The sequence below is a fragment of the Rhopalosiphum maidis genome, chromosome 1, assembly GCF_003676215.2.
Source record: "Rhopalosiphum maidis isolate BTI-1 chromosome 1, ASM367621v3, whole genome shotgun sequence".
NCBI lineage: Eukaryota > Metazoa > Arthropoda > Insecta > Hemiptera > Aphididae > Rhopalosiphum > Rhopalosiphum maidis.
Window position 1 is genome coordinate 74,506,366 of NC_040877.1, and position 72,089 is coordinate 74,578,454.

Here is a 72,089-nt window from a genome sequence, read left to right on the forward strand (position 1 = left end):
AAATTACAATATAATTCCCATTAATATATTTTATTATAAATTATTAAATTTAAAATACATTTTAGCAATAATGTTTTCGTTTTTATATCTACAAGTTTTAAGAATATTATAAACTTATAATAAAAATATATTCTACTGCAAAATATTATAATATCCATAATAATTAAATAATATTCATTCACATTGTAAAATATATAATTAAAAGAAATTTTAAATAGTTGAAGTGGTTCAAAAAGCTCGACAATATAATTTGAGATTCCTCAAAATAATTGTATACAGAAACTTTAAAATATCAAAACTTAAATCACGATTATTTTCAATTTTAAACTATTAACATAATATAGCTCATAAATTATAAATTATACAAAATTATTCAGAAGTTATTATTGATATAAAAACTATAATAGTTTATCTGTATAAAATTGTAAACAAATTATTTTATTTTTATTAGCTTAGAATATTACTTACCACGTTTTTGACAAAATTGTTTTGGACTTAGTAGATCATCTTATAAACAGATTTTTTATTATGTTTAAAAACAATAATATAATATACTCTGTATCAATTGACATAAAAAGAAAAGAGGCTAAAAGTTAAAAGAATATCGACTATTTTTTGATGAAAGAAACTTCCCAGTTGTGAATTTATCAATTATATAAATAAATTAAAAATTAAGTATAAAAACATAATATTAAATCGGGTTATCATTTTCTTTTAACATTATACACAAACAATTTAATGCAATTAATTGTTTCAATTTTACGAAGTAATTATGTAAATATCATATAATCATAAAAGCATTGGCATTAAAGAAGTATCTACTTACCAAATAATATTATCTTCAGGTTATCTTTTACGAATTCTTTTATATTTTCTACAAAATATAATATTTTATAATATTATTGTCATATTATTACATAAATAACATTAGTAATATTCACACGTATTATTTATATTATTCCTATTAATATAAATTCTGTTTAACTACACAAAATCATTCATAATTGATAAATTATTTATTAAACACATACGTCAAGCTATAAAATTTAATGTGGTTTTTTTTTCAATTTTTCTACTATAAAATTATTGTTGTAATGACTATAAGTATTGGCTTGATGTGAATGCAGTATAATTCTTAAGATAGCCGCATGTTATTCTGTCATAGTCTTTTCATAAAATTATTGAAATATGCCATAGGAACTACAGATAATGAAAAATAGCACAGACATGTTTAATTTTTTTGTACTTTTATTGATTTCAATTGATTGGTTAATAACTAATTTTCATTAATTAGGACATCGGCATTTGTATAACACGTTAAACAATGACTTAGGATAGAAACAAATTTCTTTTAGGTTCCCCATTACACCAACTTGAATCATATTAAATTATATTGGTATTATAGGCCAAATTTAAAATGTTAAAAGGTGTGATTTTTATCACATCATAAACCACACTACTCTATAATTCACCATAATAATTGTAAACTCACCACTTAAATTATTATCTGCGGGAAATTTTTCTTTCAGATAGCTTAAAACGTCAGACTCAAGTTCTAAAATAGTCAATTTTTCATGATAATAATCTAAACACGTATATTATATCGTAATATTTATGAAATAACAATTGATTGCATAGCATAATATTTTTAAGGTACACAATACAATAAGATATTTCATTGGCTCTCTAACAAATCACTCCTGAAATAATGGACTCAGTCATTTTTAACATTATAAATATTTAACTAAATATATTTACCATATACATTTTTGTAGAAAATTTATTAGATCGATTTATATTAAAATACAACCTAATCAAATACGAAAACCGGTAAAGATAAGAATTAGTTTTCGAAAGAAAACAATTTATGGAGAATTCTGTATAATGTGACCTATTAAGTATATTAAAAAAAAAAAAATAATAATCCAGAAATATATTTATATGGAGTTATAATGAGATACTTTATCTGGAGAAAATAATTAAATTTCACCCGTCCACCAATAGCGACAATATGGTATTCACATGAAATCAAATGAAATTTGATTTATAAATGTACCAAAAGTAACATGCTATAAATTATTGTAACTTGAAGTATTTTAATTATCAGTTTCATCAAAAAAAAATGCAATCAAATGTATCATTTAGTAAAATAAAACTTTATTAAAGATATTGTATTTACTTTTAATAGATAATTTTCACTCTAAATTACTTACCAAATGACCTTATAATACACAGGTTCAAAAATCCATTACTATCTATATAAATAAAATATATCATACGTTTATTAACACTTTCTAATTCACTTTCTTGCGTCTAAGACTAAAATGTTTTTTCTATTCGGTTGATTTCTTATGACCGTTAAAAAAAAGTTTTAACTATTTTATACAGATTGTACATAAAAAAAAAAGTTATAACAATAAACGACAAATACGTTGAACTAACAAAATTTAAAATACTATTAATTAATATAATTAATAGCTACAACTAACATTTTGTTTTCAAAAACTTATACATACCCGAAAAATCAACACTCTTTAATTCAGCTGTTAGACATTTATGACATAAAAATATTATATGAACAATGTTAAATTTTTTTATTGAAATGATTTACAAAAATATGACAATAGTTAAATAAATCATAATCTAAAATTAATTAATGTTAGTTCCAACTATCATAATGCTAAATCCATAATTTCATTGATAACAAATACTATTTATAAACAAATTATAAATTATAATTATGATGAAATCAAACACAAAAATAACATTTTTAAATTATTACAAAAAAATTTTCCTGTTTCCACAACTTTTAAAAATGAAAATACTTAGAAATGTATATTCTGAGAGGAGCGACTGGTGTATTATTGACTTTATAATTTTTTTTTTTTTTTATAATGATATGTTTTTTTTTTTTTGGGGGGACACTTATCCATTTTTGAGATTACAAAACTGCTTCGATTTCGAGTTTTGGTAGTTGTTTCGTTAACAACGCTAGAAAAATATGTCATTAAGACATGTTCAAATTAACATTTTCTATACATATAATTTACAAAATATCTATTCGAAGTATTTATGAACAACAAGGTTAGGTTAGGTTTTTAGATTTTTTGTTCTTTAAATAATGTTAAATACATTTTTCTTCCTATTAAATTAATTTTATCTATTTTTATAGAATGGTGGTTTAAATTTAAAAGTTAATAATAATAATAATATGATATTGCATAAATTACATTTATTATTATTTTAATTTATAATAATAAAATGAATACGATGCTTTCGGAAAAAATGTATTTAGCCTACCGTGGTTCTAATATTAGAATACATTTCATATTGGTAAAATCAGTTATATAATAACAAATCATGAATTCTGCTTAACGATCTGATAGACCATTTCTACTCAGAATCATTTTTCTCAAACAATAATATTATATATCGTTGAATTCTAATTTTACACATCCATTACAGTAACCCACTCAACACCAGCTATACAATAAATCGGTATCTTGTAACGGCATTAACCACCTTTTTATTTTATTTTTGATGGACAGAAAAAAAAACGAATGAACATACATATCATTGTAAAATCAATATAAAGATATCGCTCCGATCAAAATTTTACAGATTGTAAAAAAAAAGTGTGGTATGAATGGATAGAGTAGAGTGTTTTGAATTATCACTGCTATATAATGATCATGTTACGCAATTAAACTAAAAAATGTATTTTATGCTAATATAAATCCTTACCACAGCACTCTAGATCATAAACATAATTAAATAAAATAAATATAATTATTAATTACATTAAATTCCGCTCAATGGAAACCTTGATGATATGGGTTGTTTAGGGCTAGTAAAAGTAACCTAAATATAAACATGATAACATTTAAATGAGATGAACATCATTAGATAGATATTACAATATGGTGTATGAAGTATGAAAATTAAAAAATTATTCCAATTATTTGATAAATTAATTTTGCCTTGTTTGGTTCTGATAAGATTCTGAAGAGAACGACTTCGGGTGTTGATTGTTGAGCAACCTCAACAGTGATGTTTGGCATCGAAGTCGGCCGCCCCTAGTAGGAATGTATGTTTTAATAAATATTGTAGGAGTTCATTTTCCGGGAATTTTCGGCCTGGGGGAAGGTATGCCGAAGCAATGGAAACTGGTACTGAGTCGATAAGCAAAGAAGTGTTGGTTATTTGTATGTCGAGTGATGTAGAGGGTAGAGATGGAGTGTGTGCTATTTTATTAGAGATAATTAGTGCTGCGGCACCATGGGCGGTACCGTCGGGATGGTCTGCTCTTAGTATGTCGTAACCGAATATTTTGAACGCTGAGTTGTTTGTGAGATATGTTTAGTGATCATGGCTATGTCGACTTGGTTTTCGATTAATGATATTTGTAGTTCATTTATATTACTCAGTATACCGTTTGCATTCTATAAGAGTATGGTGATAGGTTAGGTCAGTTGGTTAGCGGCGATCCTTGATGAATTTCTCTATGACGGTCGTGAGGAGTGAAATCATGGGGTTGATTATTGACTTTAATTCATTAATGAAGGAAGAAAGTTGATTGGTTAGATTATTTTCAGCGGGAATCTCTTTTTTGGACCAGTAGTTTGTATGATTTCCCAATGGTTTGCTGATGTTGGGGGTGTTGTGAAGTGGTGAGAAATTTCGTGATTTATGGTTATCTTGAGTGGTATTATTTTCAACCGAAATTTGAGGAAAAATATTTTTATTTCTTTGTGAGGGGGTAAGATGTAATTTTCTATGCTTTAATAGGTCCTTGTGTGTTTGGCAGCCTCTATAATTTGCCGGGTGGGAGCCACCGTATAGCACGCATTTTGCTGGTTCGGAACGGTCTTTTTGACACTGAGTTGATTCGTAATTGTTTCCTCACCGGACACATCTTGGGTTGTAAAAACAGTAACTGCGGGTGTGGCCGTAGGATTGACATCGCTGACATTGGGGATTTTTTTTTTAATGTGCGAAGTCTCCACTTTAACTTTAGAGTAGCAGGGAAGTGTTAATTCGAAAATGTCTTGATTAGACTCCGATTGTTCTAGGTCAACGAAAAATAGGGGCAGTGGTGTTTTGGTAAATTTATGAAATACATTTTTTATGTTTTTAACTTGGAACCCAAGTTCAGAAAGCCCCTTGGACATAAAGTTTATGTCAGTAGTGGGGTGAATATTTTGAATGACGATTCTGTAGGTTTGTTTTCTTTAGATTGATATGAGTGAAAGGAGACGGTTTCCTTTTTGAGGTATTTGATAACTGATCTGTATGAATCGGAGCTAAATGTTTGTATTTTAACATCATTTGTAGTACTTTTTCAAACAAAACTGGAGGCGTCAGTTAATTCCTTAAGTTTGAGACATAAATTATTGTAATTAAGGTGCGCTTAATAAAGATAGGAGGTGAAAGATTTTTTTTGATATTATTAGTATCATTATTGATTTCAGTGGGCTGTTCGATATCCATATGTTGACTTTCGTTTTCATTTTCGGAAGTGGAAGCAAGCGGTGCGTATCGGTTTTTGGATGTAAAAATATTGTTTGATTTTTTAGGTAAAGGAAAATTTGCTTGAGGTGATCTGTTGCGGTTACTATATGCCAATTAGAAACATTATTGTTGCATGCCGTCGGTGACTTATCACTGGGCTGGGTAGGTGTCTTGACTTTTGAGATAATTGACGGGGACAGTTTCAAAGTTATTAGAATTGGACAAGATAAGCGAATAAGTGACCTTGGCAGGCAACAACCGCGCGCGAGGCGGCCGTTATCTAGTACGGTGTCGGGGTATTTATATAAAGGCCGTTGTTCGTTGTAGGAAATAATATACACATACTACTGTTACGTCGTCTTTACGCTATCGAAGCGATAAATGCGAAACGATACGGAAAACATGCGTGTTGCTCGGACGGGAGTCAAACACGAACTTAATCAGTTAACTTACCATCATAATCTTCTAAAAAAAAAATGTATCTTATTAATTATTTTTCATTAACCGTATTAGTTATTAAAAACAACTAATATTTATTATACTATTTATTACAATAAAATATATTAGTGTTATGTTTTTTACTTGATTTTAATTTAATTACAAAATTATATAACTTGTAATTAAAAACGCAGTTAATGTTATTAAAACTGTATAAATTATCATAGTTATTACTTAATGATTATCTGAACTAAGAAGAACGAGCATTAATTTTGCTATGCAATGAATAATATTATACTTATAATACTGATATGATTATTCTCTAAATTGATACAATATAATACGATGGTGTTGAGCAATTAACCAGTGTCGTAGCTGGGGGGGGGGTTTGGTGTGAACACCCCTCCCACCGTTCGACCGTATTTTTATCAAAAATATAATGTTTATAATATAGGTATACAATAATTTATTCATGGTGAAATGTATTCTGTTATGCCGTATTCACGTTATCGACTGCACTGGTGATAATAATCGTTATCATTCTATTATTTAAACACAGTTGTAGATTTATTTTATTTTATTACTAACCCCCTCCCCCCTAAAGCAATACTGACTACGCCACTGCAATTAACAACTACGGAAACATTTAATACATGAATGTTATAAAAATAATATTGTACTAAAATATTAATGTAAGTTTTAACTTTTGTAAGACGTATTAAAAAATAAGATACACTGTACACATATGGCCAAGTATAAACAACGATACCGGCGACACTTACTAACAACAACAACACATTTTTTAATTATTTTAGATTTCGAGCCCGAACAATGAATATTTTGGTTTTTCAATGAAGTATGCGAGTGTGAATTATGTGTGTATCGTATTACATTTTAATAGGTATACCGAAAATGTTTTCGATTTACTACTTCAACAATTATTATTACTAATTGATGATATATGTTTAAAAATTCTGATTAGATATAACGTGCATTCATTTTAAAATTATTTGTTATTTTCTAACGTAAATTTATGGAACAGTAAAAAAGACCAACTTTGAGTATGGCTTATAATATAAAGTTGAGTTCATTTGTTAATTTATCCCATAAATTTTTTGTATTTTTTGAATCCGCAAATCCGAAATAAGGACTTATTTTTGTATCATTTGATACACATTTAAAATCAGTAAACTTACCCTTACGATCTTCTAAAAAAAATGTATCTCATTATTTATTATTCATTTAACGTATGAGTTATTAAAATCAATTAATGTTTATTATACTATATATTACAATGAAAAATATTTTTTTTTCAATTTACACAAAAACAAATATTTTGTCTTTAACATAGTGATATAATAGTTAATGAAATTCAGTATTCACATTTTATATTTAATACATTTCTTTCACATAATGTATTCACATATGAGATACATCCATACTACGATTGTTAAAAGATTGATTACAATTTTTCACTTTTACAATAAATTATATAAGTGTTATGATTTTTACTTGATTTTAATTCAGTTACAAAACTGTTGATTGTTATTACCTTCTTCTTTATTTGCAGTACAACCATAGCCTATAATTAAAAACAAAGTTAATGTTGTTAATACTTTATAACTAATCATAGTTATAACTTAACGATTATCTGAACTAAATAGAACGAGCATTAATTTTGCTGTGCAATGAATAATTTAATACTTATATGGTTATTCTCTGAATTGATACAATATAAGAAGTTGGTGTTGAGCAATTAACAACTACGTAAACATTTAATATATGTATGTTATACAAATAATATTATATTAAAATATTAATTTAAGTTTTAAATTTTTAAGATGTATTAAAAAATAAGGTACACTCTACACATATGGAAAATTACAATCAACTATACCAGCAATAGTTACTAACAACAACACAACATTTTTTTAATTATTTTAGATTCCGAACCAGAACGATGAATATATTGGATTTTCACTGATGTATACAAGTGTGAATTATGTATATGTGCCTATATAGTATATGTAATGGCAAAGAACAAACCAAAAATAAAATGAATTAAAAACCAACAAAAAAATAAATGTACTTATACTTATTTTTGTATCATTTTTATCTCTGGGCTATAGACTATATTGCCTATTTCCCTATGAGGGTTTACACTGTCAACAGTATAAAATGTATGTGTGTATCAATGTGCAGACGTACAGTATAAGTATATTGTATACGCTTTAATACTTATCAATATAATATTTTCGGTTGTTGCTTTTTTTCAAAGCGGAATAGATATTTTTGGGGTCTTTGGGGACAGTGGGACACAAAGCTCGAAAGCAAGACGAATTGAGATCAAGCAGGGGCGGTTTGTTACAAGAATACTAGAAGCAACTTGCTCGCTGAGTTTTGAAAACTCAAGCCACCACTGAGGTCACGTTAGTAATACGTCTATATACCTATTATTCGACATTTCAAAGTCATCGATTAATTTAATATAACTAATAAGACTAGGAGTTATTATTGACTTTATTTATAATGTATAAATCCCTTACGATCGTCTCAAAATAAATAATTTAAACAAAAAAAATGAATCAATTCAAAAGTCGCTTATGAATGAATCAACCCCTTCACGTCAACTCCAACTCTTAACAGAATATTCGCATATATTGTGTTCTTATATTCTTTCGTATAAATTATTTATTGAAATAAAACAAATTCGTTTTTTAATATTCAAAATTAAATTTTAATGTTTAGCAAGAACAATTCATATTAATTATAAATTTAATTAAAAACCTCATATATCTATGCAATTTAAAAATTATTGTAATACTAGGTAATAAAATAAAATCATTTTTTCCGATTTACTTTTATATTTATACATACCTATATTGTATATTTAAAACAAAGTAGTTTAAAAAAAAAATGTATAAAATATATACGTTGCACCTGCATAGTGCATAATACACCTACATCAAACTGTACATAGTATAAAATATATATATCATTATATTATTATTTGGTACATAAAGGAATTTACAGTTACCTACAATAAAGTTAAAAATATTTACAATGCATCCATATCTGTGTCCATGTCTATGTGGGTAAAATTATTAAAGGATAAACGCCTAAATAATTTTAGAACACTCATAACATTTTAAGAAAGTTGATTTTAGTAGTGATCGCGTTGATTTCTATACCGCTTCTTCAATAGTCAACGAATCACTTTCTCTGTCTCACTTGACAATCCATCAATAGTTACAAAGAATAAAAAGAAAATTATAATTAAGAACATTTCGCAAAATATTTTTCATAAACAATTTACGATATTTTTTGTAAATTTTTAATAATAGCTATATTATTGTATCTATTATACATTTAATATATTCATACATTTAGTTTATTTGGTTATCTAAGTATTGTGTGTTTGAATGAAATAGATAAATAATTTAAAAACAACGACTTAGTTACATGTATAATAAACTTTATAATTAATATATACCAGAAGGGAGTTATATATAGGTACCCTGTTTTATTTATATTATATAAATATGTATTGAAAATACAACGAAAGTTATAAATAACATTACAATAAAACCAATATTTATTCTAAACTCTTCATGCTAATTAAATCCTGTTCTGTAATATAAAATTTTTTCTTGCACCATTTTATTGTAGTCCAGAAACTATTATGATCATCTAGAAACAATAATAAATTTAATCAAACATTTATTTGTTTTAAATCTTATTTTAGCTATTTAAAATTCTCAAATAATTTATATAAAAACCGTTTATAGTCCTACATATTTTGAGCCAATTTTGTTAAAAATTCACTATAATTACTATAATACGGATGCTTAGTTAACCGCACGTTTGAATAATGTTATGCCGTTTTTCTATTATTTAACTAAAATATAATTATTATACTATTATTTTGCACAAGAATACGTACATATTTCATGAATTAATTTAAATTGTTCTATTAAAGATTCATGGTAATCTTGTACAGGTTCTAAAACAAATAATGATTTATTTCAAATATTTTGGTAATAAGAAGATTGTTATTTAACTAAGAAATAGTAAATAACTATTATAGTTAAATAATATATTTATATTAAAAATTTAGTTTTTAACGTCTCTAGGGAGTTTTGGGGAATGTGCGTGAAAACAGTCATATACTCTCGTAGCACCTCGATTACGACCCTAGTGTAAAGCCGTCGTCAAAGAACACTCCACTGAGTTTGGCCTTTAAAAATGTGAGATTTCACATCAATGTGAAGATTTTTAATTTTTAAAAACCACGGTAGAGAAACAACTTACCAATATATGATTTTCTAAGTATTATTTTAGTAATTTCTAGACAATTGAAGATTTCAATTTTTGCAGTTTTTTTTATGAATTTTAAGACAATTGTCGAATCGGTCAACGCCGGGAATACTTTTTTATTCGAAGCAATAAGTGAACTTTTTTTATAATACATGATATAAAATAAAATAAAATTTTTATTTTAAACTTTAAATTCTAGAATAGTTATATAAATTTAAATTACTTGGCCATGTTTTTATGATTTCTAAAATAATGGAAAAAAAAGTTGATACAGCTTTATTCTAGCCATTAGCTTAATGTTTAATTAGTTTAGGTTCTGTTAAATTTAGCACTATTCATCAATTTTCTATAAATATTATAAAATTTTAAGAAATACATTTTCATTTGAATTTTATCTTTATGTTTACCTTTTCCTACGTCGCCTTTCAATTCTACAAAATATAATATGAACATTTTAATTAGAATTATGTCTTGTACATGACTATTTCGTATTAGCTTGTAGATAGTCTACTAAACCATACAGCAATTTGCTGACACGTGAAATAAAAAGAATGTCATGCCCATTTATCGAGGAAGTGTATGATAATTAATTTTTATTTAACAAATAAAATTACAAAAATATTGATTGTTATAAAATTTTTACCTAAGTCGTATGATTTCATTACATTTTTATATGGACTCTTGCCTATTAAAAAAAAATATAATTTTCAGATTATTCTTTAATATCCAATTTATTTCATTTATTTTGTATGTTATTTAATGATTAATATTCCTCATTAAATTGTGATACTAATATTTTATGATCCACGTTGAAACTATTATATAGGTTATATTTTTTTTTGTATAAAAGTTATATTTATAACAGTAGTAATAATATACTTGCTTTGATATATTTTTAGTATCTTTTCTGTTTAAAAATTAATATTTCAAAAAATAATATTGATATTTGCATCATTAAGTATTATCATAATAATTAAAGAATAATAATTTAATCAATAAAAAATGTATTTGTTAAGGGCAAAAGTTAAAATTGTTTTAATTTATTGACTTATCGTTGCTATAATGCTATCGTATTTTATCAACTTGATATATTATATAGGTACAAAAATCCCCACAAAATTAAACCGTGTTTTGAAAATATGTCATTATTACCCAATGATATAATAAACAATGAAATTGACGAAAATAATTTACTACAATTTGTAAAAATTGAAAATAAAAATGCAAAAAAAACCTTTTTAAACCAATATGAAATCATACAACATTTTAAAAGAGCACGGGAAACAGCTTTTGATAGATCAGTGGCACAAGTGAAAAAAGAGGAAATTCGATGCAAATAACGTGTTAGATGTTAGGTTATATTAAGAATGACTAGCGATTGGTTATAGTTATTAGGAACCAAACATAGAATTTTGTCATCAATAAAAACCAAAACCAGATATTTCAGTGCAAAGAACAATTTATTGGTTACTAAGGATGATGTACCGAGGAATCTGAGTAATCAAAATTAATTAATTGGAGAACGAGAATGTATTTTTTGATTTTACAAAACTAAATCCTTTATGACTGCAAGATGATGCAAATATAAAAATAAACAAAAATATATTTTTTTTCATATTTTAATAGTTAAATTTCCTCGTTAATCGAAATTATTTCGGGGGTGGGGGTTGAACTTCTATCCCACCCTTTATACGTGCGTATATTAGATATTTTTTAATCTACTTTAATTTGAACTGATCTATTGTAAAAATCAATAACTAGAACTTAAGCTGTAAAATATGTTTGAAAAATAACTTTTATATCACTATTGATAGGATTAAAAATTATTGAATAAAATAACGGTTATCTTACTTTTACAATCTACAAGTAATTGACATATGTAAATTAAACAAATATTTTTCAGAAAAGTATTTAATTTATTTGTAATTATCCCTGACAAAGACCTGGTTAAGAAATCCATTTACGGAAAAGTCCCTCGGTTTAATTTGGTTAAGTATATACATATCTTTTTTTAAATGCAATTCAAAATGAGGGATATATGATCGCGGGAAAGTTAAAACTAGTGATTAATCCAGGTAATTGTTTAGATGAGATACACAGGTGTACGTGTATTAGGTCTTTCAACCACCATTTCTCATATTTGGTCCTCTTCTAGATTTTTTTCTAAAGCAAATCACTATTTTCTCTACCATTAATCTATAGTACTTGATTCTTCCATCTGTAATATTCGTCGTGCCACAACAATCTCATGACTACATTTCATGAATTATACTTTTCTTACTGTACACTGTACAGTTTTTCTTTCCTTTCACTCCTCATTCACATCATTAGTGCATTTATCCAATAATATAACACATTATTTGAAAACAAAATTTATCACAACCCCGCCCCCTTATATTTCATCAATTCATAATATTGTTCATAACTAATAATTTATTATAATAATCTAATTTGTATTCTTACTGAAATAGTTTATTTTCCCTACATAAATTAAATCAAATATTAAAAAATTATGATTTATAAATTATTAGATGTTTACAAAATTGTCATAATATTGAATTTTAATGGCAAAATAATGTTAATTATAATTATTGCAATTAATAATGAGGGATCTAGTTTTAGAATGTAGATAACATAATTGTGGAATATTTATGAACTTACCTTTAATGTCTATATATTTTTAAACAAAATAATTTGATTAATACGTTTTAATGTATCATAAAAATAAGGAAGATTTTGAATTTTTCAGGGATATAGTTCGATTTGGTATATTTAATGATTGGGTTATTCAATGAACATAGACTATGATGTATATTGGTGTAAAGATGGAATAAGTACATTTTTGTTATTTAAATATTATATTATTTAATAGAAAATGTTCGTTTTTTATTAAGCAGTCATTGTTGAGGATTTGGCTAGGAAATAGTTTCTACGTGATTAACTATTCTGACGATATTAATAAATTTTTTGGTGTATATTTCCTATTTTCTATAAGAATGGATGTTGATGATCTCTTTCTCTCTAATATTTTTTAATAAAATCCATAATGCCACCACAAAATGTACTATATAATAATAATCTAATTTATTGTCTTACCGTGATACATAAAGACTATACAAATATAATCAAATATTAAATAATTATAAATTATTAAGATGTTTATAAATTTGTTATAATATTGGATTTTAGTGGCAACAAACTGGTTATTAGCTAATTATTAAAATCTTTTTATTGTTAAAATTAATCTAGTAAATATTATAATATTACCTGGTAAAATAGCTTTCCATTTATATAGAAGCTCTAGCATATAAATATAATTTGTTATTAAATAAATGTAAATTTTTGAATATTGATTTGTTATAAAATATACTAATTAATATTCTTAAAAATAAATTCTATTTACTGTATATTTTATAATTATACTTTTTTTATTTTTGGTTCATTTTATTATTATACTTTTGCTGTTTAATATTGAAATTTGTCAGTACCATGGTATATTTGTATGCTCACACGTGTATTTTAATAGGTGAGCGAAACGCTACGCGACACTAACAGTCTAATAATATTAGCGACACCAACGACGGGTTAATTACTTTAATTGCACATCAATTAATTATTTACAAAGCGTATGATTTAACAAAACTTCTTTCGACAAATATAGGTAGCTCAACATTTAAATTATTTTTTATATTGTAATAATTGTAACATTATATTGGACTTACCTTCATTCCCTTAAATTACAATATAATTCCCATTAATATATTTTATTATAAATTATTAAATCTGAAATACATTTTAACAATAATGTTTTCGTTTTTATATCTACAAGTTTTACGAATATTATAAACTAATAATAAAAATATATTCTTCTGCAAAATATTATATCTATTATAATTAAATAATATTAATTCACATTGTAAAATATATAATTAAAAGAAATTTTAAATAGTTGAAGTGGTTCAAAAAGCTCGACAATATAATTTGAGATTCCTCAAAATAATTCTATACAGAAATTTTAAAATATCAAAATTAAATTTTGATCACGATTAATTTCAACTTTAAGCTATTTACATAATATACGTATCATAAATCATAAATAATAAAAAAAATTATTCTGAAGTTATTATTGGTGTAAAAACTATAGTAGTTTATCGTAATAAAATTATAAAAAAATTATTTTATTTTATTTTTATTCGTTTATAATATTACTTACGACGATATTGACAAAATTCTTTTGGTTTCATTAGACCATCTTATAAACACATATATTTTAATTAAAAACATAATATACAATGTGTATTAGTTGACATAAAAAGAAAATAGTCTAAAAGTTAAAAGAAAATCAAACATATTTTGATGAATGAAAATTCCCAGTTGAGAAATTATCAATTATATAAACAAATTAAAAATATAATATTTAATCAGGTTATTCTTTTCTTTAAACATTCTACACAAACAATTTACTGCAATTAATTGTTTCAATTTTAAGAACTAATTATGTAAATATCATATAATCATAAAAACATTGACATTAAAGAAGTATCTACTTGACTACTTACAATAAGATTTTATATCAAAGTATTCTTTTACGAATTCTTTTATATTTTCTACAAAATATAATAATTTATAATTTTAATTGTTATGTTATTATATAAATAACTTTAGTAATATTCACACGTATTATATTTATATTATTCCTATTAATATATATTATGTTTAACTACACAAAATCATTCATAATTGATAAAATATTTATTAAACACATACGTTAAGCTATAAAATTCAATGTGGTTTTTTTTGTTTTTTTTTTCAATTTTCCTACTATAAAATTATTTTTGTAATGACTATAAGTATTGGCTTAATGTGAATGCAGTATAATTCTTAAGATTAATTGAAATATCATAAAATTAATTGAAATATACCATAGGAACTACAGATAATGAAAAATAGCACAGACATGTTTAATTTTTTTGTACTTTTATTGATTGCAATTGATTGGTTAATAATTAATTTTCATTAATTAGGACATAGGCATTTGTATAACACATTAAACAATGACTTAGGATAGAAACGAATTTCTTTTAGGTTCCCCATTACACCAACTTCAATCATATTAAATTATATTGGTATTATAGGCCAAATTTAAAATGCTAAAAAGTGTGATTCTTATCACATCATAAACCACACTACTCTATAATTCACCATAATAATTGTAAACTCACCTTTTAGACGATTACATGCGGGAACTTTTTCTTTCAGATAACTTAAAACGTCAGATTCAAAGTCTGAAATAGTCAATTTTTCATGAGAACAATCCACACACGTACATTGTTTTTAAATTCATGAAATAACAATTGATTGCATAACATACTACAATCAAGATACACACGACAATGAGATATCTCATTAACTCTACAACAAATTAATCCTGGAATAATGGACTCAATCATTTTAAAATTATAAATATTAAACCAGATAAATTTACCATGTACATTTTTGCAGAAAATATATTAGATCGATTTATATTAAAATACAACCTAATCAAATACGAAAACCGGTAAAGATAAGAATTTTGCATAATATGAGCTACAAAGTATACACAACAACAAAATAAAATAAACCAGAAATATATTTATATGGAGTTAAAAAGCGATACCTTAACTGGAGAAAATTATAAAATTTCATCCGTCCACCAATTGCGGCAATATGGTATTCACATGAAATCAAATGAAATTTGATTTATAAATGTACCAAAACTAACATGCTATAAATTATTGTAACTTGAAGTATTTTAATTATCAGTTTCATCAAAAAAAAAATGCAATCAAATGTATCATTTAGTAAAATAAAACTTTATTAAAGATATTGTATTTACTTTTAATAGATAATTTTCACTCTAAATTACTTACCAAATGACCTTATAATACACAGGTTCAAAAATCCATTACTATCTATATAAATAAAATATATCATACGTTTATTAACACTTTCTAATTCACTTTCTTGCGTCTAAGACTAAAATGTTTTTTCTATTCGGTTGATTTCTTATGACCGTTAAAAAAAAGTTTTAACTATTTTATACAGATTGTACATAAAAAAAAAAAGTTATAACAATAAACGACAAATACGTTGAACTAACAAAATTTAAAATACTATTAATTAATATAATTAATAGCTACAACTAACATTTTGTTTTCAAAAACTTATACATACCCGAAAAATCAACACTCTTTAATTCAGCTGTTAGACATTTATGACATAAAAATATTATATGAACAATGTTAAATTTTTTTATTGAAATGATTTACAAAAATATGACAATAGTTAAATAAATCATAATCTAAAATTAATTAATGTTAGTTCCAACTATCATAATGCTAAATCCATAATTTCATTGATAATAAATACTATTTAGAAACAAATTATAAATTATAATTATGATGAAATCAAACACAAAAATAACATTTTTAAATTATTACAAAAAAATTTTCCTGTTTCCACAACTTTTAAAAATGAAAATACTTAGAAATGTATATTCTGAGAGGAGCGACTGGTGTATTATTGACTTTATAATTTTTTTTTTTTTTTATAATGATATGTTTTTTTTTTTTTTGGGGGGACACTTATCCATTTTTGAGATTACAAAACTGCTTCGATTTCGAGTTTTGGTAGTTGTTTAGTTAACAACGCTAGAAAAATATGTCATTAAGACATGTTCAAATTAACATTTTCTATACATATAATTTACAAAATATCTATTCGAAGTATTTATGGACAACAAGGTTAGGTTAGGTTTTTAGATTTTTTGTTCTTTAAATAATGTTAAATACATTTTTCTTCCTATTAAATTAATTTTATCTATTTTTATAGAATGGTGGTTTAAATTTAAAAGTTAATAATAATAATAATATGATATTGCATAAATTACATTTATTATTATTTTAATTTATAATAATAAAATGAATACGATGCTTTCGGAAAAAATGTATTTAGCCTACCGTGGTTCTAATATTAGAATACATTTCATATTGGTAAAATCAGTTATATAATAACAAATCATGAATTCTGCTTAACGATCTGATAGACCATTTCTACTCAGAATCATTTTTCTCAAACAATAATATTATATATCGTTGAATTCTAATTTTACACATCCATTACAGTAACCCACTCAACACCAGCTATACAATAAATCGGTATCTTGTAACGGCATTAACCACCTTTTTATTTTATTTTTGATGGACAGAAAAAAAAACGAATGAACATACATATCATTGTAAAATCAATATAAAGATATCGCTCCGATCAAAATTTTACAGATTGTAAAAAAAAAGTGTGGTATGAATGGATAGAGTAGAGTGTTTTGAATTATCACTGCTATATAATGATCATGTTACGCAATTAAACTAAAAAATGTATTTTATGCTAATATAAATCCTTACCACAGCACTCTAGATCATAAACATAATTAAATAAAATAAATATAATTATTAATTACATTAAATTCCGCTCAATGGAAACCTATAATTTCACTCGTATAACGGGTATGACGAAACCAGCCACTTCCCTCCCTAGGATTGGGATTGAGGAGGGTTAGCATTCCTACATCAAAAAAATATTTATGTTATATTAATTAACAAAATAAACCTGAGAACAGTCAAATCTGAATAACTGGACAACTACAGGAATGAAAAAATAAAATTTAAATCGACACTGGGAATGTTAGGACTTTATACAAACATAGAAAATTTAAATTTAGAGTACTTACTGAATTTTATTTAAATAATATTATATACTAATACTACGAATTATTGGATTGAAAAATGACGGAAGTATGAATAAAATGGTAAAACAATATTCTATAGTGGAATAAAAGGGTAGGAAACATGAAAATAGTGTGGGATATGTTGTGAGTGAGGCATATATATAAGATTAATATAAGATTTTATAATCGTAAAAGATTTAATATATTATAGGTGACTAGCAGGTCATATTTTTGATACAATTATTATAAACGCTTACGCACGAACAGGTTCGAGAAAGGTGACAGGGTTGTTCTTAGGGGGGTGAGCAGAGCCCAGAACCTGGGCCTCGCGAATTTTGTTTAAATTTGGGACCTTAAGTTTGAAAAAATTAGTAAAATTAGTTTTAAAAAATGGTAAATTTTCGTAGCATTTAAATTGTATGTTTTATATAATTAGTAAATATTTTGGTTAAGTTACAGAAATTATATTTAAAATAATCTAATCGTACAAGTATTAATAATAATAATAGTCACTTATTTTATAATTGTCAATAAACCCGTTATTATTATAATAATTATCTATATATAACAGTGAATAGTTTAACTTGGGAAACACAAAATTGTAAAAATACAAATTATAATGATAAATACTTCATACATTTCTAATACATTTAATAAATAATTTGTATACAAGATATATATACAATATACATAGTGTAACTATTACACGTAAAGTATAAAACTAAATTTATCCATTATATGAATCGATGAAATACAGCGGAACTTCCATATAACGAAGTCGAATAAGCAACAAACAAATTCGTAATATGAAGGAATTTGTTAAATAGATTTACGTATTCGTTAACAATGAAGGTCAATGATAGTTCATTGAAAATATTAAAAATTTTTGGTTAAACAGAAAATTTCGTAAAATAGAAGTTCGTTATATTTAATTTTAACTGTATTAATTTATGTTATCAATATTGTGCAGTGAAACATTATTTTCACGCAATAGAAAAATCAATTTTATCAAGAAGATGTGAATATACCTATATAGGATATGTTAGGATAATATATTAATGTCAATTTTAAAATATACTTCAAGGAAATTTTTCAATTTCAAAAATTATTATTACTAATTCATGATAAATGTTGAAAAATTCTGAGTACATATGTAAATGCATTCATTTTACATAGAAACTTTAATAATACTGGTTTATTAATGTATTAAAATAAATTGTATTTTACTATTTTCACATGCTCAATTTAAAATCAGTAAACTTACCCTCATAGGACTTATAATCTTTTAAAAAAAAAATTATCTTATTAATTATTTCTTATTTAACGTATGAGTTAATAAAATCAATTAATCTTTTTCTATTTCAAAACTTATTTTATTTTATAGTTAAAAAAATAACATTTAAATATGATAAACGCAATTGAATAGATATTACAAGATGTATGAAGTATGATAATTAAAAATTATTCCAATCAACCCGTTATTATCATATCAATTATCTAACAATCAAGTATTCAAGATTAGTTTTTGTGGGGGGAATTAAATGTACATTATTTTATTATTATTTTATTGATAAAAAATTATTCTACTTTAAAAATGTCTATGGGGCTTTGAACCGCTAAACGGCCTCGACCCCCCTCTATGTATATATATGTTTTTGGTATCCAAATATATAATATAACGGTGAATAGTTTAACTTAGCAGATACAAAAAAAATAGAGATTATAATGATGTGTAACTAACAAAATAATACATTTAATAAATTATTTGTATACAAGATTTTTAAGCATAATGGTGACATACGTGTAGTGTAATAGTTATTACACTACGTGAACAGAACTAAAATCATCCATTATATGAAAAGATTATTTTTTTATCAATATTGTGCTGTACAACATTATTTTCACGGAATAGAAAAATCATCGATGTTATCAAGTCAATGCGAATACCTATATAGGATATATAAATGTCAATTTTAAAATATACTTCAAGGAAATTTTTGAATTTATACAAAAACATTCGTCTTGAGTATAGTGATATTATAGATAATAAAATGTAGTATTCACATTTTGTATTTAATACATTTCTTTTACATTATATATTCATATAGATACATCCATACTAAGATGTTTAATAGGTAGATTACTGGTTCTCACTTTTAAAATAAAATATATTAGTGTTATGTTTTTTACTTGATTTTCATTTAATTATATAATTATTGATTGTTATTACCTTCATCTTTATTTGAAGTAAGACCATAGCTTATAATTAAAAACGCAAATAATGTTAGTAAAACTTTATAAGTTATCATAGTTGTTACTTAAGATTATATTAACTAAAAAGAACAAGCATAAATTTTGGTATGCAATGAATAATATTATACTTATATAATTATTCTTTGATACAATATAATACACTGATATTGAGAAATTAACAACTAATTAAACAGTTAATGCATTTATGTTATTGAAATAGCATTTTACTAAATACTAATGTTAGTTTTATTTTTTTTAATATGTATTAAAGGATATGGTACATTCTACACATATGGCGCAGTAGAATCAACAAAGGATTTAGGCTACCAAATACACCATATTTTTAAGTTATTTTGAATTTTGTGCATACCGATATATTGGTTTTTCACCGATGTATGCAAGCGTGTATTATGTGTGTATCTTAGCACATTTTTGTACACCGGAATAATTCTCAATTTCAAAAATTATTATTACTAATTCATGATAAATGTTGAAAAATTCTAAGTACATATGTAAATGCATTCATTTTTAAATTATTTGTTATTTTCTAACTTAAGTTTTAAATTTATGGAACAGTAAAAAAGATTAGTTTTTAGTATGGTTTCTAGTATGAAATTGAGTTTACTTGTTAACTTGTTCCACATGGTGGGGGGAGAGTAACTTGAGAGTACTTGTAAATGTTAATAGAAATACCAATATTATATTTTAGGTTAGGTTAACCTAACCTAACCTAACGATAGACTATTATACACTTATATTTGTATAATTTTTATCTCTGAAGTATAGACTATTGCTTATTGCCTTGTTTATGTATATCAATGTACAGACGTACAGTATACGTAATGGTATACCTATCAATATAATATTTTTGGTTGTGGTTTTTATTCAAAGCGGGACATTTTTAGGTTCGGTGCGGACGTCGGGACACAAAACTCGTTAGAGGGACGTATGATGGTCTATGAATTAATTAATAATAATATCAATATTAAATGCACATTGACGGTTTGTTTTTTACTTGATTTTAATTTAATTACGAAATTATTGATTGTTATTACCTTCTTTGGGGCCAGTACGACTATAACTTATAATGAGTAACGCGGATAATGTTATTAAAACTTTATAAATTATCATAGTTTATTTCTATACCGCTTCAATAGTCTACAGGAATTGGAAAATAAAATTAAAATTGAAACAGGGAATGTTAGGACTTTATACAAACCTGAAAAATTTAAATTTAGAGCATTTACTGGATTTTATTTAAAATAATATGTGAATATACTAATACAATAAGATACTTGATTGAAAAATGACGGATGTATGAATAAAATGTTAAAACAATATTCTTTAGTGGAATAAAAGGGTAGGAAACATGAAAACAGATGCGATATTTTGTGAGTGAGGCACACTATCACAAATAAAAGATTTTACCATAATAAAAGACTTAATAATATGTTATGTGCGACTAGCGGGTCATACTTTTGATCCAATTATTATAAACGCTTACGCACTAACAAGTTTGAAAAAAAAAAGTAAGGAGAATACGTCAAAATTAGTTTTACAATATAAAGGTTATAAGTGCCACAACAACAAACAGCTGAAACAGCTATATTAAAATAATAATGTGGGATTTCAATACAAATATAGGAAAACAGAATAAAGCCCTCTAAATAATAACAATTATTAAAAAAATATAAACATAATAACATTTAAATAAGATGAACACCATTGGATAGATATTACATGATGTAAGGAGTATGAAAATAAAAAAATTATTCCAATAATTTAATGCAAACCAACTCAGCCACAATTCCAGATAACCCCCCTCGTCGCCTCAAAAGACGCTGGTGTCGCGATCTCCTAAACTGAAACACCACTCCCTGTCCTAACTGTCACAAGTCAAAAGGGTCCTATCACTGGATAGTTTCCCTTCACAAGTCTTCAAAGTCACTAAAATAATGTTAACCTATTTGCTTATTGTATTATATTTGTACAGATTGTAAATGTTATTTTTTATAAATAAAAAAATAAAAATAATTTAATAAAATATTTAGCAGATTATTTTTACATTGAAACATTAATAATAGTATTTTATTGTTTTTATTAAAATAAATTGTATTTTACTATATTTTACTTACATGTTTATTAGGTTTATATATATATATAACCGTATATTTTAATTGAATATATTTTGTAAACTAATTAGCAAAACAATGCTATTTAATAATAAGGTAAAGTAACCTGAATACTTTACTTATGTTACAGAAATTATATTTAAAATATTCTAATCGTACAAGTATTAAAAATAATATGCAGCTATTTTATAATTGTCAATAAACCCGTTATTGTTATAATAAGTATCTATATATAACAGTGAATAGTTTAACTTGGCAAACACAAAATTGTAAAAATACAAAATATAATGATAAGTACTTCATATATTTCTAATAAATTTAATAAATGATTTGTATACAATATGTACCTATATATACATAGTGCAACTATTACACGTTACACATCATGGATAAAACTAAATTTGTCCATTATATGAAAATATTGAATATTAATTTATATTATCAATGTTGTGCAGTGAAACGCAATACAAAAATCAATCTTATTAAGTCGATGTGAATTACCATATAGGATATGTTAGGTCATATTAATGTCAATTTTAAAATACTCTTCAAGGAAATTTTTGAATTTACACAAAAAAATATATTTTGTCTTTAATATAGTGATATTATAGATGATGAAATTTAGTATTCACATCTTGTATTTAATAGATTCCTTTTACATTATATATCCATATATGTATTAGATTCATCCATAGTACGATGGTTAAGAGGTTAATTACTGTTTTTTACTATAACACCTAACGATGAATATATTGGAGTTTCACTGATGTGTGCGAATATGAATAATGTGTGTGTGCCATTTTTAGTGGATGTAATGGCAAGGAACAAAAAGAAATACAAATAAAAAATGAAAAATGAAATAAAAACCAACTAAAAATAAATAAAATAAACGTGGTTTAAAAAAAAAAAATTAATTTTAATGTTTTAACGTGATCAGTTGTTCTTTAGGGATATTTAAATGCAAAGGGTACGATTATCGCACCGCATCCCTACAAGCACTTAAGGAACCCATCACCAAACATTGGTCACTATTACAACAGAAATGACACGAAGAATTATGGTCAAGTATCGAGAAAGGCTTTGTGAATGTGTTAACAATGGAAGACACCACTTAACTGACATCATGTTTAAACTAAATAATTAAAAATGGCACAATATTTATTAGTAAAAAATAAAAGAATTTTTTCTACTTTTTTGTTTGTTTACTTGCAACTTCCTAAAATATTGGAGGTTTTTTTGCCGGACTTTGTGTTTTGAGAACAACTCGTTTAATATTTACTTGATTCATCTATATCATATGTATCTAAATAAAAGTCACTGTTAATGAATGAGTTTCCACAATCGCATTGTAACTCAAAAACAACTCTGAGAAAATAGTTAGGAATTGGTTAAACATATGAACTATTTTTTTATATATATTAATTTAGCAATTTATATACGAGTTAATAAAAAAAAAAAATACTTATGTACTAATAATACAATATGAATATATATTATATATTTTCGTAAATTTATAATAGGTATATTATTGTATATATTATACATTTAATATAGTCATACATTAAGTTTATTTGGTTATCTAAATATTATGTGTTTGAATGAAATAGATAAATAATTTAAAATCAACGATTTACTTACTTGTATAATAAACTTAATAATTAATATATACCAAACGGGAGTTATATAGGTACCCTGTTTTATTTTTATTATATAGATATGTGTTTGAAATACAACGAAACTTATAAATAACATTACAATAAAACTAATATTTATTCTAATATCTTCATGCTGCTTAAATCCTTTTCGGTAATATTACATTTTTTCATGCACCATATTTTTGAAGTCAAGAATTCTTCATCAACTAGAAGCAATAATAATTTCGATCAAACATGTATTTGTTTTAATTTTATTATAGCTATTTAAAATTCTTAAATTATTTATATAAAAACCGTTTTCTGTTCTATATATTTTGAGTCAATTTTGTTACAAATTCACTATAATTACTATAATACGTCTGTTTAGTTAAACGCAAGTTTGAATAATATTATGCAATTATTTTATTATTTAACTAAAATATAATTCTTATATTAATATTTTGCACACGAATACGTACATATTTTATTTATTTTATTAAATCGTTCTATTAGAGAATTATGGTAATCTTGTACAGGTTCTAAAACAAATAATGATTTATTTCAAATATTTTGGTAATATGAAGATTGTTATTAGAGAATGTGAATTACTTTAAAATTACAATAAATAACTAGGTAGATCATCTTGATTTAGAAGTAAATGTTCATTTTGCACAACCAATGTTTTAAAAGTAATTTATGTAGGTTGATAATTTCATTGATATTAACCTTACCAATATATGATTTTCTAAGTATTATTTTAGCAATTTATAGATAATTAAAGATTTCAATTTTTTTAATTTTTTTTTTTTTATGAATTTTAAGACATTTATTTAATCTGTCGACAACGGTGATCCTTCTTTTTACGAAGCGGTAGGTAAACTTTTTTTATTATACATAATATAAAGTATTATTTAAATTATTATTTTAAACTTTTAATTCTAGAATAGTTATATAAATTTAAATTACCTGGCCACTTTTTTATGATTTCTATAACAATGGAAAAATAAGCATTATTCTAGCCATTATAGCTTAATGTGTAGTTAGGTTAGGTTCTGTTAAATTTAGCACTTTTCATCACTTTACTATAAATATTATATAATTTCAAGAAAAACATTTTCATTTTAATTTTATCTTTATGTTTACCTTTTCCCACGTCGCCTTTCGATTCTACAAAATATAATAAGGACATTTTAATTAGAATTACGTCATGTATATGACTATTTCGTAATATCTTATAGTCTACTAAACCATACAACAATTTGTACACAAACGTTTTTACCTAGGTCTAATGATTTCATTACATTTTTATATTGATTCTCGCCTATTAAAAAATATATAATTCTCAGATTATTCTTTAATACCCAGTTTATTTCATTTATTTTGTATGTTATTTAATGATAAATATTCCTCATTAAATTGTGATTCTAATATTTTATGATCCACATTGAATCTATTTTATTGTTAATATTTTTTTTTGTATAAAAGTTATATTTATAATAGTAGTAATAATATACTTGCTTTTATATATTTCTAGGATACTTTCTGTTTAAAAATTAATATTTCAATAAATTAATATTTATATTAGCTTCATTAAGTATTATTATAATAATTAAAGAATAATAATTTAATCAATAAAAAATGTATTTGTTACGGACAAAAGTTAAAATTGTTTTAATTTATCTTTATTATCGTATATTATCAAATCGTTATATTTTATAGGTGATTTTATGATATTCTTTTTGATCTCACATTCTCACAGTATTTTAGCATTTTATTAATTTTAATTTCACCTTATCATCATAAAAATAATACACAGTTAAATAGGGTATACTCTACCCTATTAAATAACATTCACTCATGCGGGTATAGCTGAATTGTGATAAATATTAACTGCGTATTTCCACTATACTACTATATCACGGTAACTGTTACTAGTTATGTCTATGTATTATCTGTCGATAATATTATCACGTAGGTATTACGTTTCGTATTTTATCATTGTTAGTATTTCAAATATTATTATTTTACTCGTATTATATTTATATGTCATATCGTAAGTTAGTACACTACATGACTTCGTAAAGAAAGTATTTTATTGTGCGTTGTTTGATTAATTAACATTTATTTAAACCTCTGAAAAAGTGCTTCATACCTCATATGAGATCTCCCTATTAATTGCAAAATCTAAAAACCTCATACTATTGGTGAAACTTTGATTAAACCGTGTTTGTTGAAAGCCACAGAAGAGATTTTAGGTAAGGAAGCAGCAAAAAGAATTCAAGACATTCCTTTATCAAATAACACTGTAAAATTGCGAATAGGAAATATGCCTCATAAAAAAATCTCCCTGGTTTGTTCTTCAGTTTGACGAAAGTACGGATGTAGCACAATGTTTTCAATGTATTTGAAGATAAAGTTCGCGCTTTTGTCTGCAAAATAAATCTTTGGATTGACAAAAGTCAGGTGAAAAATTATTCTGTATTTCCTACACTGCGAGTTCTTATTGATGACGAACACTACAAATATTTTACAGAAGATATTCAGAATAATGTATTAGAACACTTAAGAGTCCTTAAAGAAGAATTTACCAGATACTTTCCAGAATATGGTGTAATAGACACTGATATTGTTAAGAAGTTAATTCGTAATCCTTTCACTATCGAAGTCAACAACGTTTAAGAAGAAATACAAGAAGAATTAATAGATCTTCAGAACGACAGCAACTTGAAGAGTTCGTTTGAATATAGTATAAGCTTAGAAGAGTTTTGGTGTAAAAAGGCCAAGGGATATCCAAACATTCAGCCAACAGCATTACGTTTCCTCGTGGTTTTTTCAACCACATATTTATATGAGCAAGGATTCTCTTCACTATTATCAATAAAAAATAAACAACGAAATCGTATGAATCCAAGTGATGATATGCGATTAGCACTTAGCAACAGCATCGTTCCAAGAATATTACAACTGGTAAAAGAAGCATGCCCTAATAAGTCACATTAATACCCAAGAATATAAATTTGTTATATTTTTTTCTCATTGAATAAGTTAATTAATATAAGTTTGTAAAATGTAACATTTGACTTAATATCACCTTTTTTTATTAAATTAATTTTTTAAATAAATAGGTTAAAATATTTTTCTATGACATAAACTGTATTTCTGATTTTATTTTGTACCCAGAAATTATAAACTATATATAAAACTATAAAAAATAAGTGATATAAAGAGGGGAGGGTTGAAATTAGGGAGTGGTCCGTGACGGTGAAAAATTTATAAAAATGGTCCGTGCCTATTGTTGAGTTGGGAACCACTGGGGTAGAGAAAATATTATGATTATCAAGAGTACTTATTAGATTATTTTTTAATCTACTTTAATTTGAACCGATCTATTTTAAAAATCAATAACTAGAACTGAAGTTGTAAAATATGTTTGAAAAATAACTTTTATATCACTATTGGTAGGATTAAAATTTATTTAATAAAATAACTGTTATCTTACTTTTACACACTAAAATAAAAGACAAATGCAAATTAAACAAATAGTTTCAGAAAAGTATTTAATTTATTCTTAATTGCTACTGACAAAGACATGGTTAAGAAATTAATTTATGGGGCATTGGAAACGTCTCTCGGTGTAATTTTGTTAAATATATGCGTACCTTTTTTTAAATGCAATTCAGATTAAGTGATATACGATCACGGGAAAGTAAAAACTAGTGATTAATCGATGTAATTGTTTAGATGTGATACGCCGGTGTACGTATATAGTTATATTGTAAGTAATAAAGTGTGGGTACAAAGCAGAATACCTATGATTGTTAATTCAGTAGTAATTGTAGGTGTAATTCGAACCAAATTAACGTTATAGTATTTTTAGCTCCATTCCTTCTTGTACAGTTCTTCTTTTATCAATCTTCCCATTCATATCTTCAGTGTTTTTTTCCACTTATACGACACATTATTTGAAGGCAAAATTTATCATAACAACTCACTGTATTTCATAAATTTGTAATCTTGTCCATTACTAATAAATTATTATAATAATCTAATTTGTGGTCTTACTTTTATACGTTATCATATCTATATAAATGTAATCAAATATTAAATAATTATAATTTATAAATTATTAGATGTTTACAAATTTGTCATTATATTGAATTTTAATGGCAAAAAATTTTAATTATAATTATTTCAATTATTAATAATAGTTAATAAAGGGGGATCTATTTTTGGTATGCAGATAATATAATAATGGAATATTTATGGACTTACCTTTAATGTCTATATATTTATAAACATAAAAATTTGATTAATACGTTTTAATGTATCATAAAAATAAATCAGATTTTGAATTTTTCATGAAAATAGTTCGATTTGGTATATTTAATGATTGGGTTATTCAATGAACATAGACAATGATGTATATTGGTGTAATGATGGAATAAGTAAATTTTTGTTATTTAAATATTATATTATTTAATAGAAAATGTTCGTTTTTTATTAAGCAGTCATTGTTGAGGATTTGGCTAGGAAATAGTTCCTACGTGATTAACTATTCTGACGATATTAATAAATTTTTTGGCGTATATTTCCTATTTTCTATAAGAATCGATGTTGATGGCCGCTTTCTCTCTAATATTTTTTAATAAAATCCATAATGCCACCACAAAATGTACTAAATAATAATAATCTAATTTATTGTCTTACCGTGATACATAGAGACTATACAAATATAATCAAATATTAAATAATTATAAATTATAAATTATTAAGATGTTTATACATTTGTTATAATATTGGATTTTAGTGGCAACAAACTGGTTATTAGCTAATTATTTAAATCTTATACTTTTAAAATAAATCTAGTAAAAATTATAATAATACCTAGTAACGAAACATAAAAATCTGTAAATTCTAGCGTATAAACATAATTTGATATTAATTAAATGTAAATTTTTGATTATTGATTTGTTATAAAATATATTAATTAATATTCTTAAAAATAAAGTCTACTTACCGTATATTTTATAATTATACTGTTTTTTATTTTTGGTTTATTTTATCATTATACTAAAGCCGTATAAAATTGAAATTTGTCAGTACCATGGTATATTTGTATGCTCACACGTGTATTTTAATAGGTGAGCGAAACGCTAACACGACACTAACGGTGTAAAAATATTAGCGACACCAACGACGGGTTAATTACTTTAATTGCATATCAATTAATTATTTACAAAGCGTATGATTTAACAAAACTTCTTTCGACAAATGTAGGAAGATCAATATTTAAATTATTTTTTATATTGTAATTATTGTAAAATTATATTGGGCTTACCATCTTTCCCTTAAATTACAATATAATTCCCATTAATATATTTTATTATAAATTATTAAATCTAAAACACATTGTAGCAATAAGGTTTTTTTTTTAAAGATACAAGTTTTAAGAATATTATGAACGATTAATAAAAATATATTCTACAACAAATTATTATTATATCTATTATAATTAAATAATATTCACGTTATAAAATATGTAATTAAAAGAAATTTTAAAAAGTTTGAGATTCCTCAAAATTATTGTATACAGAAATTTAAAAATATCAAAATTTAAATCACAATTATTTTCAATTTTAAGCTATTTACATAATATATCTCATAAATCATAAATAATACAAAATTATTCTGAAGTTATTATTGATAATACATACCTATGGTAGTTTGTAGGAATAAAAATGTAAATAAATTATTTTTTTGATAAAATTTGATTTTTATTTGTTTATAATATAACTTACGACGTAATTGACAAAATGTAAGTGGACTTGATAGATCGTCTTATAAACAGATTTTTTTTTATATTTTAAAACAATAATATACACTCTGTATCAGTTAATATAATAAGAAATAAACAAATTAAAAATTAAGTATAAAAATATAATATTTAATCGGGTTATCATTTTCTTTTAACATTATACACAAACAATTTAATTCAAATACTTGATTTAATTTTATAAACTAATTATTTAAATATCTTATAATCATAAAAACATTTCTATTAATGAAGTATCTACTTACCACATAATATTAACAGAAAGTTTTCTTGTACGAATTCTATTATATTTTCTACAAAATATAATATTTTATGATTTTTTTTGTTATGTAATTAATTAACACTTGTAATATTCACAGTAGGGAAGCCCTTATTTATAGAGGTAAGAAGAAATATTTATTATATTATTCCTATTAATATATATTATTTTCAACTGCACAAAATCTTTAATAATTAATAAAATATTTATTAGACAAACATAAGTCAAGTTATAAAATCAATGTGATATTTTTGTATTTATTGCGATTTTACCTACTATAAAAATATTATTATTGTAACGACTATAAGTATTGGCCTGATGAATGCAATATAATTCTTAAGATAGCTCTATGTTATTTTGTCTTAGTGTTATAATAGAATTAATAAAAATATGCCATATAGATAGCGCACAGTCATATTCAATACTTTTTATTTTTATCGATTTGATTGTTTATTAAATAATGAAAATTAAAGACATCGGCATTTGTATAGCACGTTAAACAATGAATTAGGATAGCAACAAGTTTCTCTTAGGTTCCCCATTATACCACCTTCAACCATATTAAAATATTTTGGTATTATTGGCCAAATTTAAAATGCTAAATAGTGTGATTTTAATTACATCATAAACCATAGATACTACTCTGTAATATATTATAATAATTTTTATAAAACTCACCGCTTAAATTAACTTTAGGAAATTTTTTTTCCAAATGGCGTATAAAGTCAGATTCTTGTTCTAAAATAGTCAATTTTTCATTATAACAATCCAGGGTAACGTACATTATACCGTAATATTCACGAAACAAAAATTAGTTGCATAAAATAATAATACTGCTATATAGGGTACACACGAAAGTAAGATATCTTTATGACTCTATAACAAGATACTCCTGGAATAGTGGTTTCGGGAATTTTAAACATTATAAATATTAAACCAGATAAATTTACCATGTACATTTTTGCAGAAAATATATTAGATCGATTTATATTATAATACAACCTAATCAAATACGAAAACCAGTAAAGATAAGAATTAAGATTTTTCGAAAGAAAACAATTTATTGGGAATTTTGCATAATGTGAGCTACAAAGTATACACAACAACAAAATAAAATAAATCAGAAATATATTTATATGGATTTAACATGAGATACATTATCTTGATAAAATAATAAAATTTTATCCGTCCACCAATAGCGGCAATATGGTATTGACGTGAAATCAAGTGAAAATTGCTTTTTAAATGTACCCAAACTGACTTGCTATAAATAATTGTAACTTGAAATATTTTAATTATCAGTTTTGTTAAAAAAAATGTATTCAAATTTATCATTTGGTAAAAGAAAATTTTATTAAAGATAATGTATTTAGTTTTAATAGATAATTTTCACTTTAAATTACTTACCAAATGACCTTATAATACAGGCGTTCAAAAATCCATTACTATCTGTTTAAATGAAATATATCATCCATTTATTAATACTTTGTATTTCGTGGTCTTACGTCTAAAGCTAAATTTTTTTTTTTATTCGGTTGATTTGTTATGATCGTTATAAAAAAGTTTTAGTTATTTTATCCTGATCAAACATAAAAAAAAAAGTTATAACACTGAACGACAATAACGTTGAACTAACAAAAATGAAAATACTTTTAATTTATATAACAAATAGCTACAACTAACATTTTGTTATCTAAAACTTATACATACCCGAAAATTCAACGCTCTTTAATTCAGCTGTTAGACATTTATGACATGAAAATATTATATCGACAATGTTAATTTTTTTTTATTGAAATGATTTACAATAATATGATAAAAGTTAAACAAATAATAATTCAAAAACAATTTAAGTTAGTTCAAACTATCGTTAGGTTAGGTAACCCACTCAACACCTGCTATACAATAAATCGGCGGTATCCATTTACCACCTTTTTATTTTATTTTTGATGGACAGTAAAACACAAATAAACATGTATATCATTGTAAAATAAATATAAGATTTTACTCCGATCAAAATCTAAAAGATTGTAAAAAAAAAGTGTGATATGAATGGAAAGAGTAGAGTTTTTTGAATAATCACTGCTATATAATGATCATTTTACGCAAATAAACTATAAAAATGTCAGTCCCAATCTAGCTCTCGTGCTAGAAGGTTGTACATTGATTAATGTTGTTTAGTATTTATCGTAGTATTTTTCAATTTATTATCGTTGCAATCATTATCGGGTCTATAGTGCAGTGTTTTCTACCTATTATTTATAGTTTATCTTACTTCTGACTTGAACCCTCCACCTCTTCAAACAAATTCAAATATTTCAATTAATGATGACTGGAAACAACGGGCCGGAAAAAGAAACCACTCAAACTTCTCAGAGCCTAACTCACCAACTAACATACAACAAAAAACAACCAAAAATAAAAAAATATTCACATCAAGGAATCGGTTTGAAGTTCTATCGCAAACCGAATCAATTGAAGTCGACACAACCACATTTAACCCAACTTCCGAAATAAACGACTCCGAATCAAACCCCCAACAGGAAAAAACTACCCATCTACCTCCACCTATAATAGTCAAAGGAGTTTTAGATTTTGTAAGTTTACGTGCAGAACTCATAGCCCTCGTTGGACCTGAAAACTTCACTTTTAAATCAAGTATTAAATCTTATTTAATCAAATAATAAAATCATAAATAAATTGTAAATTCATGCCGAAGTGCCTTCGCTGGTTGGTTCTTCCCTCAAGATATTCAAGCTCATAAACTAAATTAAATATAACCATCACTTATGCTTATTGTACTTTTTTTTTTGTACAGATTGTATAATTTTCTAGATTAAAAAAAAAAAAAAAAAAAAACTACCAAATCTGAAATATTAAACGAATTAAATAATTGTTATATTAATGTTGGAAAAAATATTTCTGATGAGATAAACACTAGTAATTATGATAAATTAAATTGGAATGAATTAATTTAAAACAGCCATATAAATGATTCTATCTATCTTGATCGAATAAACACCTTTGAAATTTCTAACTTTATTCGGAAAATTCCAGAAAATTCTTCATATTTTACAAATGATTTGTCTAATTTTATTCTTAAAAAAACGGTTGACACAATTTCAATACCTATATCTATTATTTATAATTTTTCTATGGTCTCTGGCAAATACTCTACTACAAGACACTATTTATTCTGCCTCTTTTTAAATGAGGTGACAAAAAACTATGTAGTAACTACAGATCCATAGCATTAACTTTAACTATTTCTAAAATTTTTGAAAAATGTATTAAAAAAGAGGTCCGTCACACCAGCACCCCAAGTTGTGATTTTTTACACCAAAATTTCACAAGATTATGTATTCATTATGTAACGAAATTTAACCACAAAAACTTTTTTTTTAACTTACTAGGAAGTTCAGAATTTCAAACTTTAATTCCGGGTGCTAGTGTGACGTCACGCCAGCGCAATCCGGTACCATTCAAAATGATTCGATTGATTCAAAATTTTCACATAATTTTGTAATCATTTTGTAACCAAATGTAATACGAAATTCGAGGTCCCTGATTTAACTCAAATCCTGTGAAAATCGTTTTAAGTCGGCCGGTCATCACAGTGACGTCACACGTGTAAACAGAAATCCTTCAAATTGATTCGATTGATTCGAAATTTTCAACATTTTGTAACCATTTTGTTACCAAATCCAATATTCCAGATACCTGATTGCACTTTAATGAATTAAGAATCGTTCTAATAAGTGACATAAGCATCATAATATATACTTATGTGTTACGTGTGTATAATATTGTACAATGTGTACAATTTTTATTTTTTGACATTAATATTAATTTATTAATTTTGATAGTTTTTACGTATAGTTTTTTTTAATTTAGGTAGTACTGATAATACTTATTTTATTTTATAGTTATATTTATAATTTTAATTTCATTAAATCCGACTTTTTTTAATTTTTGGCAAGTTATTTATATAATCATCGATTTTAAGATGTTTATAAGGTTACGTAATCCTGACGTAACCTGTCCTTATTGAGTCATGAATTAGGGCCAGGAAGTGCATGAATTTTCAAGTTTTTACTGAGTTCATCAAAAAGTTGCCGAATGAGATATATACATTTGAATCATAATCTAACGAGTTCAAAAATTAAATGTTAACATATTTTTCGTATATTTTGAATTTTTATTAATATTCCATAATAATGTCGGACTCTGAATATATTTCAAAATGTATTTGTTGAAAAATATGTCCTTATAAAAACGTTGCCATTTTAAAATAAAACCCAGATTAAAATTATAGTTACTTGATGAAATAAATTATTATTTCGTTCTAGCCTGTAGGAAATTATGTGTCAATATGATAACTGATGATAGTTAATGATGCTGTAGTAATGGTCATAAATGCCCATGTTTTAAATACTTTTAATTATTTTTCCACACATCACAGTGCACATCAGACATGTAAATATATTATTATTCTTGCACTACATCATTTTTTCGTATCATATATTTTATGATATTGTATTTAAGTATAAAAATATTTAAATGCCCACATACTTTAATATATATCTTATACCAAAAAACTCTCCAAAACAAGTCTTCCAACTCTAGCGACATATGATCGTATGTAATTGACTAAACGCTATTACCACCTACTTGTATCAAATAAAAAACCTAAACCTAGTGTAGCCAATGACTTTATATGGAAGGCTACCTCAACCAAATTTTAATGAAAAATCAAATGTAAATAAATTTAATGGGTCTAAATAAATTTCATTTTTAGTTGACATGAATGTCTTCAGCTTTCACTTATACTATATTCAATTCAATCTGGGTTTACCCCATTGTTACCGCTGTCTATAATCTTTGTTATTAAAGTATATTAAATATTTATAACATACACTATATATAATTCTAATCAATAAGACAATAACAATATTCGTATATTATTTTTGTCAACCGTTGGTTTTATTTTGATCAGATGAAAATGTTAAATGTATTACATAAATACTTTGTTATTTTGGATTAATTTACAAAATATACATAGTAACATTGTTAAATAATTTTAAATATTAAATACAAAAAATAAAATGTCTAAAGAAAACTCATATGACAATTTTATTTCAAATAAACATTTAAGATTTTATGAAGTTGACATATAGATTAAATGGATATACAAGTGAAATACCGTTCATTTTGTCTGGTTTACCATAATATTTATAATGAAACTGAACCATTAAAATTAAATTAAGCGTTGAAGTCCATAATATCTCGAAACGTGGTTTCTTAATATTCAAATATTTATATATTTTTCATAAAATATTATATACACCTCCAGACAGCAGTGCAACTGCAGAAAGAAGTTTTAATCGGCTAAAACTTCTCAAAGTTTATCTTCGCTCAACTGCAACTGAAGACCGGCTATCAAATTTGGCAATATTGAGCATAAAAAGCAACATAACACAATAACAATCAATTTTAATAACGTAATAAGTACATTTGCAAAAATGTGAAAAATCGCAGAAAATTATTGTAATATTCTTTACTATAACTTTTATTATAATAAAAATATAACATTATATATGAATTAATTTCTATTGGATTGGAATTCAGAAATACCTTCTACTGTGAAAATAAAAACAATTATTGAAAATAAAACTAAATAAATATACCACAATTACAATTATAATAGTATACAATTTATCATTTCCTATGACATCATTATATTATTATAACCGTGTATACACGCAAAATATTGTTAAGGACTTACGTCCGTTTATATTTAAAAATAAAATAAAATAAATAAAATAATAAATATATATAAACCCTTCTAAAATACTCAAAATTATTTAAATATTTCAGGTACATTTGTTAATCAAATATCAATTCTAATGCAACAAAAAAAAAAAAAAATTAATTAATAATACGAAAGTATATAATTAAATTTAAAATTTTACTTAAAACTTAGTTTTGACTCATGTCTACCTAAATTTAAAAAAACTATACGTAAAAACTATCAAAATTAATAAATTAATGTTAATGTCAAAAAATAAAAATTTTACACATTGCACAACATTACACACATGTAACACGTAAGTATATATTACGATGCGTATGGTAATGCTCTAAACTTAATTAAATCTTTTATTTCAAATAGATCTCAACAAGTTCTTATTGAAGGAACCTTGAGTGATATAATAAATACTAATAGTTTTTCGGTGCCACAAGGTACTGTTCTTGGCCCGATATTATTTATTATTTATATTAATGAACTTTAAAACTTAAACCTAAATGCTAATGTTTCGAGTTATGCAGACAATACAGTTGTTCTTGTAAAGAATAAAGATTATAATAAATTAATATAAGAATAGAATATATGTCTGGATTTAATTAAAAATTGGTGTGACAATAACAATCTTCAATTGAACTTAAGTAAATCTAAATATGTTATTTTTAATATTTCTAATTATACAAGTACGTCATATAGTTCTATTTCTCAATTATGTATACATTCCTATAGTTGTAAATATTTAAATTTATCTTGCAATTGTGTTTCTTTAGAGAGAGTGTATAATACTAAATACTTAGGTATCATTTTTGACCACAGACTAAAATTTGTAGTTCATATTTATTCTGTTAATAATTCAATACGAAAATTATTTTATAAATTTAAAACACTCCGTAACACCTTAGATCTTAAAACATTCAGGGTAGTATTCTTAGCTTTAGCACAATCAGTTTATTCATATAGCTCTTTGCTCTGGAGTTGTACATACTCCAGTCACATTAATGTATTATATACAACTATAAATTCTTTAATAAAAATTATTTTAAATAAACCAAGATTTTTTTCTTCAAATTTAATGCATACAATTTTTAATGTTCAACCTTTTAAGATATCATACGAACGTCAAACTTTATAATATATTTATATATATATATATATCAAATTAAAAACTTAATCAAGGATTATCATCCATCGCATGTTTACTATACAAGACTAAAAAATAATAACAACCTAAATGTACCCCAAAGTAAAACTAATGTTGGTAATCAAACACTATTATTAAAGGTGTTTTATTATTACGAGTATATAATATAAATCTTTTTTCTTTTATTAATTTTAATCTATATAAAAATCATGTAATTAATGTTCTATCTTAGATTTTTATAATGTCGCACAATTGGCATAACTAAATTGTTATTTGATATTTTTTGCACTTTTTGTTATACCTACTTTAATAGAACTCAACTCATCCGCGTTTAAGCTTTTTTGTTTATAGGATGATTCGCAACATTTGATATTTATTCTAATATTAATCTTGTAATTGATATTGTTGCAATAAACTTTTATTTATTATTATTTTATTAAAATGTGTTTTATACTAATATTATTTCTTACCACAGCATTCTAAATCATAAATAAGATTAAATTAAATAAATATAATTATTAATTACATTAAATTCCCCTCAGAGCAAACCTATAGTTTCATTCGTATTACGGGTATGGCGAAACCAGCCCCTTTCCTCCTAAGGACGAGGGTTCAGTAGGGCTAGCAATCCTACATAAAAAAATATATATGTTATACTAATTAACAGAATAAGCCTCAGAATTGAATAAATGGACAACTACAGGAATTGGAAAATAAAATAAAAATTGAAACAGGGTATATTAGGACTTTATACAAACATAGAAAATTTAAATTTAGAGTACTTGCTGAATTTTATTTAAAAAAATATTAATATACTAATACTAAAAGATAGTAGATTGCAAAATGACGGAAGTATGAAAAAAATGGTAAAACAATATTCTATAGTGGAATAAAAGGGTAGGAAACATGAAAATGGTGTGGTATATGTCGTGAGTGAGGGACATTATCACAAATAAAAGATTTTACGACAATAAAAGACCTAATAATACATCATATATGACTAGCCGGTCATATTTTTGATACAATTATTATAAACGCTTATAACACACGAACAGGTTAGAAAAAAGAGTAAGAAGAAGACATCAAAATTAGTTTTAAAATGATATAGAGCTTATACGCGCGACAAAACCAAGCAGCTATATTAAAATAATAATCAGAGATTTCAAAACAAGATACAGCCCTCTAAATTAAAAAAAATAAACATAATAACATTTAAATGAGATGAACGGCATTGGATAGATACTACAATATGGTGTATGAAATATGAAAATGAAAAAATTATTCCAATAATTTAATAAAATATTTAGCAGATTATTTTTACATTGAAACATTAATAATAGTGTTTTAATGTTTTTATAAAAATAAATTGTATTTTAGTAATTTTACTTCAATAATTTAAAATCAGTAAACTTACTAGTATAATCTTAAAAAAAAAAATTGAATTTCATTTATTATTTATTATTCAACGTATGAGTATTTAAAATCAATAAATATTTATTATACTCTTTATTACAACAAAATATATTAGTGTTATGATTTTTACTTGATTTTAATTCAATTACAAAATTATTGATTGATATTACCTTCTTCTTTACTAGCAGTACAACCATAGCTTATAATTAAAAACGCAGTTAATGTTGTTAATACTTTATAACTAATCATAGTTATAACTTAACGATTATCTGAACTAAAAAGAACGAGCATTAATTTTGCTGTGCAATGAATAATTTAATACTTATATGGTTATTCACTGAATTGATACAATATAAGAAGTTGGTGTTGAGCAATTAACAACTACGTAAACATTTAATATATGTATGTTATACAAATAATATTATATTAAAATATTAATTTAAGTTTTAAATTTTTAAGATGTATTAAAAAATAAGGTACACTCTACACATATGGAAAATTACAATCAACTATACCAGCAATAGTTACTAACAACAACACAACATTTTTTTAATTATTTTAGATTCCGAACCAGAACGATGAATATATTGGATTTTCACTGATGTATACAAGTGTGAATTATGTATATGTGCCTATATAGTATATGTAATGGCAAAGAACAAACCAAAAATAAAATGAATTAAAAACCAACAAAAAAATAAATGTACTTATACTTATTTTTGTATCATTTTTATCTCTGGACTATAGACTATATTGCCTATTTCCCTATGAGGGTTTACACTGTCAACAGTATAAAATGTATGTGTGTATCAATGTGCAGACGTACAGTATAAGTATATTGTATACGCTTTAATACTTATCAATATAATATTTTCGGTTGTTGCTTTTTTTCAAAGCGGAATAGATATTTTTGGGGTCTTTGGGGACAGTGGGACACAAAGCTCGAAAGCAAGACGAATTGAGATCAAGCAGGGGCGGTTTGTTACAAGAATACTAGAAGCAACTTGCTCGCTGAGTTTTGAAAACTCAAGCCACCACTGAGGTCACGTTAGTAATACGTCTATATACCTATTATTCGACATTTCAAAGTCATCGATTAATTTAATATAACTAATAAGACTAGGAGTTATTATTGACTTTATTTATAATGTATAAATCCCTTACGATCGTCTCAAAATAAATAATTTAAACAAAAAAAATGAATCAATTCAAAAGTCGCTTATGAATGAATCAACCCCTTCACGTCAACTCCAACTCTTAACAGAATATTCGCATATATTGTGTTCTTATATTCTTTCGTATAAATTATTTATTGAAATAAAACAAATTCGTTTTTTAATATTCAAAATTAAATTTTAATGTTTAGCAAGAACAATTCATATTAATTATAAATTTAATTAAAAACCTCATATATCTATGCAATTTAAAAATTATTGTAATACTAGGTAATAAAATAAAATCATTTTTTCCGATTTACTTTTATATTTATACATACCTATATTGTATATTTAAAACAAAGTAGTTTAAAAAAAAAATGTATAAAATATATACGTTGCACCTGCATAGTGCATAATACACCTACATCAAACTGTACATAGTATAAAATATATATATCATTATATTATTATTTGGTACATAAAGGAATTTACAGTTACCTACAATAAAGTTAAAAATATTTACAATGCATCCATATCTGTCTATGTGGGTAAAATTATTAAAGGATAAACGCCTAAATAATTTTAGAACACTCATAACATTTTAAAAAAGTTGATTTTAGTAGTGATCGCGTTGATTTCTATACCACTTCTTCAATAGTCAACGAATCACTTTCTCTGTCTCACTTGACAATCCGTCAATAGTTACAAAGAATAAAAAGAAAATTAAGATTGATTAAAAAAATATTTTTTGAAGTATCTACCTTTGTTTATGAAAAGAGTATTAAAATGTTGTAGTTTAAATTTTTTTTATAGTCAAATATTTTTAAATAAGAACATTTTGCAAAATATTTTTCGTAAACAATTTACGATATATTTTTGTAAATTTATAATAATAGCTATATTATTGTATCTATTATACATTTAATATATTCATACATTTAGTTTATTTGGTTATCTAAGTATTGTGTGTTTGAATGAAATAGATAAATAATTTAAAAACAACGACTTAGTTACATGTATAATAAACTTTATAATTAATATATACCAGAAAGGAAGTTATATATAGGTACCCTGTTTAATTTATATTTTATAAATATGTATTGAAAATACAACGAAAGTTATAAATAATATTACAATAAAACCAATATTTATTCCAATATCTTCGTGCTGCTTAAAACCTTTTCTTGAATATGAAATTTTTTCATACACCATTTTTTTGTAGTCCAGTAATAATAACGCTCGTCTAGAAACAATAATAAATTTGATCAAAAGGTTATTCGTTTAATATCTTATTTTAGCTATTTAAAATTCTCAAATTATATATATAAAACCGTTTGTTGTCCTATATATTTTGAGTCAATTTTGTTAAAAATTCACTATAATTACTATAATACGGCTGCTTAGTTAAACGCACGTTTGAATAATGTTATGCAATTATTTTATTATTTAACTAAAATATAATTATTATATTATTATTTTGCACAAGAATACGTACATATGTCATGCATTTCATTAAATCGTTTTATTAAAAAATTATGGTAATCTAGTACAGGTTCTGAAACAAATAATGTTTTATTTCAAATATATTGGTAATAAGAATTTATAAATATAAATTATTTTTAATATAAATTATTAGGGAATGTGAAATGCCCTAAAATTACATTCAATAACTAGGTAGATCATTTTGCCTTTGTACTTAAAACGTTTAGTATAATTTATAATTTAAGTAAATGTTAATTTTACACAACTGATGTTTTAAAAATAATTTATGTAGGTTGATAATATCATTGATTTTCTTATTGGTTGGGGTATGATGAAAATTTAACTAAGAAATAATAAATAACTACTATTGTTAAATAATATATTTATATTAAAAATTTAGTTTTTAACGTCTCTAGGGAGTTTTGGGGAATGTGCGTGAAAACAGTCATATTTAGACAGTAATTTCTAGACAATTGAAGATTTCAATTTTTGCAGTTTTTTTATGAATTTTAAGACAATTGTCGAATCGGCCAACGCCGGGAATACTTTTTTATTCGAAGCAATAAGTGAACTTTTTTTATAATACATGATATAAAATAAAATAAAATTTTTATTTTAAACTTTAAATTCTAGAATAGTTATATAAATTTAAATTACTTGGCCATATTTTTATGATTTCTATAACAATGAAAAAAAAAGTTCATAAATCTTTATTCTAGCCATTAGCTTAATGTTTAATTTGGTTAGGTTCAGTTAAATTTAGCACTATTCATCGATTTACTATAAATAATATATGGTTTCAAGAAAAACATTTTCATTTTAATTTTATCTTTATGTTTACCTTTTCCCACTTCGCCTTTCGAATCTACAATATATAATATGAAAATTTTAATTAGAATTATGTCTTGTATATGACTATTTCGTATTAGCTTGTAGATAGTCTACTAAACCATACAGCAATTTGCTGACACGTGAAATAAAAGATTGTCATGCCCATTTATCGAGGAAGTGTATGATAATTAATTTTTATTTAACAAATAAAATTACAAAAATATTGATTGTTATAAAATTTTTACCTAAGTCGTATGATTTCATTACATTTTTATATGGACTCTTGCCTATTAAAAAAAAATATAATTTTCAGATTATTCTTTAATATCCAATTTATTTCATTTATTTTGTATGTTATTTAATGATTAATATTCCTCATTAAATTGTGATACTAATATTTTATGATCCACGTTGAAACTATTATATTGGTTATATTTTTTTTGTATAAAAGTTATATTTATAACAGTAGTAATAATATACTTGCTTTGATATATTTTTAGTATCTTTTCTGTTTAAAAATTAATATTTCAAAAAATAATATTGATATTAGCATCATTAATTATTATCATAATAATTAAAGAATAATAATTTAATGAATAAAAAATGTATTTGTTAAGGGCAAAAGTTAAAATTGTTTTAATTTATTGACTTATCGTTGTTATAATGCTATCGTATTTTATCAACTTGATATATTATATGGGTACAAAAACCCCCACATAATTAAACCGTGTTTTGAAAATATGTCATTATTAACCAATGATATAATAAACAATGAAAATAACGAAAATAATTTAGTACAATTTGTAGTACCTAATTCAAAATAAAAATGCAAAAATAATTAGAAAACCGATTTGAAATCAAACATTTTAAAAGAACAGTGGAAAAAGCTTTTGATGGATTAGTGACATGAGTTAAAAAAGAGGAATGTCGATGCAAATAACGTGTTAGGTATAATATTAAGAATGACTAGCAATTGATTTTATAAAATAGGTACCAAACATTGAATTTTGTCATCACTATAAGCAAAAACCAGATATTTCATTGCAAAGAACAATTTATTGGTTACTAAGAATGATGTACCGAGGAATCTGAGTAATCAAAATTAATTAACTGGAGAACGAGAATTTATATTTTGTTTTTTCAAAACCAAGTTCACTATGACTGCGAGGAGATGATGCAAATGTAAAAAATTAAACAAAAATATATTTTTATCATATTTTAATAATTAAATGCATAAAACATTATAATTATTTGAATTAACATAGTACGAGTACCTTATATCATTATACTTTTATTATTATTCAATAAGCGTATTTGATTATATATGTAAAATAATATTTATTTTATAATTATTTATATTTAATATTAGTGTAGGTATAAGGCAATTAAGACGTTACGGTTTTGCTCTTACGATAAAAGTCTCTTTACTATGGTTTTGCCCAAATGAGGTTTGAACAAAAACCGAGATAAATCACTTTTTCTAAGGCTTGTGAGCAATTCTGAGGTTTTTTTGATTTTTTACTATAACATATGCAATAGAATCATTATAATAAAATTTGTTCATTATGATGTTCTTATTGAGTTATCAGTTATTGATTTTAATATCACCTTATCATCATAAAAATAATACACAAGTTACTAAAGTAGAGGAAATATTATGATTATCAAGAGTGCTTAATAGATTATTTTTTAATCTACTTTAATTTGAACTGATCTATTTTAAAATTCAATAACTAGAACTTAAGCTGTAAAATATGTTTGAAAAATAACTTTTATATCACTATTGATAGGATTAAAAACTATTTAATAAAATAACGGTTATCTTACTTTTACAATCTACAAGTAATTGACATATGTAAATTAAACAAATATTTTTCAGAAAAGTATTTAATTTATTTGTAATTATCCCTGACAAAGACCTGGTTAAGAAATTCATTTACGGAAAAGTCCCTCGGTTTAATTTGGTTAAGTATATACATATCTTTTTTTAAATAAAATTCATAATGAGTGATATATGATCGCGGGAAAGTTTAAACTAGTGATTAATCGATGTAATTGATTATATGAGATACACAGGTGTACGTGTATTATAGTTCTATAGTTATATTGTAAGTAAAAAAGTGTAGGTCCAAAGCAGAATACCTATAAATTGTTAATTCAGTAGTAATTGTAGGTGTAATCTGAATCTAATTAACTTTGTTATAGTACTAAAACTAATGACCGAATTCAAATCAGGCTTAATTAAACTCCAATTAGAGTAACAATAACTTTGATTCCAAGATATTCCAATTATTAAATCCAAAATTTTGGAGTACATAAAAATTTGATAAATTCCCAGTTACATGAGGTCTTTCAACCACCATTTCTCTTATTTGGTCCTCTTCTAGATTTTTTTCTAAAGCAAATCACTATTTTCTCTACCATTAATCTATAGTACTTGATTCTTCCATCTGTAATATTCGTCGTGCCACAACAATCTCATGACTACATTTCATGAATTATACTTTTCTTACTGTACACTGTACAGTTTTTCTTTCCTTTCACTCCTCATTCACATCATTAGTGCATTTATCCAATAATATAACACATTATTTGAAAACAAAATTTATCACAACCCCGCCCCCTTATATTTCATCAATTCATAATATTGTTCATAACTAATAATTTATTATAATAATCTAATTTGTATTCTTACTGAAATAGTTTATTTTCCCTACATAAATTAAATCAAATATTAAAAAATTATGATTTATAAATTATTAGATGTTTACAAAATTGTCATAATATTGAATTTTAATGGCAAAATAATGTTAATTATAATTATTGCAATTAATAATGAGGGATCTAGTTTTAGAATGTAGATAACATAATTGTGGAATATTTATGAACTTACCTTTAATGTCTATATATTTTTAAACAAAATAATTTGATTAATACGTTTTAATGTATCATAAAAATAAGGAAGATTTTGAATTTTTCAGGGATATAGTTCGATTTGGTATATTTAATGATTGGGTTATTCAATGAACATAGACTATGATGTATATTGGTGTAATGATGGAATAAGTACATTTTTGTTATTTAAATATTATATTATTTAATAGAAAATGTTCGTTTTTTATTAAGCAGTCATTGTTGAGGATTTGGCTAGGAAATAGTTTCTACGTGATTAACTATTCTGACGATATTAATAAATTTTTTGGTGTATATTTCCTATTTTCTATAAGAATGGATGTTGATGATCTCTTTCTCTCTAATATTTTTTAATAAAATCCATAATGCCACCACAAAATGTACTATATAATAATAATCTAATTTATTGTCTTACCGTGATACATAAAGACTATACAAATATAATCAAATATTAAATAATTATAAATTATTAAGATGTTTATAAATTTGTTATAATATTGGATTTTAGTGGCAACAAACTGGTTATTAGCTAATTATTAAAATCTTTTTATTGTTAAAATTAATCTAGTAAATATTATAATATTACCTGGTAAAATAGCTTTCCATTTATATAGAAGCTCTAGCATATAAATATAATTTGATATTAATTAAATGTAAATTTTTGAATATTGATTTGTTATAAAATATACTAATTAATTTTCTTAAAAATAAATTCTCCTTACCGTATATTTTATCAATCAAATATTATTCAAAGCGTATGATTTAACAAAACTTCTTTTGACAAATTTAGGTAGCTCAACATTTAAATTATTTTTTATATTGTAATAATTGTAACATTATATTGGACTTACCTTCATTCCCTTAAATTACAATATAATTCCCATTGATATATTTTATTATAAATTATTAAATCTAAAATACATTTAAGCAATAATGTTTTCGTTTTTATGTCTACAAGTTTTAAGAATATTATAAACTAATAATAAAAATATATTCTTCTGCAAAATATCATATCTATTATAATTAAATAATATTAATTCACATTGTAAAATATATAATTAAAAGAAATTTTAAATAGTTGATGTGGTTCAAAAAGCTCGACAATATAATTTGAGATTCCTCAAAATAATTCTATACAGAAATTTTAAAATATCAAAATTAAATTTTGATCACGATTATTTTCAACTTTAAGCTATTTACATAATATACGTATCATAAATCATAAATAATAAAAAAATTATTCTGAAGTTATTATTGGTGTAAAAACTATAGTAGTTTATCGTAATAAAATTATAAAAAAATTATTTTATTTTATTTTTATTCGTTTATAATATTACTTACGACGATATTGACAAAATTCTTTTGGTTTCATTAGACCATCTTATAAACACATATATTTTAATTAAAAACATAATATACAATGTGTATTAGTTGACATAAAAAGAAAATAGTCTAAAAGTTAAAAGAAAATCAAACATATTTTGATGAATGAAAATTCCCAGTTGAGAAATTATCAATTATATAAACAAATTAAAAATATAATATTTAATCAGGTTATCCTTTTCTTTAAACATTCTACACAAACAATTTAGTGCAATTAATTGTTTCAATTTTAAGAACTAATTATGTAAATATATTATAATCATGATAACATTGACATTAAAGAAATATCTACTTGACTACTTACGAAAAGATTTTATATCAAAGTGTTCTTTTACGAATTCTTTTATATATTCTACAAAATTTAATATTTCATAATTTTTATTGTTACGTAATTATATGATTAACATTTGTAATTTCCACACATATTATATTTATATGAATCCTATTAATATATATTATTTTTAACTACACAACATTTTTCATAATTGATAAAATATTTATTAAACACATACGTCAAGCTATAAAATTCAATGTGGTTTTTTGTAATTTTTTCAAATTTTCTACTATGAAATTATTGCTGTAACGACTATAAATATTGGCCTGATGTGAATGCAGTAAAATTCTTAAGATAGATACATGTTATTTTGTCATAGTCTTATAATAAAATTAATTGAAATATGCCATAGGAACTACAGATAATGAAAAATAGCACAGACATGTTTAATTTTTTTTAGTTTTATTGATTTGAATTGATTGGTTAATAATTAATGAAAACTAAGGACATCGGCATTTGAATAACACGTTAAACAATGACTTAAGATAAAAACAAGTTTCTCTTAGGTTCCCATTATAACATCTTCAACCATATTTAAATAAATTGGTATTATAGGCCAAATTTAAAATGCTAAAAAGTGTGATTCTTATCACATCATAAACCACACTACTCTATAAATCACCATAATAATTGTAAACTCACCACTTAGATCATTATCTCCAGGAACTTTTTCTTTCAGATAGCTTAAAACGTCAGATTCAAAGTCTGAAATAGTCAATTTTTCATGAGAACAATCCACACATGTACATTGTTGTAAAATTCATGAAATAACAATTTGTTGCATAACATACTACAATCAAGATACAAACGACAATGAGATATCTCCTTAACTCTACAACAAATTAATCCTGGAATAATGGACTCAATCATTTTAAAATTATAAATAAATTTACCATGTACATTTTTGCAGAAAATATATTAGATCGATTTATATAAAAATACAACCTAATCATATACGAAAACCGGTAAAGATAAAAATTAGGAGTTTTCAAAAGAAAACAATTTATGGAGAATTCTGTATAATGTGACCTATTAAGTATATAAAAAAAAATAAAATAATCCAGAAATATATTTATATGGAGTTAAAAAACTGGAGAAAATTATAAAATTTCATCCGTCCACCAATTGCGGCAATATGGTATTTACATGAAATCAAATGAAATTTGATTTTTAAATGTACCCAAACTAACATGCTATAAATTATTGTAACTTGAAGTATTTTAATTATCAGTTTCATCAAAAAAAAATGCAATCAAATGTATCATTTAGTAAAATAAAACTTTATTAAATATATTGTATTTACTTTTAATAGATAATTTTCACTCTAAATTACTTACCAAATGACCTTATAATACACAGGTTCAAAAATCCATTACTATCTATGTAAATAAAATATATCATACGTTTATTAACACTTTCTAATTCACGGTCTTGCGTCTAAGACTAAAATGTTTTTTCTATTCGGTTGATTTCTTATGACCGTTAAAAAAAAGTTTGTACAGATTGTACATAAAAAAAAAAAGTTATAACACTAAACGACAAATACGTTGAACTAACAAAATTTAAAATACTATTAATTAATATAATTAATAGCTACAACTAACATTTTGTTTTCAAAAACTTATACATACCCGAAAAATCAACACTATTTAATTCAGCTGTTAGACATTTATGACATAAAAATATTATATGAACAATGTTAAATTTTTTTATTGAAATGATTTACAAAAATATGACAATAGTTAAATAAATCATAATCTAAAATTAATTAATGTTAGTTCCAACTATCATAATGCTAAATCCATAATTTCATTGATAATAAATACTATTTAGAAACAAATTATAAATTATAATTATGATGAAATCAAACACAAAAATAACATTTTTAAATTATTACAAAAAAATTTTCCTGTTTCCACAACTTTTAAAAAATGAAAATACTTAGAAATGTATATTCTGAGAGGAGCGACTGGTGTATTATTGACTTTATAATGATGTGTTTTATGTTTTTTTTTTTTGGAGGGGGGACACTTATCCATTTTTGAGATTACAAAACTGCTTCGATTTCGAGTTTTGGTAGTTGTTTCGTTAACAACGCTAGAAAAATATGTCATTAAGACATGTTCAAATTAACATTTTCTATACATATAATTTACAAAATATCTATTCGAAGTATTTATGGACAATAAGGTTAGGTTAGGTTTTTAGATTTTTTAAAGAACAATAATGTTAAATACATTTTTCTTCCCATTAAATTAATTTTATCTATTTTTATAGAATAGTGGTTTAAATTCAAAAGTTCATAATAATAATAATATAATATTGCATAAATTACATTTATTATTATTTTAATTTATAATAATAAAATGAATGGCGATGCTTTCGGAAAAAATGTATTTAGCCTACTGTGGTTCTAATATTAGAATACATTACATATTGGTAAAATCAGTTATATAATAACAAATCATGAATTGTGCTTAACGATCTGATAGACCATTTCTACTCAGAATCATTTTTCTCAAACAATAATATTATATATCGTTGAATTCTAATTTTACACATCCATTACAGTAACCCACTCAACACCAGCTATACAATAAATCGGTATCTTGTAACGGCATTAACCACCTTTTTATTTTATTTTTGATGGACAGAAAAAAAAACGAATGAACATACATATCATTGTAAAATCAATATAAAGATATCGCTCCGATCAAAATTTTACAGATTGTAAAAAAAAAGTGTGGTATGAATGGATAGAGTAGAGTGTTTTGAATTATCACTGCTATATAATGATCATGTTACGCAATTAAACTAAAAAATGTATTTTATGCTAATATAATTCCTTACCACAGCACTCTAGATCATAAACATGATTAAATAAAATAAATATAATTATTAATTACATTAAATTCCGCTCAATGGAAACCTATAATTTCACTCGTATAACGGGTATGACGAAACCAGCCACTTCCCTCCCTAGGATTGGGATTGAGGAGGGTTAGCATTCCTACATCAAAAAATATATATATGTTATATTAATTAACAAAATAAGCCTGAGAACAGTCAAATCTGAATAACTGGACAACTACAGGAATGAAAAAATAAAATTTAAATCGATACTGGGAATGTTAGGACTTTATACAAACATTGAAAATTTAAATTTAGAGTACTTACTGAATTTTATTTAAAAAAATATTATATACTAATACTATGAATTATTGGATTGAAAAATGACGGAAGTATGAAAAAAATGTTTAGGTTAGTTTAACTTGGGAAACACAAAATTGTAAAAATACAAATTATAATGATAAATACTTCATACATTTCTAATACATTTAATAAATAATTTGTATACAAGATATATATACAATATACATAGTGTAACTATTACACGTAAAGTATAAAACTAAATTTATCCATTATATGAATCGATGAAATACAGCGGAACTTCCATATAACGAAGTCGAATAAGCAACAAACAAATTCGTAATATGAAGGAATTTGTTAAATAGATTTACGTATTCATTAACAATGAAGGTCAATGATAGTTCATTGAAAATATTAAAAATTTTTGGTTAAACAGAAAATTTCGTAAAATAGAAGTTCGTTATATTTAATTTTAACTGTATTAATTTATATTATCAATATTGTGCAGTGAAACATTATTTTCACGCAATAGAAAAATCAATTTTATCAAGAAGATGTGAATTTACCTATATAAGATATGTTAGGATAATATATTAATGTCAATTTTAAAATATATTTCAAGGAAATTTTTCAATTTACACAAAAAATTATATTTTGTCTTTAATATACTTAGTGATATTAGATAATGAAATGTAGTGTTCACATTTTGTATTTAAAACATTTCTTTTACATTATATATTCATGTATTAGATACATCTATTTTACGATGGTTAATAGATTGATAACTGGATTTCACTATTACAATAAAATATATTAGTATTCTGTGCTTTACTTGATTTTAATTTAATTCCAAATTATTGATTGTTATTACCTTCTTCTTTACTTGGAGGACAACCATAACTTATAATTATAAATGCAGTTAATGTTATTAAAACTTTATAAGTTATCATAGTTATTACTTAATGATTATCTGAACTAAAAAGAACAAGCATTAATTTTGCTGTGCAATGAATAATATAAACTTATAAGGTTATTCTCTGAACTGATACAATATAATACGTTGGTGTTGAGAAATTAAAAACTACGTAAACATTTAATATATGTATGTTATACAAATAATATTATATTAAAATATTAATTTAAGTTTTAATTTTTTAAGATGTATTAAAAAATAAGGTGCACTCTACACATATGGCAAAACACAATCAACTATACCAGCAATACTTACTAACAACAACACCACATTTTTTAAATTATTTTAGATTCCGAACCAGAACGATGAATATATTGGATTTTCACTGATGTATACAAGTGTGAATTATGTATGTGTGACTATATAGTATATGTAATGGCAAGGAACAAAAAAAACAAAAAAATATATGTACATATCCTTACTTTTATATCATTTTTATCTCTGGACTATAGACTATATTGTCTATTTTCCTATAATGGTTTACACTGTCAACAGTATAAAATGTATGTGTGTATCAATGTGCAGACGTACAGTTTAAGCATACCGTACACGCTATAATACTTATCAATATAATATTTACGGTTGTTACTTTTTTTCTAATCGGAATAGATATTTTGGGATTTTGGGGACAGTGGGTTACTAAGCTCGAAAGTGAGACGAATTAAGATCACGCGGGGGCGGCTTGTTATAAGAATATTAGAAGCAACTGCTCCTCCCCCAAAAATGGGTAGAAAAAAAACTTTAAGTTGAAGTGGTTTAATCATAATTCATAATAGAAGATTGATCATTCAATTAAAAAATAAGTGTATATATACCATAAAATGCAATAGTTAATGAAAAATTGAACAAAAGAACAACCTTAAAATATTACATTGGTCTTAGTAATCACTGATATATGTCTGATACATCCAATATAGTTTTGTACCAGGTACTTAGTAGGTACTTAGGAATTTGAGTTAGGATTAAACCTAAACAAATGATTGATATAGATTAACCACGTCTGTACCAAATGACTGACGCTTAATTCCCGTTTACTTAGCTCAGCCTTCTCCTATTTAAAAATTTTAGCATCAATCTTAAAAATCTAAAATACAAATATACAAAATCCTCCTCAAGCCTACATAGACTTATGGTCTAATTCTAATATTAACAAAATCCAAACATTTCAAAATATATCACTACGACGTTTCTTTAACGCCCCGTCATATACATCCAATCAATTATGAAACACTATATACCTACTTAACGATTTTTGTATGAAAACTACTGACAACTGTCAGTGAGTAAGCTGTAAGCACACTTCTTTTTACATGCTTCCACAAATAATTCCAAAATCATCCTAACCAAAGCTCTTATAAAAGATCTGTCCAACCTAACACTTCCGGAAAATCCTCATTGCAGGTTAAAAAGAAAGTGGTGCCATGACTTACTATTAATACAACTCATATCCCTTATGATCGTCTCAAAACAAATAATTGTTAAAAAAAAATGAATCGAGTTAAGAGTCGCTAATGAATGAATCAACTCCTTCATGTCAACTCCAACCCTTAATAGAATATAAGCTTATATTGTGCATCTTATATTCTTACGTATAAATTATTTATTGAAATAAAAAATAAACAAATTTGTTTTTCAATATTCAAAATTAAAATTTAATGTTAAGCAATAATAATTAATATTATTACAGTTATAAATTTAATTAGAAGCCTCATATATCTATGCAATTTAAAAATTATTGTAATTAGTATATTTATAATACGATGAAATCATTTTTTCCTATTTATATAAATATAAATATATACATGTATATACCTACTTATATGTATTATTATTTAAGACAAATTAGTTTAAAAACAATACATAAAATATATACCTGCATAGTGCATATACAATCAAAAATCAAAATCTAAGATACACCTACATCAAACTGTATATAGTATAAAATATACAAGTAATATATTTATGATATTATTATATTATTATTTGGCACATAAAGGCAATAATTACAGTTACCTACGATAAAAATAAAAATATGTACAATGGATCTATTTCTGTCTATGTAGGTAAAATAATTAAAGGATAAACGTCTAAATAATTTTAGCACATTCGTTACATTTAAAAAAAAAAGTAATTTTAGTAGTTATCACCTTGATTTCTATACCACTTCAATAGTCAACGAATTACATTCTCTGTCTCACTTGACAATCCGTCAATAATTACAGAGAATGAAAAGCAATTTATGATGGATTAAAAATTGTCGCCATATAGCATATACAGATATCGCCTCGAGAACAATTTATTAGGAATGGCATGATAATTTACAATAAACGGCCAATAACGGTAATAAAACTATGAAATAAAATATTACCCTAATTTGTATTTAATCATTCATTGTTTTAACAAATTTCATTGGAAAATCATTTGTCAATTTGAACTATAAAATGATAAATATTTCAACCGTTTAATAATTATTTTTTCCCAAACGATATTTTGTTGTTTTCAAAAAATAATAATAATAGATACTTGAAATTTTTACCAAATATTTATATTATATTATTTTTAAAATTTTTTACCTTTTTGAGCTTAAAAAAAATTATTCACGGTCAAAATTCTTGAAAATTTGATACAAGGTCCTATATAAGTTGTTCTTATATCTTTATAAAAATATTAAAAATACATAGACAAATTATTTTTTATATGCATTTAAAGCTAGAATTTTGATAAAATTCGTCAAAATCTCGAAAATAACAAGCTATTTTGTAATTAGAAATTCATAAAAAAATTTCTGTTTATACCTTAGAGTTGAAAATGTAACATAATATTCTTCGTAAGTATCTCATACTAAAACTAAAAAATGTAAAAACAATATTTTCTATAGCTATTTGAAAAAGTTCAAATTTGTACAAGACTACTAATTTAAATTTAAACAATAAAATAACTATGTTAAAATTATTTTGTTATAAATCAAAATCATTAATTCGTGGGAATTTTAATTTTGTACGTATATTTTATATTTTTATTATCAATTATGTCGACCCAGCGGCTGTGTGGCCGACCACTGACCTATGTATCGAACTATGTCCGTGTCAATTTGACAGCGTTACCGGCCACTAAATTAATTATTGTACGTACGCCATCGGCCAAGTTACTACAAGTTAGACTGTACCCGGTCCACCAACTTTGCGAAAAGTTCGACGACACGGTATATAATATATATGCGGACGTCCAGAACGGCATTAGAATAATCCGAATCGTAGTCGCGCATAGTCGATCTTCTTGGTCACGTCCTTGTTCTTATTCTTTCACTCGTCTTTTTTTTTTTTTGCTGTAGTTGCTTTTTACGCTGCTGCTGTGACTTTATGATTTCCGCTCATGATAACGTTTGACTTGTTACCAATTGAATATTATCATTCCGCCCGTTTAGCGTCCAGTAAATTATATAATATGTTCTTTGAAACAACGGCGGAAACGATACATAATGTATTGTTCAATATTATTAATCAACCGGTCCGCAAATCACAATGTTAATTATAGCATATCATTAGTAGGTATCTATAAACTTTGAGTAGGTACTAGGTACATCAGACTCAAGCAACGGTCAATGCGTTTCTGTTTCCAGATAGCATCGATACACGATATATTACAACCACTTCTTATTATCTTATTAGGTAGGTACCAAGTGTTGTGGTGTTGTACAGAATGCAGAGTGCAGACTTGACATTTTTTAGGTCGTCTTCGACTTGCATGCGCTATTTATAATAATATTTTAATATTTTTAGATACATTATCATTTATCAAAAGTTCATAATTATTATGTTATTAACGAAAATAAAATTCAATACACAGTTAGTAACAGCTGCAATCAAAAATATTTTGCCTCAAAAATAAAATATAAAAGTGGAATACGCGAGGTATAGGCCGGCCTTTTTTATCGATATCGGATTCAGCGGGGTGCATTTCTATAATACCCACATTCTCTATACAATTATTGATTTCTAACAATGATAATAATTATACAACAGGACAGATTAAATTTAATTTAATCTATTTTATTCTGTTATATATACATTGAATAATTTTTTTTAAATATTTACTGTTCTATAAAAATATAATATAATATATGCGAATAGAACTCAAACCAGTAACAGGTAACAATGAAAAGAAAAAGTTTTTTAGAATAAAATTGCGTGTATATTTTCTCTTATGCACTTATTTGATTGTCTTACAAACAGGTGATGAGAAGTGTTAGTCAATTATTGATATCATATACACTAACAACTCGGTTAACATAAAATTAAAATTAATGATTTTAAAAAGATCTGCACGGTAGGAAATTCTAAAACAATCACAATATAATATATTTTACGTTTTCTCAACGACATAATATAACCATAGACATAAAAACATGTACAAACGTAGTTATAACAGGTGTAAAAAATAATAATTTACCAGTACATATTATGATGTTATTCTTCTGTTAACGTGTAAAAATTAACAACAAAAATCTATAACATAAATAAATAAATAAGTAAATAAGTAAATGTAACATATACAAATTCACAATGATATGACAGATAAAAAAAAAATTAAAACGAACAACAAATTCATTTTGATAAAACGAGTGTACGATACTCGATCATATAACATTTCAAGCGATTTCAAACCACATGACATTTGACACTTAGTCTGTTAACAAAATCAATATATTAACATGTATTTATTTTATCATTAGTGCTTATAATTTTTTGTTTTTAATTAATGTTTCTGATTTATTATTATTATTATGCAAAAATATAATTATTAAAAATTAACAGAAATAATTTAGGAAAAACAAGCCTAAACAACATAATAAGCATAAAAATTATTATACAACTAATAGCCATGACTAATTAAATCAGCAGATTAAAGTAAATGTTTCAGTTTGCTTTAAAACATATAATACGTAAATTATCTGCACGCTAATAAATATTATCAATTTTTTTTTCAAGACTAGTTAAAGATAGAGAAGAATTTTTCTTAATCATAGTTAAAAAAAAATTACTGAAAAAAAGGCCAATGCATATTTTGTTGGCATATGTTACACGATACATATAAATAAAAAAAACGTATAAATATGCAGGACAAACAAGTGATAATTAATATTAGGTAGTAAATGGCGTTTTTATTTATTTATTTATTTAGTGATGTTGCGATGTATGGACGTGTGGTGTACATAGACATAAATATGTACGTGTTAGTCACAAACTATTAAAATTAATAAAAAAAAAACAGATTATGTATATGTTGTGGGTGTGTATGTGAGTGTGTTAAGATGAGATGAAATCTTTGTGTATAGTTTTTTATACTATTTCAAACAGATTCCTTTTTTTGCTGCTGATACAGTTGGTAACATTTTGAACAGAGATGTTTAGTCACAGATGACCCGAAGAACTCGCAGTCTTCCGTAAGACACTTGTCCACTTGCGAACCAGTGTCATAGAATGTGGATTTTGATAGGTACATTGTGGGGTCTTCATTTGTGACAGCTTTGACAGGAGTCATCAGGCCGACTTTGACGTGCGATTCAGAATCAGCTTCTGTGTAAAAACGAGATTTACCAGCTCCATAACGAGGCGTCGTATCCGCCTAAAACATTCAAAACAACTCTGTAACAACGGCACAGTGTCCACAAGTAGGTATTTGATAAGTACAATTTATTCATTACTCTAGATTTAAACTTAAAAGTAATATAATTTAAATTACTCATAGACATAACAATAACTTAATATAGTATTCTAAAATATAATCTTTTATAAAAATATTATTAAAAAATAATCAAAACTCACGTAAGGGGAATGCTGAAACCGTTCAGCTGCTGTCCTTAAGTAGTTTTTAATCATCACATCGTGATATTCATGTTTTTTGTCAGAGTTGATCAGGGCACAATACGTATACTTTGCTTGAGGTGATATAGCAGATAAATTTTTAACAGAATTTGTCCTTGAAAGTTTTGATTTCAATTTATTCCCTACTGAACGTCCTAGACTACCAAACAGACCATTTTTGCATGTAGTATCATTGTTACCCTAAAACAAACCATACATTTTTTATTATCCAAGTATAATTAATAATGTATATCATTATAAATACTTGAGGGTCAAGTTTCACAATGTCCAAGTAACTGTTCAATAATGACAATGAATCAGTAAATGATAGTTCTTGATTTTTATCAGGAGAATGATCACTTTCACCTGGATCAACAGGAAACTGTATTGGTAAGAGTTCGCCATTTGAGTCCACCAAAGGAATAGCACCTGAATTCAAAGGTTTAAGCTATAATCAATTATGATAAAAGTATATACATTTTACATACAAGAAAGAGTTGAATTTGGTGTTTCCATTGCAACCAAAGCTGAAAAATGCCCTCCATCATATGCCAATAACAAAGGAGATCGATGACAATCACACGGGTAACATTCCAGAGGCAGATAGATACCTCCAAACTGAATAGGAGCCAAGGCTTCACCATTCATATCCTGTAGATAAAATTGATTTAAAACCAATTCAAAATTAACAAAACTTTACTATTAACTAATGTATTAAAACTTAAAAACATAAACACCTTAAGAATAGTATCTGCTATGACAATAATAGGTCTTTTTAAAACATGTGCCAAAGCATAAACATGTATTTCTTCAAGGCTCTCATAAATGTATCCTTCGGTATCCGCATTTCCACTGTTTTTAATAATATACATCAAATAACAGTAAATAAAATAAACAAAAATACTAACAAACCTTGATATACTCTGTTTCCTCATACGAGGAACAGTGGAAGCCATGTTAACAATTGCATTCCATTCTCTGCGCCATTCTTGTTCTGTATATACAAGACCAAATAATGAATTCATAATAGTTTGTTGTCGTTGCCAACGCCGCCAAAGTGAATGTCGAGCTGGACCATTGCTGAGGAATGAGTGCAAAGCCCGCCTCAAATTTAATAACCGATCATGAAATCCCCAAATACCTATAAAAAATGAGTATAATAAGTATCTTAATATGTTAATTTCGTATTTTTTTGTTATCGCCTAGCCAACAGGCAGACCTTACGCCAGTAGTCTTTTATCTAAAATTTCAATATTTGCGTTTGATATTTCCCTGTACCTCTATGATACCATACATATAGGTTTAAATAAGTATTATGTGATCAATTAATAAAAAAGGGTAAATACTTCTTATGATATTTAAAATGTTATCAATTATTGCTATATCGTATGTCATTGAATGTGCATACCTATTTTAGAAACATAATTAGCTTATTTTAAAATATTGATAAAATTTAATTTTAACAAATTAATTTCCACAGTATTTAATACTAGAAAACAATTTTTAAAACAAAAAAAATGTGTGACATTCATGGATTTTTAAAAAAACTATGTTATTATTATTTCCATTTATTTGTATATTTTGTAATAGTACATAAACAGTATCATAATACAATGGACAGTCACCTAGTGGCAGGGGGATATATTTTATATAGTGCAATAGTGGGGCAATAATAAACAAGTACCATAAATTTAAATAACTGTCTCAAATTAAAATATGAATAAATGCTTTGAGAACAATTTTACTAAATTATTTAGTTACTGAAATATTATTAGTAAAGTTAATAAATGTTCAAAATACTAAATACTATCTATGCTGTTTCAGTTTACCCAACGAAGCAGCATGCAAAAGACAGTTTCCATCACCAGATGTTGAAAGTGGCCAAAGCCTTTGACAAAATCCAGTCCACCAATTCAGTCTTGAAGCCTGTTCGAGAGAACTCTGCATTGCTACTGCTATCAAGTCTTTTTCAATAAACATTCTAAATTTTTCTAAACAATAATTGAACAATATATTATATTAATAACAATATTATTTGAAAAGAGTAGTCGGAAGTTAAGTTTATACAATGTATATTTATAGTTATAGTAAATAGTTGTATAATGTATTATCAAATAAATATATGTGGTTAGATTTACCTTCAAGTTGCGACAAATCAGGTAGAATAAATGTATAAACTGGAGTTTCAACAATCTGCAGTTCATCTTCAGTGTTGTCGATAAATATCAATTCTGATCTTGCTTGAGAAACAATGTTCACATTGTCAGTAGCATGTGAAATGCCTCTTTTAAGTGTTTTATCTAAAGGCAAAAATCAATTCAATAGAATTTCAATGCTTTACATCACATCAAGAAGTAAGAAGTTGTATAATTAATTTAAAAAAAAAAAATGTAAGAACTGTACCCAATACCTACAAAGAATGAAATGAGACAAATAGTGAATGAATATCTTCTATTTAGTCATAAATACCTAACATGTAACAATACTGTATAAGTACTTACAGGCATTTGTACCGAATGGTTCATCATGATGTTGAGGTGGAGTTGTTCCGGTTAATGGTATTAGTATAGTATTTGGGGATAATGAAGTTGTCTCATCCATGAAAGGGACTGCTGTAATGTTACCGTTCTCAATATCCTCAAAACTGTTACTGTTATGGCCATATAACCCAGAATCAGGTTGGTCGTAATGGCTAGAGCTGTTTCGCTCCACCTTGACCAATAGTGCATTGCTTTCCTCCACGTTGGTATCTATTCTACAAACAGATAGTAAATTTAAAGTAAATTATCGCTTACGATATCAAAAAATCTAAACAATAACAACATTACTCATTGAACATTTTTATTCACGAAATAATAATTAAAATGTACTTGAAGAAAAAATCTGAAACAACTGTGTGTTACCTTGGTATAAAAATCAATTAAGAAGTTTAAAATGGAAACATATCTATAGATTTAAGTGTATGATTAACAAATTTAATAAGTCTGAAAAAAAAAAATAATAGTATGGTAACTATGTATTATATGAGTGTCGAAATCATTATATTTGTGTACCATTACTATCAAATTGGCAAATGAAAATTGTGAAAAATGTCAATAACATGTTGATTAAGTAAGGTGAAAAATAATTAACCAACCAAAATGATATAGATAGGTAAGGTATACGAAAGGCGTGGATAGGTCAGTAGGTGAGATTAGTTCACATGTTTTGTTAAACGTTTATCAACAGATCAAACGTGGAATATATATTTTTTTTTTTTTTTGGTACTTGCGGTCAACAGTGATTATCAACGCACAATGCCGATTATTCCGGCAAAACAATACTCGCGACAATTTGAATACATTACCGCAATGTACGTGTAATTTTTAATGTTTGTTTAGACGCGAACATGTTTACAGAGCGATAGGCAGCAGCCAGCAGGTACTATATCGGGCGCAGAACGTGTGGTGAATAATGATCGAAAACATTTCATCCTAATGCGTCTGATTATATAATAATATGATGTAGGCGGAAGTCTGCTGAATTTCGAGAAGAAAAAGATCGCGACTGAAACCGAAACTAAATCTAATACAGAAAAATAAATACGACCAAAAACCGTCGGAGGGTTCGGTATTTACTACAGCCGCCGCGTCTGTGTTTGTCACGCACGAATCGCTCGGTATCGGTGGCATTTAAGGTGGAGGATAGCGAGTAGCCTACAATATGAGAAAACCCGTCATCAACATTTCTGAAACGAAAACTCTTTTCCACTTACGTCCGGATCTACGACGAGTCTGGCATCAGGCGAACGAGAAATCGCGTTTGCGAAAACGACAACGGGCGGACAGCGCGTGTTGTGTCGCAGTTATCGCGCGGCGCACTGCATAGTGCCTACTGCTGCCGGATGGTGGCGATGGGGCCTACGACGAACGTAAACGGTAAACGGGTCGTCGCAGGAGGGACGGGGAGAGAGCGGTGGCGGTGGTTTCCGACTCGAACGTTACACTATTTCAAGGTAGCAAAGACCACACAACACAATATAAATAACGAACGAAATAATAAATAAACAAAATATTATTAGGTGTGACGACAACAACGACGAAATAATGTTATCGTTATTTTTTCTACTATTATTGGTTATTAGTTATTAGTGTTATTACCCATAGAACGGCATCATGGCATATCGTTATTATCTCTGATCGGCGATCGCATCACGATCGTCGAAATCTTAGATCATGTATGATATATTTATTTATATATATATATATATTGTATATAACCTTAAGTCGAAATCTGCAGCAGCTGATGATGATTAATATTAATATCGTTTTATTATCATCGATTATTATTATCGACGACGACGACGACGTGGTCAGCAAGACAAGTTGCAACGGACATGGTTGTGCGCGTGCGAAACCACGAACGATCGGACGGCGGACAGTACAACTGCAGCAATGAGTATGCGCCGCGAGTCGCGACGTTATCAGAACGGAAAATATTAATTTCACCGTGGAAATAAAAACGTCACACGGCTGCCCGCCCTCTCCTCCCCCCCACTTTACCGACGGCGGACACTTTAAAACCGTCTCCTCCAAGATGACGTTGCCACCTCCCACGCACCCCTTGGTCGTAAGTCGTAATAGTCGTATCGCTTTTTGCCGGACTACGCGCGCACGACTGAATTATTATATTTTTATACAAATTACGCACACAATATTATAATCGCATGAAATATTTGTGCTGCTGAACACTTAATGTTGTTGTTCAATTCAAATTTCGATTCGAGCACGCGTCAAAAATGCGGATTCGCGCCGCGTTACCGACGGATAAACGCGTACTATCGTTGTTTTTAATATATTATTTTCGCGCAGTACAAAATATATGGGTGTTTGTTGCGCTTTGCGCGCGTTACGACATTGTCGTAAATAATATTATAACATTGACAACTATGGACTTATTGGACTTGTCGTATACCTATTACCTACCAACCTACTGACGATATTTTACAATTTTACTGTACTGGTTTACTTAACTCGCAGTGCCGTTGATGTTGGGTATTTTCAATTTTGATTTAAAATAAAACAAAATACAAAATGCATTCGACTAGCGGGTTTTTTCAATCACGACGATCGAACGCGCGCGCACTGCGTACCGCGTTAACCTAGGTTGCTGCATCCGACGTTCGCGGTCCGCTTCACCCGCAACCTTCATTTGCCACACACCCATCTTCCTACCCGACGGGATCTATTGCCTATATACGACGTACCTACCTCGTCGATGATTCGATGTGTGCAATAATTTTAAATAATTATAATGCGTGGTTTATTAATAACATAATGGCAGTAAAATGCGAATATTAATTGTTATAGCGATTTCGTTTAATATAATATTAATTATTATTACACATAGCCACATAGGTACTTAACAGGCGCGGTGCAAGACTCCTGTTACTAACCTAATTATAATTAATTCAAATTACTCAATATAATTATTTCACTATTAATAAAAATACAAATTTGTGCGTTATTCGATAGTTTAGTATGCTATAAGAACCCACATCAAATATAATATTGTACAAACTTGGTACTTTGGTAGACGGTAACTATATTTTTTGAAACATAATATTTTGCATGACAAGGTTATTTTGTCATGATATTTTGTACAACTAAAATATTTCGTTGCATTAAACAAAAAAAAAAAATTCGTTATTAGTGGAAACAATTCGTATTTACCGACATGAACTGTTAAAATAAGCTATACATTTCTATTTTTAAATTATCAAATATTTTACAGTGGAAAGGCTGCTGTGTTTTAAGGTGAAAATGCTAGTGATTCATATGTATTATTTAGATATATTTTATTGCTATTTGCTTGTAACATGTATTGCATGTCGCATAATGCACTTAAAATACAAATTGTGTATTATATTGGGCATCAAAAAACTTACTTAACCTACTTAGATGGTAAAATGTATGATATACTACAAAGTGGTTCTTTTATCAAATACCACTCATTAGTTTAAAACCTATCAATATTTTTGAAAAAAAATTGTTTAAAAATAAAACAATATTTTTTAAACAATTATAACGTAATAGTATATTAGTAATACTAATAGGTAGTTATGTTACCTAGCTAAACATAACTCATTATATCAATCTCAACTGGAACGCTGATTTTTTTTTATTATTTCTTTTTTAAAATCTAATTATTAGGGAAGCTTTTTAAGATAAAAATTTTCTATTTTTGATTATTGGTATTTTGTATTTTAATTCATAATAATTTAAAAAAAACTAATTGTTTCACATTTCAATAATAAAATATTTATTTCAGCCTGACAATTATACCTATAATTAAAGTTTTTATTCCTATTTCTTAATTTCAGGTTTACTTCACGATGATTATAATACTTAAAAATAGGTAACCAGTTTCACTATTCAACTAACCTAACAATAAGACACAGCTATTGTTATTATTGTTATTTCTATTAAAATCCAGTGCTCGACTTGGCAAAATTAAAGTAGGGGGACTAAGTTAACTTTAAAAAAAAGAGCGTCGCCATCACTTGTTAAACGTTACTAAGCCGTGGGGCTACACCCCCACACCACCTATAACCCTCTTTAAATCATATGAAAAATATTAATAAATAATCAAACTAAAAAAAAAATTACTGTAAATATTATATTGTATATTTTAGTTATAACTAATATAATAACAAACTCAAAACTAACTAAATAAAAAACAATTAATTTTAACTATTTATTTAAATAGTTCCATAATTTATCATAAGACGTATATTCTAGGATGCAATAGTAGTTAGAACAAATATTTTGTGGCACAATTTGTAGTGATGATTTAAGATAATTAGTTAAATAATAATAATAAATATCTTAATAATTATTAAATCTAGGGTAAGAAAAATTATTATGATGTTATCACGTGCGTTTTGATAAAAATTCAGAATGATGTAGTGTCCCCTGCGTTCTCCTTAAAAATAAAAGTAGGAGTACGCTAAAATTTCTGAAAAATTAGTTGTGGTACTCCGTCCCCCCGCGTCCCACACAAATCGAGCACTGTTCAAATCAAAACTTTAATGAGGTAGATATGTATTTTGTAAAAGTATTGTCACTCTATTAGGCTGAAATAGATATTTATTATTGAAATGTGAAACAATTAATTTTTCTTGAATTATTATGAATTGACATACAAAATACCGGTTATAAAAAATAGAAATTTTTATTCTTAACTGAAAGCTTTCCATACCTATTACTGTAAAAAACAACATTTATATAAATATATATATATATATATTGATTTTCTACGGAGATAGTGAGGGAGATATACGGAACTTTTGGACATATAGTGTATAGTTTCACTGTTGCACATATATATAGGCACATCACGTAAAAATAATTGTTTCAACTATTTTTATAGTATTTTGGACAGGAAAACGATTTAAATTTTAAATATAATGGTTTTAATCTGTATAATATTAAATTGTACATCACATCCTAAAATAAAAATAATTATTATGTAAATAATAATTGTATATTTAAGAAAAATATCTCATCGTCCATCGGATAAACTATTAACTATTTGCTTTTTACAATAATATATGTGCAGGTAAACAGGAAATATAAATTATAATTCTATTTTTTTTTTGTCGTTACTATATTCTTTATATGGACCTTGAACTTCTTAGATATACCTGTAGATACAGCCGCTCTGCCAAAAATTCAGACCGCTCGCGGTCCGCGCGAAACACGCAAATTGTTTGGCCACAAATCCACGACTTGTTTGGAAATGACGAGTGAATTTCAAAATATACATCCAGTTGGCGCACAACTCACTTGTTTTTATTTTGTACTTAGGCTACCTATTTACATCACAATCATCACACTGCTATTATGCTTGTCATATTAGAATAAATAGTATATACAAAATTACAAAGTAGGCATCAATTGTATGATAAATTAAAATTATGCTTAATTTATTTAAGATAATATTAATTTATCTCTTATCGTAGTTCGCAGCATTATCGTCTATGATATAATATCTACCTATACTTTATTATTATTAATTTTTTTTTTTTTGTATAATTTGTATAGTGTACTCGATTTTATTTTCTGTTTGCGTTATTTAGTTTTTTAGCATAATTTATCGTTTTCGATGTAGTATATATTATTTTACTACTGTAAATAACAAGTAGAGACAGTATAGTATGTGAGTGGACACTGTAGAACAGTATAATAATAAGCTGCAGTCTGAAAAGGGTTATGTGGGGGAGACAAAAAGCTTCCTATCACTTTTGTCCATATATTATATATATATATATTGTATACCATACATAAATATGTATATAAACAATATTGTAGGTTATCACTGTCGAATACAAAAGTAACAAAAAAACAACACCATCTCTCCGCAGGAAAACAAATATAGGTACTATAATACGTAATGGTATTTTATATGTTAAAGTTATTTACTGCACATAGTACATCATCATTATCATCATTATGGCATTATAGTTTATTAGATCATAATAGATTTTTACTCAATCTTCTATATGACTATATGTAATGAATTTTAAACTAAAATACTATTCTATAGGCTATAGTGCAGGCAAATGTAAGCTAAAATTGGCTAAATTATGGACTTTTGAAAATGTGGTTTGTATATACATAGAATATATAGTATTTAGAGTAGGTGTAAAAATACATATATACACACATACACAGAGTGATGCTATCTAGCTAGAGTATTAACTAGATGCTTATATCAATATTGATCATCACATTACACACATATTTTAATATTTAAAATGCTTAGTATTCAAAAGTTATATAAACTTTATAAAGTTATCAGAACTAACGCGACGTTGTGGTACTGATGATGAGTGTCTTTTATTACCCGATCCAGAGGTAGAATATTATCAACTACATGTCTACATTTGATAATAACTTTAATATTGAACACTGGATAGCATGGTTTCAACGTACTGAACAGGTATAATTTGTATTTTAATTTAAAGATATCAATTGCATAGATACAAGATACATATGAGATATGACCATGTGCTTATGTATCAGTTTACACTTTGTGGTAGTAAATACCATAAAACATAATATACAAATAAACAAATTTATAAATAAGTAATGCATCAGATGCTGATCTTAAGCTTGACCCAGGAGGGGGTCGATTCAAGTTTTACAAAACATTGATCAACTATTTTTAAACATTTTATAACAGAAATATTAATTAATTAATCTATGAATTCTAATATTAATTTTATTTAATGTTAATTTGTTAATATTACCTAAAAGTATATTATGATTTATATACAATATTTATAAATATAGAAAAAAAGTAAGGCTCCACATCAGGAGGGGGATTGCAAGGTGGGTGATCCTCATCCCCACCAAAATTAATATTGTATAATACAAATTTAGCTTTTTTTAAGATACTTACACATTGTTTTTGTTTATTGGCCAATGGCGCATGAATTTAATATTCGGGTATTATGGCTAGAATCGTTAAAAAAATAAAATGACCTTCTAACGTTGATAACGTTTTACGCAATTACCTGCGTCCGAAACCGGTTTTAATCCGATCAATAAATTATTATAATTTAATCATGAAAAATATATTAATATGTAATAAGTGTGCTTTTTGGCATTTTTAAAAAACACAAGTTTATTATATAGATATAGGTACTAGGTATTATATTGTTATTTACTTAAAAGATAAGAAAACTAAGTACCTAAGGTACCTTAAATTTAATCTCAAATGCGTTTCAACTATACTGCAACTCACGCACGATAATAATAAAATAGTGTAAGGCAAGATTATTTTATATTTAATATTTATTAATAAAATGTTTGCCCAAAATAGATACGTCCTATCTGCACTGCAGCGTGAAAAAATATAATAGTATCACGTCAGTTCGTAAATACAGTTAAATACCTACTTGAATGTATAAGATAAAACTTTGCTAATAATTCCATGTCCGTACGATAAACCATAACACATAATACATTGCGTAGAATACATAATAATTAATAACAAACAGTGTATAAATTGACACTAGTGGTTGGTTAGTCGGTTAGTGCACTAAGTGCAATGGACAGGATGAGATATTAAAATGTTGCAACTAAAATGGAAACGTTTTTTTTTTCATGTAAAAAAATTGTTCAGTGTGAACTAACTAGGTCTAAAATGTTTCGTTATCATTTAACATCATCCAGAAGATACCGTAAAAAGGGACGATTCACGCATAATATTCTAAAATTTTTTTGTTTTGATTCATTATTGATTACAATAAATAATTTATGAAAATTCTTAATTATACTTAGAATAGAATCAGACTCAGCTCAAGTGGTAGGCGACATAGGCCCACGCCTAGGGAGGCATTTTTTAGAGGCGGTATTTAACATTTTTCATTATAAATTTTAGATTTTATGTAGTATTTATATGTAAGGGACTGCAAAACTCAAGTTTGCCTAAATGCTGTGTTTAAACAGTCGAGCCGGATCTGAATAGAATACTTATGACCTTTACTCGTATATATTAATATAATTAATAACATAAATCGATTTTGGTTATCGAATATAACCAACGATACTGATAAATACGGTACTTAATATTTTGACCAAATGTTTATAATTTATTGCATTTTTTATACATTGTAATATGGTATGATCTATAAATAACGATAAAAAAATTATGCTCAGTCGAAAAAAATATAGTTGGAAAATTTAATACAAGGCTCTTCATAACATATATGTTGTTAATTTGTTATTATTGTGTGTATAAATCTACAATATATTTTTATGAGAGTTTGAAGTTGGACTTTTGAATTTTGGAAATATGAGAAGTCTTCTACACAGATGCCATTTAAAATAATATTGATTATTGTAAATGGCACGAAGCAAAACGCACTGTTTAGCGGTCTCGTTCTGAGTATGTAATATATACTCCATGGAATGAAAATAAAAATCAATTCTATTTCCGAATAAATTATGTTTTTTGTTTATTACATAATAATAATATCTAGTCCGGAAAACTTAAATATGTAGTTAACTTATGTAGACCCATTAAACATCTACCGACATGTGGTAAGTTAATCGAAAAACTTCTATTAAAAAGACTATCTCCGATCGTTTATGAAAAAAATAACACCCGATTAGGTTTTTGATCCTATCATTTCACATTTTCACAATTCATCAAATCCATAAAATTCAACCGACTATATTTCATTTTCATTAGAAACAAAACAATATTGCCAAAGTGCTTTTTTTAAAATAGCACAAGCTTTCGATAAAGTATGGCAGTATGGCACTGCGATGGGTAGGTACCTAACCCAACCTGTTTTCTATTTAAATTAAAATCCTCAAAATTACCTCATACTTAAGTCATACCTAGAAAGAAGATTATATTGCTGTAAGATAGGGCAATTTGATTTCCATGTCATCCTACCACAACATAAAGGTAGGACTGGTAGAAGTTTCTCAAGGTCTCACCACTACTTATTATATCATATTTACAGTTTACCTACAACATTCCGAATATTACAATTTGACATATAATTTTAGCTACTTATGCTGACGACACAGTAATTTTATCGTCGGAAAATGATCCCCTAATAACAACTAGACAAGTTCAATATCACCTCAATCTGATTTATTCATGAACTAAGCAATATAAATAAAACTAAATAAAACTAAGACAAAACAAGTAAATTTCACACTAAACTAAAAGAAACATTCTCCACTAATACTAATTAATAATAACTCCTATCCATTCGCACTCAATTAAATACATTGGTTTAATTATTAATAAAAAAATTACACGAAATGATTAGCATGATGCACGAACATACCAAAAAATAAAATAAAATAGTGCAACATACGCCTTTACTTTCGTCCTTCTCTGCCAAACTGAAACAAAATACTTAGGTATTTATTATAAAGCTATTTTAGCTTATTTAGTAGTACGTCATCCAAATTTGAGGACAAACCAAACCATGGAACATCCGCCTATTTGAAGCTATTAGTTTATTAGCCTATGAGTAATCACTGGACACACATGATACGTCTCTAATTTAAACTAATACAACAATGTTCGTCATATATTCATACTTATTACCTATCTAGGGTGACCAGATTTTGAAATCATGAAACCGATACATCATATTGAATAACCTTAATTATTCAAAAAATGTATTTATTGTACTGTTATTTAAGTATAAATTGTAAATATGTTGCTTATAAATTATAATAATTAAAAAAAATCTGCAGTATATTTTTATGAATGTTTGAAGTTCGAATTCAAATATACCTTCGTCAAAATCGCGAAAATTTAAAAAAAAATTGTATTTGTTACTTATTCATATAACTAACTTAAAAAATATATATACCTTAAAATTAAATTTAAGACTCCACGTAAGTTTTTCTTACAAGAATGATACAAAAAAATTATTAATTTCACAATTATTGTTTATGATGAAAACCTAGAGTTCAAATTTTGACGAAACTGGATATTCACGCATAAAATAACAATTTCTCATCAAATAATACATTTTAGTTTTTCCATTTTTAGTAATTAAAAATGTAATGATTTTAGTAACTTAAAACGTTTAGTGTTTTAGCACGTATTGCCTTATTGGTATCGTGTACTTATGTCTTACGTCTTACGTAGTTACGTAGTATGGAATATTAATGTATGATGTACCATGTAGTCCATGTACAATATACTACAGTTTACACGTAATAAATAATAATTGAGAAAATGGGAAAATGGGAAATGACCATTTGCGGGGTGAAGTCCCACGACTGGCGAGTCTAAATTATAATTTACGTATCATGTGCTGAGTGCAAAAGAGTCCTAATAAAATAGATAAAATAAAACGAAAAATGTAATCATTGCACATTTGTACAACTATTTGTCAAGCAGTAATTTATATTATTTATAATGAATCTTTAAAAAAAGCTTCGTATCAACTAAAATTAATTATAATCTTTATTCATTACATTTATCTATGTAACACTTTTTTAACATATTTAAAATTTTTTTTAAAATAATTGTAATTTGTCATTTGTATATTATGATTTAATAAATGTTAAATAAATGATTTAAATTATATAAAAATGACAATTAATTTATATTTTTTAATTATTTTAAATGTTTACCCTAAAACATTTTTTAAATTACCTATGTAGGTACAAATGACAATTGACAATTATTGACTATGTTAAATGCAGATTGCAGCTATACTTATAAATATGTTAAGAAAGTGTTACATAGATAAATGTTATAATTATATTTAATTTTGTAAATCATAATAAAATAACGAATAATATATTTAGTTGATACGATGCTTTTTTTTTTCAATTTTAGTGATCGATTTCTAGACACCCCACTACCATTCCCTACCGAATTTCCGGTGAACCGATTTTGACCACCTCAAAGGCGGCTTTTACAACGACCGGAATCGAGGCACACCAGCCGCTAGTTACCTTTATAATTATTCAGCTGAAGCAGAGTAGTTTGACGTGAGCGGACTATCTGTATGCTAGCTCCATCTGGCGCACGAATATTGCGGCGCGCTATTCCCTTATAACTGGTCATTTTTATTCTACACAATCTATGATGGTATTAAAAATAGGCTGCAGTGAAATACTCTTAGACCATAATACAAGTATATTATGATCTAAGGAAAATAGTGTTAGTGGATATTACTCAGTACAACACATATTTAAACGTAAAATTATTTTACACGACAAGATAGATCTATTTTATGATGTTATTTCATAAGTTACTCGTTCAAATGAAAGGAGTGATAAAAAAATACGGTGTTGGCACGGCACGATGTAGAGATCTTCTCTACATCGTGGGTGTTGGCAATGCTAATATTTCAAAATTATCTGCTCTAATCTCTTATCATTTTTCAAACAACTATCAGATTCCCGTGTGTTTTCATAGTTAGATGATACCAGTCCTGTGGTTGTGCTTACCAACAATATTTTGCCGCTTTTCACTGATTGTAACGTTTTGTTTTGGTTTTATCAACACAACATTTAATATTATTTTAAATTAAAATTCTTACGTCTATCTCGAATTTGTAACGTTTAAAATAAAGTACAAACTATAAGGCTATACATAACTGTAATATATTTTTTATTTAAATGCTACCGATTTCACAAGAATCTTAGTAGCAGTCGGGGCTATTTTATTTCTCAGTCGTGTTTAGTAGTCACTAATTAGTAAGTATATCTTTATAGTATTATACCTAGTATGTTTTATTACTTAAAACGTTTTGTTTATGTTTCTGAACTGTTGAAAGGTTTTGAAAAGTTTAAAAGTTAGCCAATTGTATATTAAATTTAATGTGAATTGGGAGTAATTTAAGTCCAAAATAGTTAAAATATTAACAGGACTATATTATGTAGAAGTTTTATTATTTATTCCAAACAATCGATTTAAACCTGTTTGTTATATTATTTAGTACTTCGATTTCAAATAAGTACAATTTGTTCCATGTAACAGAGACTTCAAAAGGGAATTTTTAATTTTGTTTTTTTTTATGTTCTTTCATTTATAAAATATTTTTTTATAATTTTCATGTAATTTATTAAAATTTTGTTAGTTTTGTATAAATTAGGAAATTTAAAATATTATATCAAGAAATATTGTTTTCTTAATATTTGTTTTAGAGATTTTTATTTATTTTTTATCTATTCCTGATGTCATCTGGTTTATATATGAATGCGATAACGTCATTGTCTACCTTTAGTGATTATTGAATGTTGTATATTACCAGGACAAGTAACAACTGATTGATAATTTGAAGATACATTGTGATTACATTTATTTCCAGTAGGTACACTGTTTATTTATTGTGCATTCTTATAAGTATGGTTATTGTGTTATTGTTAGGTTAATGAAGATAGAGAAGTTTCAAAAATGGTAAAAGTTAAACTGTTGTTTTTCTATTGCTTACATAATTTCATGCCTATAAACAAAATATTGGTCATTTTTAAGAGTGTTAATGAATTGAACAGGCATTTTTTGTTATTTGTAAAGCATTTATAACAGAGTCTAATTATAAATATTTATCTCTTTTTTACTATTTGGTTTAGTAAATTATGCACAGATCATTTAAATTTTTATTGTAAATAATGTAGTAATTAATTTGTTTATTAATTTAATGTGTAAATAAACATAAAACACTTATTCTATCTTTTTAGACACAAAAAGCAGTAGTTACTGTTTGTTTCAATACTAACTAATTAAATCTAGAATTAGATCCATCATCAACTTTCATTATGAATCTGGAGTTGCTTGGTAAATAAAAAAAAAAACTAAAATTTATTAACTATCAATTTTATAATAAAATAATAATTTTTTTTATAGAATCTTTTGGACAAAATTATCCCGAGGTAATTATATTTTACATAATGTTTATTAATAATATTAATATTATAATATTTTAGTAATTAATAGTTTTAAATGTATAAATTGAAATT

The 72,089-nt window shown here is 25.6% G+C and overlaps 4 protein-coding genes across 11 annotated transcripts in view; 1 reads left to right on the forward strand and 3 right to left on the reverse strand.

The window, feature by feature from the left end:
- Positions 1-24,185: 24,185 nt before the first annotated feature.
- On the reverse strand, positions 24,186-38,790 carry LOC113553484. Its single transcript, XM_026956880.1, has 12 exons — positions 38,673-38,790; positions 38,504-38,512; positions 37,560-37,568; positions 31,853-31,879; positions 31,550-31,591; positions 30,821-30,880; positions 30,129-30,176; positions 29,849-29,887; positions 25,194-25,217; positions 25,017-25,037; positions 24,530-24,589; positions 24,186-24,277 (listed from the first exon to the last, which is right to left on the reverse strand). Exons 1-12 carry the CDS (start codon positions 38,749-38,751, stop codon positions 24,186-24,188), a joined length of 510 nt encoding a protein of 169 aa, XP_026812681.1. The 5' UTR covers positions 38,752-38,790.
- A 5,670-nt stretch (positions 38,791-44,460) lies between these two features.
- LOC113549606 lies at positions 44,461-50,781 on the reverse strand. Its single transcript, XM_026950990.1, has 12 exons — positions 50,624-50,781; positions 49,453-49,461; positions 48,234-48,260; positions 47,940-47,981; positions 47,245-47,307; positions 46,573-46,620; positions 46,227-46,265; positions 45,737-45,745; positions 45,472-45,504; positions 45,301-45,315; positions 44,866-44,874; positions 44,461-44,685 (listed from the first exon to the last, which is right to left on the reverse strand). Exons 1-12 carry the CDS (start codon positions 50,700-50,702, stop codon positions 44,651-44,653), a joined length of 408 nt encoding a protein of 135 aa, XP_026806791.1. The 5' UTR covers positions 50,703-50,781; the 3' UTR covers positions 44,461-44,650.
- A 4,112-nt stretch (positions 50,782-54,893) lies between these two features.
- LOC113549269 (OTU domain-containing protein 7B-like) lies at positions 54,894-61,016 on the reverse strand. Of its 8 annotated transcripts, none has more exons than XM_026950491.1 (10): positions 60,849-61,016; positions 59,091-59,339; positions 58,728-58,889; positions 58,419-58,580; positions 57,502-57,730; positions 57,327-57,441; positions 57,078-57,240; positions 56,855-57,018; positions 56,551-56,790; positions 54,894-56,350 (listed from the first exon to the last, which is right to left on the reverse strand). In XM_026950491.1, the coding sequence occupies exons 2-10, from the start codon at positions 59,188-59,190 to the stop codon at positions 56,075-56,077; spliced, it is 1,611 nt and encodes a 536-aa protein (XP_026806292.1). In that variant the 5' UTR covers positions 59,191-59,339; positions 60,849-61,016; the 3' UTR covers positions 54,894-56,074. The 8 variants fall into 8 exon arrangements, with proteins under 8 accessions (XP_026806292.1, XP_026806289.1, XP_026806285.1 ...); XM_026950488.1 differs by having other exon boundaries at positions 59,091-59,344; XM_026950484.1 differs by having other exon boundaries at positions 59,091-59,344; positions 60,729-60,866.
- Positions 61,017-70,594: 9,578 nt separating this feature from the next.
- The window catches only part of LOC113548281 (retinoblastoma-binding protein 5 homolog), a 3,955-nt gene continuing 2,460 nt past the window's right edge, over positions 70,595-72,089 (forward strand). Inside the window, exons 1-3 of the mRNA XM_026949082.1 lie at positions 70,595-70,826; positions 71,811-71,907; positions 71,977-72,002. Of these exons, the coding sequence (XP_026804883.1) occupies positions 71,889-71,907; positions 71,977-72,002 (45 nt within the window). The 5' untranslated portion in view covers positions 70,595-70,826; positions 71,811-71,888. The remainder of the gene's footprint in view (positions 70,827-71,810; positions 71,908-71,976; positions 72,003-72,089) is intronic.

What these genes read in the sequence shown, in the direction of transcription:
- LOC113549269 (XM_026950484.1), bottom strand. An exon ending in ACCATTCGGTACAAATGCCT is followed by an intron (nt 58,890 to 59,090) that starts GTAAGTACTTAT and finishes TTTTGCCTTTAG; the next exon opens with ATAAAACACTTAAAAGAGGC. An exon ending in GGTTTCAGCATTCCCCTTAC is followed by an intron (nt 56,351 to 56,550) that starts GTGAGTTTTGAT and finishes TGAATGTTTTAG; the next exon opens with GCGGATACGACGCCTCGTTA.
- LOC113549606 (XM_026950990.1), bottom strand. Translation starts at nt 50,702, where the DNA reads ATGATAACTTATAAAGTTTTAATAACATTAACTGCATTTATAATTATA. An exon ending in AAATAGTGTTGATTTTTCGG is followed by an intron (nt 47,982 to 48,233) that starts GTATGTATAAGT and finishes TTATTTACATAG; the next exon opens with ATAGTAATGGATTTTTGAAC. An exon ending in TGGAGATAATGATCTAAGTG is followed by an intron (nt 46,621 to 47,244) that starts GTGAGTTTACAA and finishes TAAATTTTGTAG; the next exon opens with AATATATAAAAGAATTCGTA.
- LOC113553484 (XM_026956880.1), bottom strand. Translation starts at nt 38,751, where the DNA reads ATGATTAGTTATAAAGTATTAACAACATTAACTGCGTTTTTAATTATA. An exon ending in GAAAGGCGACGTGGGAAAAG is followed by an intron (nt 25,038 to 25,193) that starts GTAAACATAAAG and finishes CCATTGTTATAG; the next exon opens with AAATCATAAAAAAGTGGCCA. An exon ending in AATCATAAAAAAGTGGCCAG is followed by an intron (nt 24,590 to 25,016) that starts GTAATTTAAATT and finishes TATTTGTTTTAG; the next exon opens with AACCTGTACAAGATTACCAT.